This window comes from Alnus glutinosa, chromosome 2 (genome assembly GCF_958979055.1).
Source record: "Alnus glutinosa chromosome 2, dhAlnGlut1.1, whole genome shotgun sequence".
Taxonomy (NCBI): Eukaryota; Viridiplantae; Streptophyta; class Magnoliopsida; order Fagales; family Betulaceae; genus Alnus; species Alnus glutinosa.
This window is the reverse complement of record NC_084887.1, coordinates 17328614-17400702: the sequence shown is the minus strand read 5'-3', so window position 1 is coordinate 17400702 and position 72089 is coordinate 17328614. Positions and strand designations below refer to the sequence as shown.

General features: G+C 37.9%; 2 protein-coding genes and 2 long non-coding RNA genes across 5 annotated transcripts; 1 reads left to right on the top strand and 3 right to left on the bottom strand.

The window, feature by feature from the left end:
• The first annotated feature begins 16235 nt into the window (after positions 1-16235).
• LOC133861688 (uncharacterized) lies at positions 16236-22904 on the top strand. The gene is made up of 3 exons (XM_062297481.1): positions 16236-16722; positions 17497-17527; positions 21665-22904. The coding sequence occupies exon 3, from the start codon at positions 21705-21707 to the stop codon at positions 22524-22526; it is 822 nt and encodes a 273-aa protein (XP_062153465.1). The 5' UTR covers positions 16236-16722; positions 17497-17527; positions 21665-21704; the 3' UTR covers positions 22527-22904.
• A 14062-nt stretch (positions 22905-36966) lies between these two features.
• LOC133860322 (uncharacterized) lies at positions 36967-38530 on the bottom strand. The gene is made up of 3 exons (XM_062295949.1): positions 38506-38530; positions 38331-38409; positions 36967-38245 (listed from the first exon to the last, which is right to left on the bottom strand). The coding sequence occupies exons 1-3, from the start codon at positions 38528-38530 to the stop codon at positions 37336-37338; spliced, it is 1014 nt and encodes a 337-aa protein (XP_062151933.1). The 3' UTR covers positions 36967-37335.
• A 2541-nt stretch (positions 38531-41071) lies between these two features.
• Positions 41072-45208, bottom strand: LOC133859992 (uncharacterized). The gene is made up of 2 exons (XR_009898837.1): positions 41941-45208; positions 41072-41245 (listed from the first exon to the last, which is right to left on the bottom strand). It is a non-coding gene; the product is annotated as an uncharacterized LOC133859992 (long non-coding RNA).
• Positions 45209-46505: 1297 nt separating this feature from the next.
• Positions 46506-49043, bottom strand: LOC133860125 (uncharacterized). 2 transcript variants are annotated; one of them, XR_009898864.1, is made up of 2 exons: positions 47646-49043; positions 46506-47320 (listed from the first exon to the last, which is right to left on the bottom strand). It is a non-coding gene; the product is annotated as an uncharacterized LOC133860125 (long non-coding RNA). The 2 variants fall into 2 exon arrangements; XR_009898865.1 differs by having other exon boundaries at positions 47716-49043.
• Positions 49044-72089: the final 23046 nt, after the last annotated feature.

The following is a 72089-nucleotide window of genomic DNA, read 5'->3' as shown; positions in this document are numbered from 1 at the left end:
CATTTAAAATGGCGTTCAATATCTTAATTTAGAGAGCAAAATATCAATGTTGTTATGTCACCCATTTTATAAATAGAAGTATTAGAATGGTTGTTGTAATGGAAAAATAATTTCTTGAGAATAGGTATAATAATAATAAATATTCTCATAGTGCTTTTATTAATCTATTATTATTACATGATTGTAATTATGCAGTTGTAGAGGAAAAAACTTTTGGAGTAGAAACAGTAAGTATCTCTATACTTACTGAGGACGAAGCTGGTTGACTTTTCCTATAATATTATGTTTATTGCTTTATTTACTTGTTTGTGCATGTGGCTTTGCACGTTTTTACTATTTTAATAATATGCTTAACAACAAGATGTGGATCCAAATCCACAGTGGTACACAACGATTCACTAGTGGCCCAGGTACAATGAATGTAGAAATACTGAAAAAGAGAATAATAAATACAAAAACTGGTATACCCAGGTCACCAGGGAAGACCCAGGTTTCCAGGAGCCTAGGCTCCCAAAGATTATAATTAAAACTTAAGTGAGAAAGCCCAGGTTTCAAATAAGACGCTAACCGTGCCTAGGCCAACAGAGGAGTGGAAAAAGGGCAATACCTAAAACTCTGCATTTAAAACTGTCATATCATTGCTTTATGATTATGTTTATATTCAATTTATGTCTATGACTTATGATCATAGATCATATATTGCGTATACATGTAATTATAAAGCCATTGCATCATGTTGCATTTATTAAATAAATCAACACTCATATTATTATGGGAAACAGGAGACTCACTTTAGTATTTTGTGTTGTTGCTTTTCTCTCTGTATTATGTGTTAAATCAGGTTATGAAGAAGAAGAATATCAGGACTATCCAGACCCGTAGATGGATCCTGATACTAATATTTGAGGCTCGACTACCTCTCTTTTTAGAAACTACCTTGTTGTAGTTCAATAACCTAGTTCAAAGACTATATTTATATTCCTGTTATGTAATTATTAAGCTTTAGTATTTTGACTCGTATAATTATATGAGCCCTGTAAGGCGTGACTACTATCTTTGTATGACTATGATGACTTACTTTATATATATATATATATATATATATATATATATATATCTTGAAGTATTTCAGTAGTAGCTCTGAGGTGTTATTAAATTCTCAAGTCTATATTATATTCATAAATTCCGTTGCCAACATTTAACTCTGATGAGATAGTAATGCCACGTGAAAATTCAAAAATTTCCACTTACGCTTTTTGTAAAAGCAGGGTGTTACAATATGATATGCCACGCATCTGCTCATTCAGGTATTCTTATCCTCTTATTGTTATGTTCAGTTATATGCACACATTGGGGATAATGTGTGATTCAAGTTTGGGGGTATGGAAGAACAAAACACTATCCAATATTTTGCTATGTTATTCTTGAGTATGCTGTTGATTTTGAATTTTGATTCGTATTTTATTGGTGAGCTTAATATGATGAACACATGATCACTTGACTAGGGAATTAAGAAGATTTGTTATTTTCTTTGGCAGCATGAGATATTACTTGTTTCAATTTGATTCTCACAAGCACACTAGCACGTAGTCTATGGGGTATGAAATTTGAAATCAGTTATGTCTGTTATCAATATCTTGGATGCAACTGGGTAACTTATTAGAGGAATAATCTTGGCAAATAAAAAAAAATAAATAAATAAAAAAGAAATAAAGAAATAAAGAAAAAAAAAAAGAATAATATTGATCACTTTGAGCTTTTCACTGAGTAACCGCATCTCTTGCCTCATTAAACATTGAGTGTTCGTGTCAAAAAGTGAAAGTTTTCTTTGATTGATATAATGTTTTTTTTCTTGAGCTTGCCAATGAATAAGAACCATTATTTTTATGATGCTGCATTCTTGGGGATAACATGGTAGGAATAATGTTTGTGGGTATCATTACTGGCAAACCCTCACGAGACTTTACTCATCCACTAGGGAGTCCTAGGGGTTTAAAAAACTTGTTGCATACGCTAAATGCAATCGTACATCTCACGAAAGAATGAGTTATCTTGTTTTTCATTTTTATTTCTTGTTTTGTATTGGGGGTGTGATAAGTGTCGAATGTTGCACATTCAAGCCCCATAACTTATATATGTTAATTCCTTAGCATTGTTATTTGTTTGATTTTATGTTGTTTTAATGTTTTCAGGTTTTAAATAAAGATGCAATTAATTCCATTAATTTTGGGCTTAAAGCACACTTTGAGAAGACTTAGAAGATATTTTTAAGCTTAACCAATCATAATATAAGACCTATATGATGTGGTTAAGTTTAATCAAATCAAGAGAATGATTAAATCGGAATTTCTCCAATAAGAGTCAAAATCGGATTGGATTCAAATTTGGATTCTGCACATATCTCAGTGTTTAAATCATAACTTTTGCGTCAGATATTGGATTGTAATAAAATTGGTGGAGTTAGAATGCTAATAAAAAATGAAACAAATATATCAGAAATAACTTTTCCCTAATTCGGACGTTTACTATGCCAAAATTTCCATACAATAAAAGACCACAATTATAGACGATTTGGAATCATTTTCCTACTTGGATTGAAGTTTCAATCTCATGCTTGGACAAGAAGACTCAAGAGATGATTTTTTTTGGAATTCCAAGAGCTTCTAGGCCTCTCCTAGTCTATATAAATAGACCCCTAAGCTTCAAGAGAAGGTGTGCTCGTGCTTGTGCTTGTGCTTAGCTTTAGACAGAAAATTCTTCTTGGAAGCCTGACAAGTTGAAGAGGAGAAGAACATGGCAGGAGGCCATCCCACCACCACGATGAGCGGTTAAATTCCTAATAGGGTGTTGACGTAGCCCTTTCCAAGTAACAATGGTTTAATTGTATTTTAATTTGATATTTTCTATATGCATGATGGTTGTATAACTGTGAGAATTGATCTTAATGTTTATATCCAATCATTATGATTTTTTTATCTTGTCTTAGAAAGTCTTTTATATTGATTGAACTCAATCCTTCATATTTTCTGTGATTATGTAATACCCGGGAAAGACAACCCATTTAAGTTATCAACATGTGCATAAATATAAGACTTAAGAATTGCTCTTAGTTTAATTAAGTTACATAGTTATGCATGTAGAGAATTGGATTACTGAGGTTAGTCGATCGAGCGACTTTCTGGTCGATCGAGCGACTATAGGTCGAAGTCGATCGAGCGACTTTATTTTCGATCGAGCGACTTCACCCAGTGCAGTGCAGTTTTCGCTAGCTGTGAAAATTGATCTTTCCACCTAATAACTTGGGACCCACACGTGATACTTGATGCCAAACGATCATGTCCACATTTAGTTAGCCTAGTTAGTCCATTTTGGTTGAAGCCCAACTAGATTTCCTTAGATATCATGCAATCATGGGCCAAGATATGGAATAGTAACCTAGGAGATTTGAGCTAAGAATTTGAGGTGTTGGTTGGCTCAAATCTGGCCATTGGGATGATGATTTGTTGATTAAATCTCAGCCCTTCAAGAGTACTATATATAGGTTGCATGGGAAGTTGATTTTCATGAAGGAGAAACAAAACTATAGCCAAAACTCTCCCTCACTCTAGTGCTGAAAGAGTAGCACGAAAATCCCCCATTTTCACCCCACTTTCCAGCACCTAGCAAACCCAATTAAGCTCCAAAAACCACCCTCATTCTCCCACAAATCAGTAGTAGAGTGTGAGTGGAAACCTCCCTTGTTTTGAGACCAAGAAGCCAAGCTTTGCAAGTGGAACTTTCTTGGACAGCAACTCTCCTTCACTTTCTAGGCCATTGAGGAACTTTGGGTGAGTATTTTCTCCCTCAAACTTCTCATAGGATCAAGTAGTTCAATTGCTATTTGAAATCATGACTTGTTCTTGTTTTTAATTATGCATGTTATATGGAAAGTTGGCTAGCTTACATGTGAGTATATGTGTAAACATATGGATGAGTATTTACTACATGAGATTAGTAATTTAGAATGGATAAATTGTGTTTTAAAAATGGATCAAGAAATATAGGTGTGAGAGTAATATGTTGAGGTTTTGATATATATATTAAGAGAAAAGAGGTGAGCAATATTTAGGTGTGTTATAAGGATGTGAATTAAAGAAGAGTAAAATCATATGTGTGCTTGATTGTATGACAATGTATTCTTATTTTAAAGTATATTATGTGATGGATAATTTTAGTAGTACAAGAGTTGGTGTGTGAGCATTAAAATAGATAAATAAGAAATCATGTTTAATTCGGTAGCCGTTACGATTTATAGGAAGAAATATGGTAGTAATAATGATTTCATAAGAATACTTTATTAATTCGCTATCATCATATAATGATTGTTATGCAGTTGTAAAGGAAAATATTTGGAGCAGAAACTAGTAAGTATCTCTATACTTACTGAGGACGAAGCTGGTTGATTTTCCTATAATATTATGTTTACTGTTTTATTTACTTGTTTGCGCATGTGATTTTGCATATTTTATTATTTTAATAACCTGTCTAATAACAAGCTGTTGGATCAAGATCCACGGTGGGTATGCGAGGCTTCACATGAGTTCCAAGGTTCTCAATGAATGAGGAGATGCCTGAAAAGATTAATAAATACAAAAACTGGTGTACCAAGGTCACCAGGGAAACCAAAGTTTTCAGGAGCCAAGGCTCCCAAAGATTATAATTAAAAGTTAAGTGAGGAAACCAAGGTTTCAAATAACGCGCTAACCGTGCCAAGGCCAACAAAGTAGTGGATAAAGGGAAATACCTAAAACTATACCCTTAAAACTATCATTGCTTTATGATTACGTTTATGTTCATTTTATGTCTATGACTCGCGATCATGGATTATATTTTATATATATATATGTGATTATATGGCCATTGCATTGTGCTGCATTAACTAAATAAATCAGCACTCATATTATTATTGGAAACAGCGGACTTACTTTAGTGTTTATGTTGTTTTCTTCTCTTGGTATGGTACTTGTAATGGTTCAGGCTATGAAGAAGAAGAGGATTATCAAGACTATCCCGACACTTAGATGGTTCCTGGTTCAGTTTTGTAAGGCTGGATAGCCAATATTTTGGGACTACCCTGTTATAGTCCATTAGCCTATCTTAAGACAATATTTATAATTCTCCGGTTATATATAGATATTTGGCTTGTATAATTATTTAGCCCTGTGTGGCATGACTGGTATTACTGTCTGTATAATTATGCTGACTGGCTTATTATATATATATTTTGAGGTATTTCAGTAGTAGCTCTGAGGTGTCAACCTATTCCCAATTTATATTACATTCTTTCCGTTGCCAATAATTACCTTTGATAAATTAGTAATGTCTTGTGGAAATTCAAAAATTTTCACTGACGCTTTTTGTAAAAGCGGGGCGTTACAGATTATGTGAATGATTGTTATACAACGGTTTTAATTGACATATGATCAAGAGGGTTAGATAGGTCATGCCTCAGAAAGATGAATTGTACTACACCCTATTTAGTGTAATTTAGGTAGACAGTTCGTACCAACCGAAGATGGGTTATACTATTCCATTGATTGTGTGTATCCTATTGAAGACGTAGTGTAATGCCCAGTAATTTCAAGCTCTTAAGAAATCATTGATATTATTGAGGAGACAATATCCACATGTTTTTATAAGCAAACTTAAAGTTGTTTTGAAAACTTAAAAGATCAAAACCTAAAAACCCTCAAAAACCTAAAAGTAACATTTAACCTTTAAACTTTAATTGAACCGAAAACAAGTCAAACAGACTCAGATTTAATTAATTCAAATACCGTGGTGCTCACAATATAAATAACTATCACATGGTAAAATTTTGTGAAAGGTCCACATGTTGATGTTTTGGATTTGTAGTTGACTATTTAGGTGCCAAGTGGCACTTTTGGTTAAACTTTGACCTTTAAATTTAGGCTTGATAAAAATGTTTTTATGGCTTATAATTACTCAATATAGTATATATATAGTTTATACTTGAATCCTGTAAAGTCAGAATTCAATTTAGTAATAGTTGACTTTTTATCCAAAACCGGTAACTAAATAACCCAACTATCGATATTAAACGAAAAACTGTCAAAGAAAAATATCTCCATGCTTCTAGAAACATTTATGTATAAAAAACAAGAGTAATGATGAAAGGATAGAATATCTCAAGAGTAATCATGAGATGAAAGAAAAATCAATAAAGCAAGTGTGAACGCAGAAAGTGGTTTAAAGATATTTTGGCTTTATAGACAAAAAACTTTGACTTGACCGGAACTAAGTCCAAACGAACTCGAAATGAGTCGAACCAAAAAGAGAAAGTGTTTGTTGTAAAGTCCTCTATCTACCCTCAAAATTTCACATCAATCAGATTAGGTTTGACCATCTAAATAATTCTCGAAGTAGGCTGCCCTCTAGTTGGACGAAAATTCTAAAATCCAAATAAATAATAAAGTAAGGACTAGTTTGCAAGACATTATCCAATAAGCTAATTCTTTTATTACATTTTGCACCTTAATACCCCTACTTTCCTCCTATAAATAAGCATGCAAGGTTCTTAGTCTTTCCACACAAATCATAGACAACTTTCAAGAAAGCTTTTGCTTTGGTTCTCTCCCCTTTTCTCTCCTTCTACCACACAACCACTTTGGTGTTCTTGAAGTTATTTTTCTCTCCAAATCAAATTGGTAAGTAAATCTTGACACCTATTCCTTACTATTTGATTTCATTTCTTGTGTATTTATTACTACAGAGTTGGTTTGACCACTAATATTTTATTTATTTATTACTACAGAGTTGGTTTGACCACTCATATCTTATTATTTATTTATTACTACAGAGTTGGTTTGACCACCCATATCTCATTATTTATTTATTACTACAGAGTTGGTTTGACCACTCATATCTTATTATTTATTTATTACTACAGAGTTTGTTTGACCACTCATATTTTATTATTTATTGCATTCCTACAAAGTGGCTCTGCTGCTAATTTTCGTATTCCTTTGTATATTTATTTTATAATTTATTGCATTCCTACAAAGTGTCTCTGCCGCTAATTTCCCTATTCCTTTGTATATTTATTTTATAATTTATTGCATTCCTACAAAGTGGCTCTGCCGCTAATTTCCCTATCCCTTTACATATTTATCTTAGCATTTGCATTCCTACAAAGTGGCTCTGCCGCTAGTTTCTGATTACTTTCCAAGTTCCAAGAAAGGGAAGATCAATCAATCGTCCGGACAATGTGGTATCCCGTCCGGACACGCGTCTCCTTAAGGCAAGATTCGCAATTCAAATATCACTGTTCGGATGTCTGACAGCTATGGTCCGGACGCACGTGCATCAAAGAAGGAAATTGCTTATTCGACTTCAAGTGTCCAGACGATTGCCTATCTTGGTCTGGACACTCGAATTGCAGATTTGGAAATTGCGTGTTGAAGAATAGCCGTCCAGACGCTCATCCCCCATGGTCCGGACGCTCTAAAGCCTTATAAGGAAATTATTTGCAACGGACGTGCGACCGTCCGGACGATGTGCCATCCCATCCGGACGAAGTACTTAAACAGGAAAAATTTTCTCGCCGAATTTTCAAAAAATCTTGTCGCACAGTTGTCCGTCTGGACGGCCCATGTCCACCATCCGGACGGCACCCAGGTATATTTTGCCTGACGCTCATTTGAGCCCCCAGCCTATAAATAGTGGCCCCTGAGCATTGAGAACTGCAAGAATTCTGTGTGAATTCCATTAGAGCTCAGAGAAGTCATCAATCCCTCTGAAGCCGTTATACAAGTGTGATGTGTTATAAATCGAAGTCTATCTTAGAGGTCGGCTCTAAGGTAAGGAGTTCCATTGAAGACCCCTTCAGGTAGGAGAACCTGGTTGGGAAGCGTTCGTGTTGGGTTACACGTCAGAGATCAAGGTACAACCACTGCATCGGTACATGTGAGTGTTACTATCTTGTATCTAGCTTTGTCTTCTGAATAGTGGAATTCCTGGGTTTGGCTGCCCCGGAGTGGTTTTTCTCTTAACTGAGTTTCCACTTCATCAACAAAAATATGTGTCATTTATTTTCCGCTGTGCTTTAATTTTTGTTGACACTTATTCACACACTTTATTTTTAGAAGTCAACTTTGGTTTTTCAATGAGTTTGGCATGTTTTATGTTATATGCTTATGTGTCGTCTGTGGCACTAATTTTGATGCACCTAGTGTGCATATGGCATGTAAAGATAAACCTAAGTAACTTTTAATAAACGTATCGAGGTATTTCAGTCAGCTCTAATGTGTTATGCTATCAATTCCTAAGTTTTTAGAAGAAAAAAAAAAATATTCCGCTGCGAGAGTTTATCTCTGATGTAGTAATGTCACGTGGAAACCGGAGGTTTCTGCTTACGAATTTGCAGGCTCAAATTTGGGGCGTTACACGTAGCTAATCCATACCTAGGGAAGACGGGTCGTACCCCATTTTAGTGGTTTGGTTGAAGGTCCGTGCCAACCGAAGATGGATTATACTTATTCTTTAGAGGTAATTTCTTGACTACTCGAGTGAGAAGAGCCCTATATCATGAATAGAATGAATTTCCCTTGTTAATTTATGATTGACCATTGTTATGCGGTGAGTGGTGAAATCAATCACCTATTCTTTCTCTCGTCCCTACTCTATTTATTTTTATGTCTTTTACTTTCATGTTTTTATTTTAAGAAAACAAAAATCAAACATCTTTTGAATTAAGTTATATTTAATCTCGAAAAACTTGATAGCAATACCCCTGTAGTCCTTAAGGTTCAACACCCTCTCTATAGCCTTATCCTACAAGGATTCGTCCTATTGCGAGTGGTTATTTATTATTGTTATATTTTGGTAAACAAAAGACTACATCAACCTATAAAATCCTCTATGTAGAGTTCGAGAAGTTGAGGGACACTCATAAGCAGCACATCCATGAGCTGAACAGTCTACAGACAGAGAAGAGTTCCTTACTGCTCAAGATTCAGGATGTAGAGGAGAAGCTACTGGAGACACAGCTACAGTTGGAAATGGTCATTGATGAGAAGCTAGCCCATATACTGTCAATCCAAAAGAGCCCAATAGACAAGACCAGGCTCGGGCATGTAGTTTCTTCCTCTTATATCCCCTTTACTTCTAGGACTGTATTTGTCAAACCCACAGTTCCCGTACCGCCATTTGTCGGTCTGGATAAAAGAAAGGAAGTTAATGATGGGGATGTTCCAACTAGTGCTAAGGCTACTCAAAAGCCTCATATCATAAGAAGGCCTCCTATATGCCACCACTATGGGTTAAGTGGTCACATCCGACTTCAGTGCTTCCTTCTCAAAGCTCCAAGATCAAAGGTCAAGAAAGAGGTGCCAGGACAAGCTACATTTGGCAATAGACCTCTGGCCCAGCATCAGGCTCCACGACATCAGGCCCCATGTCATAAGGCTCCTCAGCATCAATGGCATCAGCAGCGATTTCTTCTTGCCAATCAAAATGGCAAACCCATGAAAAAAAAAATCAAGACACTACATGAATACACCACAGAAGGTTGGGGATGATCAATTCTATAGGGAATTGCCTATATTGATGCAGGGTATGATACAGTGGATGAATTACCAATTGAAGGCTTATCAACAACCACCACCAGGAAGGTAGACATGGGTCAGAAAGGATGAAGCCATTCACTGCTTGAGGGGGAATGGTCACACCTAGATGGTGAGGGTACACATGCCTAGGATTTGATTTCTAATCCTAGAGCATCAGGTTTGATTGCATTGCACTATTTTCTTTGACATATTTCTACTTACTTTGCAATCTAGGAACCATTATTAGTTTTTCCCCTATTTCTCTTGCTGTTCTTGAGAAACTACTGTAGGTACTATTTGGGGATCACAGAAAAAACACATCGAGCGGCTGTTTTTCTGTCTCGGTGATTCTAAACCTCTCCTTGAGGACAGGTTTGATCTTGCCACAAATGCTTAGTTTAATTTCTAGTTCTTTTTCTTAGAGCATGTGTTTTGTGTTTTTTGTTTAAAAAAAAATAAAAAAAATTGGGGAAGAAGATGCAGAGAATTTTATTTTTTCTTTTGATAGCTTTTCAGATATTACATATATTTTTGCCTGATATCTTAGCTCACTGTGTATTAATTGAATATGCTTATATATTATTGAGAGTTTATGCATTATATCTGCTAAGTTTTCCTATGCATCTTAATGTTGAATGGTTATTTTTCTCATGCGATGATTTTTGTGCACTATTTAAGGCTCCCCTAAGGTACGGTTTTTTTCTTTGATTTTTTGCTTTTGAAGATCCTTATGAAAGATTTTTTTTTTTATAAGATGGTCAAATTGACCAACTCACTAGTTGAACTTAGAACTTAAAAATTCTGGCGTTCTCTCTAGGTTGCAGCACTAAGTCATAAAAAGCATTGAAAAAAATCAATAAATATGGATAAGTAAAAGGATCCACTACTTATTGTGCTATAAATTTGTTCTTGAACTTGTCCCTATAGAAACAGTTTGTGACCAAATCATTGCAGAAATAAACGATCACTAAATAACTAAGTAAAAGAAAAGTGCTACATCATAGGGAGAGTGTATCAAATGAGGGTGGCTAGGCCCTAGTAAAATAAGTTTTGACTTTTGACTGATCTATCATTAATTTTCTCTCTTCTTTAGAAAATTCAGTTGCTTTAAGTCATATCAGTGAACTTCATACCTTATTGAGAAAGTCTTCACACACACACACACACACGCACTGCATGAGTTGAGTAATCCATTTAAAATTTTCATTTGCAGGGAAATTTGTGGTAATTGAACTCTTAACTCTCAATCATGTATTTGCATATTTTTGAAATGCTATTTGACTATTTTATTAGTTGATTATACATGCGTGTTCTAAAGCTAACTTTAGGGAATATAATTTTTCTACAAATTTTCCTTCAGTTCCTATTTTTCAGTGTGAAGCATCCGGACGGTCTTCTCTTGCGTTCGGACAAGTGCGGCTCAGATGGCTGGATGTTCAATTGACACGTCCGAACGCGCAGGATTCTACTGAGGGCTGACATGGTAGTGACCATCCGGACGAGTAAGTTTCGCGTCCAGACGGGTACCCTAGAGGTTAAGAATCGTTTCTCTTTCTCTTTTGCCTCACACAGCCCATTGATTTTTATCCTTTCTATTTTGTTTTCCGGTGCATTTCTGCAGATTTCTCATGCTTTCTCATGAGTTCTCAATCCCATTTGAAAATAATTATTGACTTTTAATTTAAACCACGTGTGTGTGTTTGTGTGCAAACAAATATCTTAAATGCGGAATTTAAATAAGACAAGATATTTGTTACGAAGTGGAAACTCTATGAAGAGAAAAAATCACTCCGAGGCAGTCAAACCCAAGAAATCCACTATTCAAAAACAAAGCTAGTTACAAGACACTCGTACTTACATAACCCTATGCAGTAGTCATACCTTTAACTCTGATGTGTAACCCAACACGAACGCTTCCCAACCAGATCTTCCACTTGAAGGGGTTTTTGATGGATTCCTTTACCTTAGGGCTGAACCCTAAGATAGATTTCACACGAACACTTGAGCACAAACTAGCACCGGCTTGAGAGCTAGCGGATCTTCAATTCTCCCTAAACACCCTTTCAAAGCACTATGGAATTTTCTGTCGAATTCTGTACAAAACACTAGCCAAGAGCCCCCTATTTATAGGCTTCAAGAGACCTCAAAAACTGCTGAGATTCGGACTCCGGCTGGCGAGTGTCCAGACGAAAGTTAGCCATGTCCAGACGATTTTCTGCGATATACTTCAGAAACAGACGCTACTCTCTTTCCGTCTAGACAGTGGGCCGTCCGGACGTTTCTATTGGCCGTCCAGCCATTTAGGTTGTATGTTTTTTTCTTACTTTTCTAACAACACCAATTTCGTCTCAATCCGATACTCGAGCAGAGAGTTATGATAAAAACACCGAGACGTGTTCAGAAAGCTTATTGGAAACCTGAATAGCGTCTGGACGATGTTGCCCTTCCATCCGGACGGTTGCTGTTTACCAATCCGTATCAAAATATGAAATCCAACTACTTGTCGAACACTGAATGGCATCCAAACGGTATTGCCACATCGTCTGGACGGATACACTTGAACACTAGATTCTTCTCGAACTCTTAATAGCGGCCGGACGATTTGCCATTATGTTCAGACGGATGCAATCTTGAACAGTTTGAAATTTCAAGACACTGATGGGCGTCCGGACGGAAAGTTCTCGTTGTCTGGACGGGAACACCACATCGTCTGGACGGTTGCTTGGGATCCGACTTCTCTAAGTTAGAATCTACACAGAATCTTTCTTGAACACTGAAATAGCCTTCATGAAGCTTGTGACACTTGCAACTTGTCATAATACGGCTCTTTCCATATTAGAGAAATAAACTCTGAATATCTAAAGACTCTGAAATATATGGCATCCCTGTGAAAGAAGTAACCTTACATAATAGTAATTTTGTCAACAAAATGCTGCCAATCAAAAACTAACAAATTCCCTATTTGGCCATTCTGGGACAAAAATCACTAGATCGGTTAAAAAAACATTCCCGGTCCAAAAACTAACATATACTCCCCATTTTTGTCTCAAAGGGACAAAGGGTAAACATAGTATAGAAATACCACAGTATTAAAATACTCCCCCTTGATGTCTTAACAGAACAAGGGTAAATAGAGTATATAAAATCCACAGACAAAAAAGGTTCTAAAATCCAAAATAATAGGAAATTAGAGAAGAGTTTGCAAGTGGCCCAAAAGAGAGGAATAAAAATCCTCCAAGTACCAAATCCTGCTGATCCACTGAAATCAAGTAACGGAGAGAAAACCATATAAAAAGTTAGATTCGAACTACTTCGGCTTCTAGCTCCTGAAGCCGAGAAACCATAGACTAAAAATTTTCAGTCACTTGAGTCTTCTAGCCCGAAACTGATCATCCGCAAAAATAAATCTTCTAGATAAGTGGTCTGTAAGATGATAAAGAAGATTCACCATTGAATCTCTAGCTGGTGCAGATCTAGAGGAATTGGTTATAAAGGACTCTGTATGAGCAAGAGGAATGAGCTCATCTAAAATTTGAGATCTCTGGAACATATGATTTCAACACTAGTCTGTTTTCCAAAGAGCCCTCTGTCTAACACTATGCTGGAAACCGCCGGACAACATATTCCTGAAAATATTTAAACAGAAATCTATCCAAAAATAACACCACAAAGAAATATTAGATCTTGTTAGTTTCAAAAAGAATGTGGTATTATGATGGCTATTAATTGGATGCATAAAGGAAAACAAAAGTAGATATAGCAATCCAAAAGACACAAATTAGTAATATCCATTCAGCATAAAGACAGAAAAAGATATTCATGCACAATCTCTCAAATCATAATCAATTAACGATTCCAATATTCTAAAAAGAACCAAAGCTTAAGAGAATAAGAAAAGTCAAAGGAAATACCTCAGAATGAGAAAAGATGTACAAAGAATGCCAAAATCTCGAGATCAGTTCGAAAGAAAACACACATAACACAACATGATAGAACAGGCAAAAAGTAGTGTGTGTGTGTTTGGTAGAGAAAGCAAAAAGCTCGGGTCCGGACGTGGTACATACTCGTCCGGACGGCATGCTGTCAGATAAGAGATAGACAGAGCTGAGCATGTCCGGACGCTTCCCACTAGAAGCTGAAAACCAAAGGGAAATATGCAGAAAAAAAATTTCCTAATGTTAGCTTCAGAACACGCATATATAAATACCTGATAAAACAGTCAAATAGCATTTCAAAAATATACCAAGATATAATTGAGAGTTAAGAGTCAATAAGTACAAAAATTTTCCTGCAGATAGAAATTTTTCAATAGTAAACTTAACTCATGCAATGCGTGTGTGTGTGAAAGCTTTCTCAATACGGTATGAAGTTCACTGATATGACTTAAAGCAACCGGATTTTCTAAATAAGAGAGAAAATCAATGTTAGATCAGTCAAAAGTCAAACCTTATTTTACTAGGGCCTAGCCACCCTCATCTGATACACTCCCCCTAAGCTGCAGCACTTTTCTTTTACTTTGTCCTTTAGTGACAGTCTATTTCAGCAATGATATGGTCACTGACTGTTTCTATAAGGACAAGTTCAAGAACATATTTATAGCACAAAAGCAGTGGATCATTTTATTTATCCATATTTATTCAATTTTGAATGCTTTTTATCACTTGGTACTGCAATCTAGAAGGAATGCCAAAATTTATGGGTTCTAGGTTCAACTAGCGAGTTGGTCAATTTGACCATCTTAGCAAAAAAAATCTCTCATTAGAATTTCCAGAAGCTAAAAAGTCAGAGAGAAAAAATGTACCTTAGGTGAGATTTGGATAGTGCACATTTTTCATCGCATGAGAAAAGCAACTATCAATCATTAAAATGCACAGGAAAACTTAGTAGATATCAGACATAAACTCTCAATCATATATAAGCATATTCAATTAATGCACAATGAACTGAGATATCAGGCAAAAACACATAAAATATCTGAAAAGCTATTTAAAAAATAAAATTCTGCATCTTCTCCCCAATTTTTTTTTTTTTTTGTTGAAAACCAATAAACAGAAAAAACAACAAAGACATGCTTATGGAAAAGGAAATGACATCTAGTCCCAGCATGTAAGGTAAAATCAAACCTGTCCTCAGGGAGAGAGGTTTAGAATTACCAAGATAGAAAAGCAGCCACCTGACATGCTTTTAACTGTCATCCCAAAAAAAAATACATGCAGATGTTTCTCAAGACAAGAAGAGAAAATATGGGGATAGAATAAATGGTTCCTCAAACAGAATGCAAGGCATGAATAAGATATGACATGATAAACAATGCAATGCACACATACCTGACATGCACTAGGATTTAGGAACCAAAATCCTAGGCATGGGAGACTTCACCTTTACTAGGTGAGTCCACTCCCCCTCAAGGGGTGAATGGTCTCATCATTCTTGACCCATACCTGCTTGACCCATGGAGATGGTTTGCAGGTCATGTCCATGTTGGCCATTCTTCTTAGCATATCTTGCATCAGGCTCAACAACCCTTCATTGCCATGGTTGCTAGTGGGCTTCTGCGGCTTTCTCTTGTAGCGCCTTGATTTGTTCTTCTTTGATTTGCCACTCTAATAGGCAAGAACAAACTACTGCTGATGCCGTGGAGCCTGAAGTTTCGTAGGGGGTAGAGTGCCTGATGTAGCTCTTGTTGGCAGTTCCTTCTGAACCTTCGACTTCTGAGCCTAGAGCTGTGGACATTTGGGCCTGATGTGACCGGTATGCCGCAGTGATGACAGGTAGGCAGGCTTCTTTTGTTTGAATGCTTCTTGACATTCTCTGCAGAATTATGATTAGCATTCTTACAAACAACATTGCCCTTACCTTTTATATGTCTCCTATGAGGAGAGACATATTTAGATAAGGAAGAATCTTCAATTTCACTTTTCCTCAAAGCATCCTGCTTAATCCAAGGCCTATGGGATTTCAACTGTAGCGCCCCAGATTTTAAGACACATTTTTATAGAATAATAAGGTTAAAGAATATAGATGAATATCTATGTGAGTGAATAGTCATTCGTCTTATAAATTGTTTTATCAATATTCTCAATTGATTTAATGAACTGTGTTTTAATAAAACTGATAATGATTTTATATCCGAAAATTACTGAGTTAAAATAGACAAAATAATTAATCATTAGATTAATTAGCTTTATTTTATAATTGTACAAAATATTATTTGACACTTTATTATCTAGTGTAATAATAATATGTGTATTAATGTTCGTGATAAAATTACTTTATTTATGAAACGAACTGGACTCAAAACGGGTTTTAAAATTACACTCTAGTGAGTTATTAAAATGATAAAGACCTAATGTAAGAATACCCACTGATTAACTTAATCTATATCATGATCATAACGTGCATATAGAAGATTCATGAACCAGCTGTCCTAAACTCTGCGCCGTCCCCTTGCGTCACTGATGACTCACCCTTTAACAGCTCACTCCTACAACTTGCTGCCGACGCCTTTTTATGTCTTTATAACTGATCTCCTTCTCTTCAGAAACACACACCTCTCTTTATTTTATTCTTTTATTTCTTCTTCTTTTCTATTCTTCTTTCTTCTTTCTTCACTTCTTCTCTGTTCTTCTTTGTTGCCCGAAACAGAGACACGAGAGATTGAGTTGAGAGATGAGATGAGAGACCGGAGAGAGGGGCTGAGATTGAGAGAAAAGAGAAACAGAGATTGAGAGATGGAGTGGCTTGAGAGAAGAGATGAGTCCGAGAGGTGGAGAACTGGGAGACCCGGTTCTGCCCGTGACCGGCAAACCCGGGAAACCCGTCAACGCCGTACCCAGATCCCGGCAACCCAGCAAACCCGGAGACCCGATCCAAGCCGTCAGCACAGCCCATCCCATGCAACCCGTGAACCTCGGCCCAACCCAGACGACCCAGCTGAACCCGTGAGCTCGAACCCAATCCGGGAGGACCCGTAGCAGACCCGTGACCCAGCCGAGCCCGTACGCCGTTAGCCCGGAAAACCCGATCCTAACCCGATCCTCCTTGCCCGGCGATTCCAGCAGCAATTTCCGGCGATCCTTCGTTGAATTTTAATGGATTTTCACAGAAAATCCTCAAGGTAAATTATGATGAATTCTTGTAATTCTAGTTCAAATTGTTATGGTTTATGATTTGTTGGAATTCTCTTTGATATTGGTTGATTTCCCGATTGAGTGGATTATGGGTATTTTAGTGATGTTTCTGTTCTGGTGGTTGGAGTCCGACCAGTGGGAGTGTGCTCTAGTCTTGTGTTCCCTGTCAGCCAATTTCCACTTTGTGTTGTACTGATTGTGTGTATTTTTGAATAGAAGCCGTGTATGTATATGTGGTATTTTTCCCTGTCTCGGCCACTGTGTTTTAGTGTTGTTCTTATTCCGGCCAGTGGGTGTGTTTCGTGTGTGTGTTGGGTCATGTGATCCCCTGTGCCCATGTTTGGGAGATTTCTATATAGGTTTGATGTTGGGTATTGTCTGGGAGGACTGATTTAGAATGGGTGTTTTGAAGTAGAATTTTGATGTTGATGGTGGTGTTTCAGTGGCCAATTAGCAGTGTGTTTTGGACCGGTTATGGGTACTGATTTTGGTTCCTAAATTGTTAGATGATGTATTTTGGTTGCTGAATTTGTAGAGATGGGAAATTAATTGAGTATTTTGATAAATTAAGGAGGTTATATTTATTTAAGATTCAATGTTAAATTGATATTTTTTAAAAAGTGATTCTATTGAGGGAAAAGAGTTTAGATGTTACTAAATTAATACTAAAACTAAGACATATTATGATAAGTGAAAATAAGTAATATTCCTGAGTGATGATGTTAACACTTTATGTGTATATGTATTTATAATTATTGCAGGTGATGAACTGAGAGAATGTACGAAAAAACTGTGAGTATTCCTTACTCACTCAGAGTGATACACGTAGAGCTTTCCTTAATGTTTTGATATCTGCTTTATTTAATAGTATGCAACTTGTTTGGAGCATATTGTTTGTAATATGACATGTTTTAGTATTAAGGCATAGAGACAGATAGGAAGCTCTGAGAGGGATAGACAACCCAGTTGGTGGGTTTGAGGCTCTGAGGGATAGACATTCTTAGATTTAAGAGAGATAGACATCCTCGGTTTTGAAGCTCTGAGAGAGATAGACAACCCAGTTGGTGGGTTTGAGGCTCTGAGAGAGATAGACATCCATGGATTTAGGAAAGATAGACATCCTCGGTTTTGAAACTCTGAGAGAGATAGACAACCCAGTTGGTGGGTTTGAGGCTCTGAGAGAGATAGACATCCATGGATTTAGGAAAGATAGACATCCTCGGTTTTGAAGCTCTGAGAGAGATAGACAACCCAGTTGGTGGGTTTGAGGCTCTGAGAGAGATAGACATCCATGGATTTAGGAAAGATACACATCCTCGGTTTTGAAGCTCTGAGAGAGATAGACAACCCAGTTGGTGGGTTTGAGGCTCTGAGAGAGATAGACATCCATGGAGTTTTGTGGGATTTGAGGCCCTGTGAGAGATAGACAACCCAAGTATGTGGGTTTGGTACTCTGAGAGGGATAGACAACCCAGGACTGAGGCCTTAAGAAAGGACCCTCAGTGAAAAGCCCGTAGAAAGGATAGTGATTCTGGAGTTTGAGTCCTTGGTTTAAGTGTTTATAATGGTCATCATATTGCTGCACTACATGTTGTTGCATCGCATATATTTAATTAAATCAGTAATCTTATCATTATTGAAAGCAGTTGACTGACCCATATATTTATGTATGGGCGGTTTAGCCCATGATGCAGGTACGAAAGAGTATAAAGCTCAAGGATTGGATTTTGTTAGCATTGAAGAATTAGAACTGTTTATTAATATAGTTAATGATTGTAGTAATTTCTTTGTATCAACTTGCAATGTAATACTTTAATTACATTTGTCACTCAGTAAACTCTGATGTAATTTTTTAAAGTAAATAAATTTATATTCCGCTGCGTCAGTTATCTCTGATGTAGTAACGTCACGTGGGAACTGGAGGTTTCTGCTTACGAATTTGCAGGCTCAAATTTGGGGCGTTACATCAACAAGTAGCAATTTGGCCTAATATGACCAATTTTCCCACAATTATGACAAGTAGGAACAAACTTACCTTGTGTTCCTGGTTCCTTGGACTTTGACATCACATGATTATTTAAGCAAGAATTTTCTAAACAAGATGTATCTTCTATCACAGGCTTAATATCAATAGAATCTAATTCAGAATTAGAAGCATGTGAAGTAGAAGTACTTAAATCATTAAGAATTAAATCAGGCTTGTTAGAAATATCTGTATGAATACAAAACATGATTTTCAAATTATTACTTGAGAATTTTTTCAAGAGATCCTCTGATTCTTTTAATTTATTCTTTAGTGCACCAACAGTATCAAAAAGCATGGTGTTAGTTTTTGTGTTGGCTGCATTCTGTTGGACAAAATCACTTCTATGTAATGTTGTCGCTTTCACAGGGATGCTGCTTTATCCAAAGTCTACTCTTCAGCTATGTTCTTCAAGAAGATTCTGTGAAGTTTTCAACGAAGTTCATTTCAGTTCCCTGTCAACCGTCCGGACAACGTGGTATTCCGTCCGGACGTTCATTAGTCAGTAACATCCGTCCAGACGATGTGGTATTCCGTCCGAACGCTCATCTGTCAAAGCATCATCCGTCCGGACGATGTGGTATTCCGTCCGGACGCTCATCTGTCAAAGCATCATCCGTCCGGACGATGAGAACTTTCTGTCCGGACGCCCATCAGTGTCTAGATGCTTCGAACAGTTCAAGGTTGCATCCATCCAGACGTAATGGCAAATCGTCCGGACGCTCTTCAGAGTTCGAGAAGATCCCAGTGTTTAAGTGCATCCGTCCGGACGACGTGGTTATACCGTCTAGACGCCATTCAGTGTTTGACAAGCATGAAGGTTTCTGACTCAAGACATAGTTATGGGAAGGCGGCTGCTACCGTCCAGACGATATGCGATCCCATCCGGACGATGTCCTCTACAAGGCAAGACGTGCATACAAAGTTCAACCATCCGAACGTCAGTCTTCATGGTCCGAATGATCAAGCTTCATATATGGAAATTGCGTGCACCAGTTCAACCGTCCGGACGTCAGCCTTTAGGGTCCGGACGCTCAAAGCCTTATTATGGTAATTACGTGCAGCCAAAGTACAACCGTCTGGACGCTAGGGCAACACCGTCCGGACACGGCCTTGTTATGGAAGCTTTCAGCACTATTTTGGAAAGGCGGTTGCAGTTGACCGTCCGAATGCTCGGTCAAGCCGTCCGGACACCCTCTGGTATTTTGATCATAACTGTTTACTCAAATATCGGATTGGGACAAAATTGGCGTCGTTGGAAAGCTAACAAACAATACTATAAATTGAGTGTTCGGACAGCCATTAGAAGCATCCGGACAGAACCCATCCGGGCGGAAACATCTGGCGTCTAGACGGCAGAGAAAATTCTAGAATTACTTTTCGGACAAGGAAAAAGTTGCCCGTCCGGACACGCGTGCCACATACTCCATTTTTTACTCGATTTAGGCCTTCTAAAGCCTATAAATAAGGGGTTCTAGGCATGCATTCGATACAAAATTCTGTAGTGAATTCCATACAGCTTAGAGAGGGTGTTTAGGGAGATATTGAAGATCTGCTAGCTCTCTAGTTTTGCCAATGTGTGATTTGATCAACCGTAAAGTCTATCTTAGGGGTTGGCCCTAAGGTAAAGGATTCCATTGAAGACCCCTTCAGGTAGGAGACCTGGTTGGGAGGCATTCATGTTGGGTTACACGTTAGAGTTCAAGGTACGACCACTGCATCAGGGGTATGTGAGTGCTACTACTTTGTAACTAGCTTTGTCTTCTGAATAGTGGATATCCTGGGTTTGGCTGCCCCAGAGTGGTTTCTCTCTTAATTGAGTTTTCACTTCGTCAACAAAATATTTGTCTCCTTTAATTTCCGCATTTAATATTTTGTTGCCTACTACTTTGTTGCATCTTAAATGCGGAATTTAAATGAGACAAGATATTTGTTACGAAGTGGAAATTTTATGAAGAGAAAAAACCACTCCGGGGCAACCAAACCCAAGAAATATACTATCCAAAAACAAAGCTAGTTACAAGACACTCGTACTCACATAACCATATGCAGTAGTCATACCTTTAACTCTGATATGTAACCCAACACGAACGCTTCCCAACCAGATCTTCCACCTGAAAGGGTTTTTTATGGATTCATTTACCTTAGGGCCGACCCCTAAGATAGACTTCACACGAACACTTGAGCACACACTAGCACCGGCTTGAGAGCTAGCGGATCCATGTCTAAACATGAAATCCAACTACTTGTCGAACACTGAATGGCGTCCGGACGGTATTGCCACGTCGTCTGGATGGATGCACTTGAACACTGGATTCTTCTCGAACTCTTAATAGCGGCTGGACGATTTGCCATTACGTTCGGACGGATGCAATCTTGAACAGTTCAAAATTTCTAGACAGTGATGGGGTCTGGACGGAATGTTCTCATCGTCCGGACGGTTGCTTAGGATCCGACTTCTCTGAGTTAGAATCTACACAGAATCTTCATTGAACACTGAAATAGCCTTCATGAAGCTTGTGAAACTCTGAATATCTGAAGACTCTAAAATATATGGCATCCCTGTGAAAGCAGCAACCTTTCATAATAGTATTTTGTCAACAGAATGCTACAAATCAAAAACTAACACCTTTTGTCATTTTGTGCATTTTCTCTCCATTCCAGATACTTTATTAGCTCTTTACATTCTTTTGAGTTTATTTTAACTGTTAGAATATTATTTTTTGTGGAATTGTTTGAGAAGAATATTACATGAAATTGATTTTTTCTCTGCTGCTCAAATTGGGATATTTGTGCTGTCATTTGGACTATTTTGTGATATTACTGTGTATGTATTTTTTTGGGAAAGTCCAAATTACTGCTATTATAATGCCGAATTTTTTTTTTGACTAATGACATTTCATTAGTATTATTTTTGGCACCCTTTTGGGTTATTTTTGTAGCACTATGTCTGCAGACAGTTCTCAACGCAGGGTCCAACAAAGGACAGAAGAAGCTCAAGCTGCCTTCTTAGTAAAAGTAGAGAACAGGCAGGCTATTCCAGAAAGGAATGTCCTCAAAGTGGATGTGACGGTAGCTCCCTTTGATTACATTGCTGAGATGAACCCTTGGGGATATCTTTACAACTGTGCATGCACAGTATATCCCAGACTGGTGAGGGAGTTTTACAGGTATCTAGATGTGATTCAGGATAAGAACCATGGGATCATTCTTCAGACTTCTGCTCAGGGCTACATGCTTCAGATTGATCCTCATGTCATCAGTGCCATCATTGATTTTCCAGTCCTGCCTGTTTCTGCCAGATCCTTCACAGAGGACATTGAGCCCCCTACTTTGAAGCAGCTCAAGGATTACTTTCATGCCCATCCACAGAGCCATGAGCAAGCTCATGCATTTATCAAGATAGGTGCCTTTTCTCCCCCGCACCGACTGTTTGCAAAGATTGTTTTGCACAATCTATGGCCCACAGTTCGCAAGAGTGAGCTTGTTCTGAAGAGGGCCCAGTTTTTATATGCTCTATGTATGAGGATGCCTTTTTGTTTGTGTAAGCACATCCTCAATCTTCTGCTGGATATGAGAGATAAACACTCTATAGGGCTTCCTTTTGCGTGCTTGATCACAAAGCTCATTATTCAGTCTAGGATAGAAGTCTCTGCAGAGCCTGTGATGAGGATACAGGACTCCCTTGGCATTCAGACTCTCATGAAGTCTAATGCTCAGTTACGGTTCGAAGGTCAAGGCGAAGCTCATCAGCCACCTCTAGCTTAGGATGATCAGCATGCAGTAGCTTCCTCTTCTTAGACTGCTCCCCCACTTCCACTTTATGATGCTAGATATGCTCAGATACTGACTGCATTGAGTTCTGTGCAGGGAGATATTAGCTTTATTCAGCGGGAGGTTCGCTCCATCAGTACTCGAGTTGAGAAGTGCCAACTCAATATTCAAGAGTGTCTCAAGCACCATTTTCCCGATGATGATTAATTGTTTTTCTTTTTTGTGCTTTATTGTTTTATTTTGAGACAATTTTATTTTCCTGTTTTGGATTATTGTAATACTTTATAACTCTGGGTTTTATTTACTCTCTTTACCCTTGTCCTGTTTAGACATTAAGGGGGAGTAATTTGTTATCTGTTTTTTTTTTTTTTTTTCTCTACTCATTTTTACCTTTTGTCCTTTTGAGACAAAAAGGGGGAGTATTTTTTGTTTTAGACCGGGAATGTATTTTTAACCCTGTCAAGTGATTTTTGTCCTAGAATGGCCAAAGGGGGAGTTTGTTAGTATGTGATTGGCTGCATTCTGTTTGAACAAATCACTTTTATGTAATGTTGCTATTTTATCAGGGATGTCGTTTATTTCAAAGTCTTCATTTCCAAGTCAAAGAAATCAGATCCCAAGCATCCGTCCGGATGGCCCAGTATAACGTCTAGATGCTCATCAGTCAGCAGCATCTGTCCGGAAGACGTGGTAATACAGTCCGGATGCCCATCGCTGTCTAGAAGTTTCGAACTGTTCAAGGTTGCATCCATCTAGACGTCTCAACAACACATCTGGACGCTCTTCAATGTTCGACAAGAAATCGAATTTCCTTCTCAAACAAAGATATGGGAAGAAAACTGCATACGTCCGGACGTCAGGTCTACATCATCCGAACGCTATCCTTGATAAGGTAAGACGTGGAGAAGAATTGCAACCATTTAGATGTCAGGGCAACACCGTCTAGACGCCACTCCTTCTTATGGAAATTGCGTGCAGCAGAAGTGCAACCATCTGAATGCTAGGGCAACACCATCCGGATGCATTATGGAAACCTGGTTCCACAGTTTTTCATCCGGACGCTTTCAGCGACCGTCTGGATAGTGCCTAGAGAAATTCGTTCCAGACTCGATTTAGGTCTGCTGAGCCTATAAATAGAGGCCTCTAGGCATGTACAATTTATAGAATTCAATATTGAATTCCTTAGAGCTTAGAGAATTTGTGAAGATCTGCTAGCTCTCAAGCCGTTGCTGTTGTGTACTATTGCTATGCTCGTTATTGAAGTCTATCTGAGGGAGGAGCCCTAAGGTAAAGGAATCCATAGAAGACCCTTTCAAGTAGGAGACTTAGTTGGAAGGCATTCACGTTGAGTTACGTGTCAGAGTGCTAGATACGATCACTGCATGGCAGCAGCATTTCAAAGAGACTCAACAGAATTCGGGTATATGAGTGTTACTGTCTATGTACTAGCTTTGTTTTCTGATAGTAGATTTCCTGGGTTTGCTACCCTAGAGTGGTTTTTCTCTTCATTAAGTTTTTTTTCCACTTCATTAACAAAATATTTGTGTTCTTTAAATTCTGCATTTATAATATTTTGTTACATATTGTGCATACACACAGAGAGCAAATTAGAAGTTATTCTATTTTTCAAAAGGCACATATTGTGGTGCTATCATCTTTCTTGGCCATTATTCCTTGCATCTGGTGGTGCTATCATCTTTCTTGGCCATTTAAGTTCTTGACATTATCGGATGTGCAACAGGATCTCCGAGATATTGGTATTAAGAAGAGTAAAGTTGAAGTCTCTTTCTGTGATGGACTTTCGTTTCTTTTCCTTCCTGGTATTCTTTTTTAAGCTTCCTCTCGATTGATGCAATGGTTTTTGTGTGCGCTTTCTCCCGCCCCTTCTTGGTGTCATTGAGTGCCCGAATGGTTTCTTCAACGTTGATGCATTCTTTTGCCTTGTCCATGAACTCTTGGAGAGAGGTTGACATTTTCTTTGCAATTTCCGCCGTAAGGGTTCCCTAGGGGGAGAGCCCATTAACAAGAGATGCTAGAGTTAACTTTTCCTGTGTATCGACTACAGTCAATCTTTCTTGGTTGAAGCTTTCAATACAATCTTTAAGGGACTCAATGGACCCTTTTGTTATTGCAATAGGAACGCAGTTGGTCTCATATGTCTCCTTCTTGAGGGGAATCATGTTATGAACATTTTGCTGAATGATTTCAAATCATCTATCAAGTTTGCTGGCAAACTTGCAAACCATTCTCGAGCATTCCCTTCAAGAGTGAGGTTAAAGGCTCTGCAGGCAATTTCATCTAGGGTGCCATGTAATGCTAAGTGTGTAACAAAAGCTTCTAGATGATCTGCTGGGTCAGTCGTTCTTTCATATGGCTTGATGCGCGGATTCTTGAACCTTTCAGGGAGAAGGACTTCCAAGACCTACTCAGTGAACTGGAGGCTCCGATCTAAGAGCAAATCTTCTACCACTAATCATCTTCTGCCTATCATACGCTCCATTCGTTCGCACTTCGCTTGCAATTCTTTGAGCATGGCATTCATTTGAATTTCCTCTGATTTGTTCAAATATTCCCCTTCTTTGCGATTTTTCATGGCTCTTCCTCTTGCAGGGTTCTCCTTGGATCATCCTCCCGGATGGCTCTCCTTGGCTCCTCCTTCCAAAGGGTTTTCAGTCTGGTGAGATCCTTGCCATTGAGATGCAGCACTTCTACTCCTATCTAGTTCTTCAGTGCTCAAATAATCTCCTTCCTCCTTCACTTTCTTCCTTGGACTGGGGGTATCTTCCTCTAGAGTCGTGTATAGATCCTTGATTCTACTGGGATGGAAGAGGTCCTTGTAACAATATTTTGGGAGTGGATTGTTGAAATCTTTGATTTTGGTGGAGTAAGATTTCATTTTCACGATTGAGGTTCTCCACATGTCGCGTCATACGATGGTGTTGAGCTTCTAATTCTGCTTCTCGTTGAGGCTGTCTGGAAGTTCTTGCGGCTCTGGTTTTTTCTGGAGTGTTCGATGATCTAAGGAAGAATTCTTGTTCATCGCGTTGAAAGGATTGCTCTCTAATATTTCTGAAAAATAAAGAAACTTCTAATTTAACTATGTGTGTGTGCAACGTGTAACAAAATATCAAAAGTGTGAAATTTAAATAAGACAGATATTTTGTTCACGAAGTGGAAACTAAATGAAGAGAAAAACCACTCTGGGGTAGCCAAACTCAGGAAATCCACTATCAGAAGACAAAGCTAGTACAACGACAATAACACTCACATACCCGACGTAGCGATCGTATCTTGCACTCTAACACGTAACCCAACGTGAACGCCTCCCAACCAAGTCTCATACTTGAAAGGATCTTTTATGGATTCCTATACCTTAGAGCTCCTCCCTAAGATAGACTTCACACGAGCAAAGTAACCACACACCAGCAACCCTTAGAGAGCTAGCAGATCTTCACAATGTCTACCTAAACACCATCTCTAAGTACAGAAGAATTCAACACTGAATTCATGTAAATTACATGCTTAGAGACCTCTATTTATAGGCTTTAGAAGACTGTTAGTTTTTGTTGGCTGCATTTGGTTGGACAAAATCACTTCTATGTAATCTTACTACTTTCATAGGGATGCTATTTTATTCAGAGTCTACACTTCAATTATGAGCTTCAAGAAAACTTTGTGCAGAATTCAAAACAGTCAGTTCAGTTCCCTTGCATCTGTCCGGACGACGTGATATACCGTCTAGACGCTCATCTATCAAAGCATCATCCGTCCGGACGATGAGAACTTTCCGTCCGGATGCCCATCAGTGTCTAGAAGCTTTGAACTGTTCAAGGTTGCATTCGTCAGGACATAATGGCAAATCGTCCGGACGCTATTCAGAGTTTGAGAAGAATCCAGCGTTCAAGTGCATCCGTCTAGACGACGTGGCAATACCGTCCGGACGCCATTCAGTGTAAGACCAGCTATGGGATTTCTTTCCAAAACACAGATATGGGAAGATCGCTGCAACAGTCCGGACGATGTGGATTCCCGTTCGGACTCGCTCATCCATAAGACAAGTTGCGCATTCAAAATTCAGACGTCTGGATGACAGTATTCATGGTCCGGACGCATGAGCTACATATATGGAAATTGTGTACATCTGATTAACCGTCCGGACGACCATTCCCTTGGTCCGGACGCGCGAAGCCTTAATATAAAAATTGCGTGCAACTGAAGTGCGAACGTCCGGACAAAAGGGCAACACCGTCCAGGAGAGGCTCAAATCAGGAAAGAATTTTAGCGAAATTGTGGAAAGCTGATCACACAGTTGTCCGTTCGGTCGCCTTATGTCTACTGTCCGGACGGCGCCTAGGTTTATCAAGTCAAACGCTCATTTGAACCTGCAGCCTATAAATAGAGGTCCCTAGGCTTGAGAACTGTAAGAATTTGGTAGTGAATTCCTTATAGCTTAGAGAGGGTGTTTAGGGAGATATTGAAGATCTGCTAGCTCTCTAGCTTTTGCCAGTGTGTGATTTGGTCAGCTGTGAAGTCTATCTTAGGGGTTGGCCCTAAGGTAAAGGATTTCATTGAAGACCCATTCAGGTAGGAGACCTGGTTAGGAGACGTTCGTGTTGGGTTACACTTTAGAGTTCAAGGTACGACCACTGCATTAGGAGTATGTGAGTGCTACCACTTTGTAACTAGCTTTGTCTTCTGAATAGTGGATATCCTGGGTTTAGTTGCCCTAGATGGTTTTTCTCTTAATTGAGTTTCCACTTTGTCAACAAAATATTTGTCTCCTTTAAATTCGGCATTTAATATTTTGTTGCACATTGTTCACACACACAGTTAATTAGAAGTCTAATAATTTTCAATTGGTATCAAAGCGGGTACACTCCGTTTAAAGGATTTAATTCCTGAGTGTGATCCTTATCTCTTTGTGACTTCTATTTTTTTATTACACCTTTTATCATGAATTCTTCTCAGTTATCTAATGAGGATTTTGATGTCAAGCTCTTTAAGGTTTTTAATAAATTGAAGAATGCTCAACATTCTAAAGTTTCTCATAAAGAGCTTAAAAAGGTGAAGCAAGAAAAAGAGTCTTTGATTGTTCAATTATTTGAATCATATGCTTTGATTGACTCTTTGAAATCTGAGAATACCATGCTATTTGGCATTATTGATACACATGAGAATAAATTAAAAGAATCTGAAGATCTCTTAAAAAAATTCTCAAGTGATAATTTGAAAAGCATGCTTTGTATTCATTAAGATATTTCTAACAAGCCTGCTTTAATTGTTAATGATATGAGTACTTCTACTTCACATGCTTCTGATTCTGAATTAGATTCTATTGATATTAAGCATGTGATAGTAGATACAACTTGTTTAGAAAATGCTTGCTTAAATAATCATGTGATGCCAAAGTCCAAGGAATCAGGAACACGAGGTAAGTTTGTTCCTACTTGTCATAACTGTGGGAAAATTCGTCATATTAGGCCAAATTGTTATTTGTTGAAATCCCACAGGCCTTGGATTAAGCAGGATGCTCTGAGGAAAAGTGAAGTTGAAGATTCTTCCTCCTCAAAATTTGTCCCTCCGCATAAGAGACATATAAAAGCTAAGGGCAATGTTATTTGTAAGAATGCTAATTCTGCAGAGAATATCAAGAAGCATTCAAACAAAAGAAGCTTGCCCACCTGTCATCACTGCGGCATCACCGGTCACATCTGACCTAAATGTCCACAGCTCCAGGCTCAAAAGTCGAAGGTTCAGAGGAAGCTGCCAACAAGAGCTACATCAGGCACTCTACCTCCTACGACACTTCAGGCTCCACGGCATCAGTAGTAGTTTGTGTCCCACCTATTAGAGTGGCAAATCAAAGAAGAACAAATCAATGCGCTACAAGAGAAAGTCGTAGTAGGCCACTAGCAACCATAGCTATGAAAGGTTGCTGAGCCTGATGCAAGGTATGCTAAGAAGAATGGACAACATGGACAAGACGTGCAAGCCGCCACCATGGAACAAGCAGGTATGGGTCAAAAATGATGAGACCATTCACCCCTTGAGGGAGAGTGGACTCACCTAGTAAAGGTGAAGTCTTACCATGCATAGGATTTTGGTTCCTAAATCCTTATGCATGTCAGTTATGTTTGCATTGCATAGTTTATCTTGTCATATCTTATTCATGCCTTGCATTCTGTTTGAGGAACCGGTTATTTTATCCCCTATATTTTCTCTTGTTGTCTTGAGAAACATCTGCAGATATTTTTTTGGGGGATAACAGTTAAAGCACGTCTGGCGGCTGCTTTTCTGTCTTGGTATTTCTAAATCTCTCTCCCTGAGAACAGGTTTGGTTTTACCTTACATGCTAGGACTAGATGTCATTTCCTTTTCCATAAGCATGTCTTTGTTGTTTTACTGTTTATTGGTTTTCAACAAAAATAATAATAATAATAATAATTTTGGGAGAGAAGATGCGGAATTTTTATTTTTTCTTTTGATAGCTTTTCAGATATTGTATATGTTTTTGCCTAATATCTCAGTTCATTGTGCATTAATTGAATATGCTTATATATGATTGAGAGTTTATGTCTGATATCTGCTAAGTTTTCCTGTTGCATCTTAATGATAGATAGTTTTCCTCATGCGATGAAAATGTGCACTATCCAAGGCTCCCATAAGGTACATCATTTTTCTCTCTGACTTCTTGCTTCTGAAAATTCTAATGAGAGAGATGTTTTTGATTAGATGGTCAAATTGACCAATATGCCAGTTGAATCTACAGCCTAAAAATTCTAGCATTCGCTCTAGGTTGCAGCACCATAAGAAACAAGCAATTATTCTTTTGAATTCAGTGTTATATGCTTATATTCACTACTTTTGTGCTGAATTAGCTTTATATCTTGTCCTTCATGGTGCAAGTAAAATTTTATCTTGTCCTTCATGGTACAAGTAAAACAATTAGGAGTTGCATCTTAAGGGGAGTGTATCAGATGAGGGTGGCTAGTTCCTAGTAAGATAAGGTTTGACTTTTACTGATCTAACATTGACTTTCTCTCTTGTTTAGAAAATCCAGTTGCTTTAAGTCATATCAATGAACTTCATACCTTATTGACAAAGCTTTCACACACACACCCATTGCATGAGTTGAGTAATATATTTAAAATTTCTATCTGCAGGGAAATTTGTACTTATTGAATACTTAACTCTCATTCATATATTTGCATATTTTTGCAATGTTATTCGATTGCCTTATCAGTTGATTATATATGCGTGTTCTAAAGCTAACTTTAGGGAAAAATATTTTTTTGCAAATTTTCCTCAAGTTTCAGATTTTCAGTGTGAAGCGTCCGGACGAACCTATTCTTACGTCCGGACAAGCGCGATCTTGTCGTACGCTGTCCTAGCAGTAGCCGTTCGGACGGTTTAGTGACATGTCCAGACGAGATCTCTACAAGTTTAAGACTTGCGTCTCTTTCTCTGTCATACACACATCTTTGCATTTTTATTGACTTATCATGTCATGGTGTGTGTTTTTCTCGCGGATTTCTCCCAAGATTTTGGTATTCTCTGCACATTTCTTCTCATTCCATGGTATTTGATGTATCTTCCTTTGTTCTTTTAAGTTTTTGTGCTTTTTAGAATATTAGAATATTTGGTGATTGGAATTTCTTTTTGAGATATTATGCATGAAAATCCTATTTTGTTTGTGTGTTGGGTTGATATTGATATATCTGGGTCATATGGATTGCGATCTTTGCTTTTGTAATACTTGGGCATCCAATTGACAGTTGTCATAATACCACTTTCTTTTTTGGACTAACAGGATCTAATATTTCTTTGTGGTGTTATTTTTGGAAATATTTCTATTTAAATCTTTTCAAGAATATGTCATCCAGGAGCTCCCAACACAATATCTGACAGATGGATCCTTTGGAAAACTAACTAATGTTGGAGTCGGATGTTCAAATTCCAAATGTCTCAGGTTTAAGATGAGCCTTTTCCCCTAGCTCATGTAGAGTCTTCCGTAGCATTCCCTTAAATTTGTATCAGTTAGAGGTTCAGTGGTGAATCTCCTCATTTATCTAGCAGACCAGTTGCTTAGAGGATTTCAATCGCCGGATAATCAGTTTCAGGCTTTTCAAAATCAAGAGATTGAAGGTTTTTTTAGTCCATGGTTCCCGGCTTCCTAAGCTAGAAGCCGAAGTAGTACAAATCCAGCTTTTTATACCGATTTCTCTCCGTTACTTGATTTTAGTGGATCAGCAGGATTTGGTACTTGGAGGATTTTTGTTCCTCTCTTTTGGGCCATTTGCAAACCCTTCCCTATTTTCCTATTGTTTTGGATTTTAGAACGTTTTTGTCTGTGGATTTTTTATACTCTGTTTACCCTTGTCCTACTAAAACATCTAGGTGGAGTATTTTATTACTGTGGTCTTTTTATACTCTGTTTACCCTTTGTCTCTTTGAGACAAAAAATGGGGAGTATATGTTAGTTTTAAACCGAAAATGTATTTTTAACTCGGTCGAGTGATTTTTGTCCCAGAATGGCCAAAAGGGGGGTTTGTTAGTTTTTGTTGGCTACATTCTGTTGGACAAAATCACTTCTATGTAATGTTGCTACTTTCACAAGGATGCTTTATTCAGAGTCTACACTTCAGTTATGAGCTTCAAGAAGACTCTGTGCAAAATTCAAAACAGTCAATTCAGTTCCCTTGCATCCGTCCAGACGACAAGATATACCGTTCAGACACTCATTTGTCAAAGCATCATCCGTCTGGACAACGAGAACTTTCCTTCTGAACACCCATCAGTGTCTAGAAGCTTCGAACTGTTCAAGGTTGCATTCGTCCGGACGTAATAGCAAATCGTCCGGACGCTATTCGGAGTTTGAAAAGAATCCAACGTTCAAGTGTAATGATAATGCAAAATATCATATTTTTCTCCTTTAATGTTTAGTCTTTACTCCTTATTTGGTTTCTAAATGTACTCATTATTCTTTTATTTTGATTTAGGATGCAATAGAGGCGTTAAATGCAAAACAAAGATAATTGAGCGATTTTGGACAGTTTCGACATTACTTCGTAATCTGGGCATAACTCTCTCATAAAAGCTCCGATTGAGATGATTCAAGATGTTATGGAACACCAAGAAAAATATCTACAACTTTCATGTTTTATGTTTTGAGAGATAATAATTGAATCAAGGTCGAAATCGGGCTTGAAGTTGACGTTCTAATAAGCAGTCTATTTGTGGAAGTTTTCAGATCTTGTGCACAAAAGTCCAGCTGAAAATACCACCTTCCTAGTTATATTAGGACTTTATTTTATTTTTAATATTTTCCTTAATTAGTCAGATTTGGATATTGTTATTTTAGAATAAGCTTTAGAATATCGTTAGAAGATAAGAGATAAGCTTTATAATATTATCTTTAGAAGATAAGGGATAAGCTTTAGCATATTTTTAGGAGATTTTGTAGGCTTCTAATATGGGGGATGAATGTGTATAAAGTGGGAGAATCATCATACTAGAAATCATAATTCTCTTCCCTCTTCTCTAACTTCTCCTTTTAGTTTTAATTATGACCCTGCACGGCTAAACTTTCATAATTGGTCAAAGGAAATAGAAGCCTCGGAATCAATAAAATTGTGAGATCTAATTTGTTTTTATTATTTAATTTATGCTTTGAGTATCAGATATTCTTCTGTGTCTATTTCCATGATTGTCTCGTTTAATTACTAGGAGGCCTACTAGTTTATTATTCCTTGCAATTTACTGCTGGGTTAGATATCAAACCTGTAATTGTTTGATCCCTCTAATTTGTGAAGTAACTAAGATTTAATGATTTGCTGCGTTAGAAATTATTAAATCTTAGGAAGAACGCCCGACGAAATTAAATGCAACCGCTTGTGCTTGTGTTGTTTCATTTCATCGATCTTTCTAATTCTTAAGGCTGCTACTAAATTAAACCTTTAGCGCTTGTCTTGGGATATTTAGTAGTTAGGGTTAATTAGAGTGCTTGTCTTCTAATTAACTACGACTAAGGAGAGATAGGAAAATAGTTCTAACGGTGAATATTCAAAACATGAATTGATATATACTTGCATCAATGATCAGTTGTAAAATCTGATGGTGGATGTTGACTTAGACCAATGTTTGTTATTTTGATTTATACTTTAATTTGAATTGTTCCTTAGTTGTTCTTCTTAAAATTATTTTCGTTATACTCAAAACTCCCCATCCTTATTCACGTAGCATAAAACTAGGGTAAATATTCTCTGTGGGATCGACCCTTACTTGCACTGCTACATATATTTTCAGAAGTAAAGGTTTTATTTTTGGTTGCTTGCGACAGCACAGCAAAGTGCATTCATCCGGACGACGTGGCAATACTGTCCGAACGCCATTCAGTGTTCGACCAGCTATGGGATTTCTTTCCAAAACACAAATATGGGAAGATCGCTGCAACCATCCGAACGCGTTCATCCATAAGGCAAGTTGCGCATTCAAAATTCAGACGTCCGAATGACAGCATTCATGGTCCGGACGCGCGAGCTACATATATGGAAATTACGTGCATCTGATCAACCGTCCTGATGACCAATCCCTTGGTCCGGACGCACGAAGCCTTAATATGAAAATTACATATAGCTGAAGTGTGACCTCCCGGACGCAGCTCAAATTAGGAAAGAATTTCAGCGAAATTTTGGAAAGCCGATCGCACAATTGTCCGTCCGGACGCCTTATGTCTACCATCCGGACGGCGCCTAGGTTTATCAAGCCAGACGCTCATTTGAACCTGGAGCCTATAAATATAGGTCCCTAGGCTTGAGAATTGTAAGAATTCGGTAGTAAATTTCTTGTAGCTTAGAGAGGGTGTTTAGGGAGATATTGAAGATCTGCTAGCTCTCTAGCTTTTGCCAGTGTGTGATTTGATCAGCTGTGAAGTCTATCTTAGTGATTGGCTTTAATGTAAAGGATTCCATTGAAGACCCCTTCAGGTAAGAGACCTGGTTCGAAGGCGTTCTTGTTGGGTTACACATCAGAGTTCAAGGTACGACCACTGTATCAGGGGTATGTGAGTGCTACTACTTTGTTACTATCGTTGTCTTCTGAATAATGGATATCCTGGGTTTGGCTGCCCCGGAGTGGTTTTTCTCTTAATTGAGTTTCCACTTCGTCAACAAAATATTTGTCTCCTTTAAATTTCGCATTTAATATTTTGTTGCACACTATTCACACACACTGTTCACACACAGAGTTAATTAGAAGTCAAATAATTTTCAAAGACCTTTTACAATTCTGATTCGGAGTTCTCTGGGCGGCATTCGGACTCAAGTTGAGGCCGTTCAGACGGTGAACTGTGCAACTGGCTTTTCATAATGTGCTTCACGCAATACCATATCAGGGCCATGTCCGAACGGTGCTGCCTTAGAGTCCAGATGATTGCACTTCTGCTACACACAATTATCATAATAAGGACTAGAGTCCGAAGGGTGTTGCCTTGACGTCCAGATGGTTGCAATTTTTCTTCACGTCTTGCCTTATCAAAGATAGCGTCCGGACGGTGTAGACTTGACGTCTGGATGGATGCAGCTGTCTTTCCATATCTGTGCCTGCGAATGAAACCCTTTTACTTGTCGAACACTAACTGGCATCTGGACGGTATTGACACATCGTTCTAACGGATACATTTGAACGCTGGATTCTTCTCGAACTCTTAAGAGCGACTGGATGCGTTGTTACGACTTCCGGACGGATGCAAGTTTGAACAATTTGAATCTTCTAGACACTGATGGGCGTCTGGATGCATGTATGGGCCCGTCCAGATGGAAGCTTGGGATCCGACTTTTCTGACTAGGAATCTGCACAGAATCTTCTTTGAACTTCTTGAAGCACATTTCTGACATGAAGACTCTGAAATAAATGGCATCCCTAATTATGTAGCAACATTACATCAAAGTGATTTTGTCAAACAGAATGCAGCCAATCTTTTCCACTTTTAGATCTTGTGTTCACCATGTTGAATTTATTTATTTATTTGAAGTTAGAAACAACAAAAATTTGTTCCCACATACAGCGCCAAACTGTTAGAACAGTTTTTGGGTCAAATATGAGAATCTCTATAGGAGATATCCTTCACTTGGGCTATTCCTAGATGTTATTAAGGTTCCCAGTTGGAGATTAGTGTTCCTGCAATATAAGGAGATGGTTAAAAGGTCCCTAGCTTAGACTGAAGACACTCCAATGATTAAGTTAGATGTTTGTGTTTGCAGTGAAAGAAGAATGTATGGCGAGAACCCCAGAGAGAGAGAGAGAGAGAGAGAGAGAGAGAATAAGAGGAAGAGGTAAAGCATCCGAGAGAGAAAAAAAGTCCCCTTACTGTGCTGCTCCTTCCTCTATTTAAAGTTTCCTCTGGTACCTTTTTCTTGCTTCTCTTTCCTCTTTTTTTTTCTTTTTTTTTTCGTGTACTTCTTTAACGGTTTCTATTCTTTTGTCTCTAACCAAGTTTTGACGAAACAGGCGAGGTTGAACTTTGTACTGTATTATTATTGATTATGTTCGCATTCAGACGTCTTGCGAAGATATGGCTTTCAAATCACTCCATACGTGCCCTTACCCATTTAATGAGAAGTTGCTCCCTTCCATACTTAGGACCCATACTTGGGTCTCTTTTCTCTCTTTTTATATTCTTATTTGGCGGATAAGGAATTCGAATAGTTGTGATCGAAAAATCTCTAACAAATTGGGAGTTAGGTGGGCTGAATCTCTTAAGCTCAACTTTCAGGAAATGGGCCGGTACCTTGCGGCCCAATTCCTAACATTTCTTATCATAAGCTTTCAATCTTTGATCTTAGTTTCGTAGATAAAGTGCTCAAAAGGCCTACAAAAAAAATTATGTTTATATTAATTTATATTTTATTAGTTTTCAATTAATTACTATAGCGTTGTTGTGATGCCCAAATTCAATTGGATATTACATAAGTACTTTACCCATTTTATATTAAAATATATCAGGCATTGGCTATATTAACATTGTTACTCTGACCATTTTTATATAAAATATATTAGGCCATTAGTTGTACTAATGCCCTTACTCCGCCTGGTTTTATATAAAATATATTAGGCATTGGCTATTACTCTGGTCGCTATACTAATGTCTTCATAGTGCCAATTTTTCTTAAAAATATTTTAGGTATTGACTATATAAATGTTGTAGTAATGCCCGTATAAAAATACGTGAAAATTCTACTTACCTACTTTTAAATATGCCCTCCTAATATCCAAGTGATATTATGATGTTTAAATTATGTTGTTAAAATGCCAAAATGACAAGAGTCTAGATGATAGCCTTTTGATGAGTTTAGACTAATATCGTGTTACATGTATTTTGGGTAGATTGTGGTGAATTTGGTGTCGGGAGTCTCCTAGCAGTCTTCTAAAATTCTAAGTATAATACTTACAGACTTATTTTACAAATGATTTATAAATACATATTTGTGATTATGAGTTCCCTAGCCATTAGACCTGCTGTGATCTTTTCCTTTATAACGTTGTGCGCAACTAATCTTGACAGTGTTAGCCGAATAACTCCCAACACCTGTCTGTCGAGTAGGGCCCAATCTTTGGCTTTTAAATTGTCTAGTTTCTCCCCCAGAAGAGGCAGATATATAGTTTTTTCCTATACAGATAATCTTCAATCTGCATCTTCCACTACCCAAAATTTGTGCCATTAAACTTCTCGATTCCAATCCTTCCTTCTCTTGCTATTGCACTAACCCGAACCAAAAGAGCTCTGACACAAGTTGTTAGAAAATACGTAATATTTTCCAAGACTCGTGGGATGCAAAAAATAAGAAAAAAGCAAAATGAAAGACTTTCATGCAATTACACAAGAACAACAAGATTTACGTGGTTCACTGTTAAGGACTACGTACATAGAGTTGCAACACATTTCTCATAAAATAATAAAAGAGACTTTTACAATCCACAAACATTGATTAAACTATTCAACCCTCAAACTCCTCTATAGAAAACCTCTATAAAAAACCTAGAAAATATCTCAGTTTTTTCACAATTTTCTCATAACAATTAAGTCTCATAACAAGTCTTTAAATAGAAAACCAGAACTTTAAAGCTACTATGTCCAGATGCCCCTACGGTTTTGTAGCTTCATGTCCCGTATGTCCGGACACGCTAACGCGCTGTCTGGACATGCACAAAAAAAATCTCTCTCTAGAACTCTTATCTGGATGGGCCCTACTACCTGTTCAGATAGGCTTGGCAAAAACAAGCCTGTAAGTACCTGTCCGGACAGGGTGTGCAGCCTGTCCGGACCAGGCTCCACAAGCCATTAGTTTAGAAGTCAGGGGAGTTTAAACAAAATGATAGAAGCCTAATCTTTTAAAAAAAAAAAAAAAAAATTAGACACTTTCCTTCAGACCAAAAATAGAAAGTAGGATTATGGTTTCTGATGATTGCCCTTAAAGAGCGAATTGCCAAGGCACCGGCCAGAAAATATTGTAATTCCAGAAAATGTCCAATGAAAAAGCATTTACATTGATATTGGCTTACTTTCCATGGAAAGCAACGTTTACCTAAAATCTCAGATTCATCCATTACAATCTGTCTTCAGTGTGCGTGCCCCTAGCTTGGCGAATAAATTTGGAAGACAATCTAAATTACACAACCACAAGGACTGATTGTGTATTTTTCCCTTAGTAATAAGCTGTACATCTAAATTACTTCAGATTCTGGCCACGATTTATTCCACAGAAATCTCGAAGTCTGAGGAAAATGTGGCTCGATATAGTTCTGATCAGTTCATATGAGATTCAAACCATTTAAAGATCAGCTCAGAATGCAAGCTAGTCATTTCATGGTAAGCGAATGCAAGATTCAGTTCCTCCTGAATGTGTTGTGCTAAATGCTGATCTGGGAAATAAGTCTTATTCTCCCTGAGAGCTGCCTTCCAACGTGTTGCACGCCCATCATTCTTCATATATCCATTTTCATCAATGAAGCCCTTGTCCCGGAGAAGCTCAAATAACTTTGCAGAAAAAGTTTGATCAATACCTGGGATTCTGTCAGCTAAAATATGTGGAGACAAGGGGAACTCCATGCATTCAATCTCTGCCACATCAACACCTTTATTTCTCAAACGCTCCAAATTTTCATGTATCTTCTGCTGCCTATATATATCTTTGGGCATGTGCACAAACAGTGTAGGTGGATAATCCTCACTGATATCCATCTTTTCGAATACGCCTTCAGCAATCATAAGTGTAATACTACTGAATTTCAACTCATTGGCCAGTACAGAAACAAAATACCCTCCAGAGGAGGCTCCCAAAGCTACAATAGGAAGTTGTTGAAGCTTATTTTTCTCTACCCACCACTTCAAAATATCTTTAACAATTAATCTTTCCTCCACAAATGTCCAGCATCTCCCCACACTTGATATGGTAAGAACAGCAAACTTTCGAGCAAGAGCGTGAAGGACAAGAAGCCTTTCTTCGGGCAACCCAATGCAATTAGAGCAGGTAGAAGATCTGTCCCAAAAGTTTACAGCTCTGCCATTGCACCCATGAGCCAGAAAGATAACTGCCTTTGGTGTATCAGGTATTTGCCATATAATTTCCGTTCCATTCTTGACCTCAATAGTTGGATGAAATTGCACCAAAGACTCTAAGCTATTCCATTTTTGCTTCAGAAGTCCAGATGATAATCTGGAATTTTGACCATTGTCACGATATATCGAGATTAAAACTAGAATAATAAGAATGAGAGACGTGATCAAAATTGAGACCCTACACTTTTGAGGCCCATTCCAAGCTTTCGATCTGTTTCCAAGCTTCCACATTACTGCAGAGAGAGAGAGAGAAGAGTTTTTCTGAATGAATTCTCAAAATTACGAATATGACATAAATGCAATATAAAGTGGATAAATTTTTAAATACATTTTCTGTAAATGATTAAGGTTTATAACCATTACAGTAGCAAGCAGGCTCCATATTTAAAATAAGTTTATCGGTCTTCAATGTTTCAATTCAAAACCAATGGAAACAAACCTCCAGTCGGCTAAGCCTGACACAACTCTTTGGCTATGTTGGGTTGCATTTCTCATTTTCACAACCAAAAGAAAAAGGTATATATTGCCTACTTCAAGCATGAGCATGAAACTCTTAACAAATGACAATGTCATCTATTAATCACATCGGATGAGTTTAAACTGATAATTCTGAAGTGTTCTTTCATCTGGTGAGCAAAAATATCCGTAATATGCAGTCAAGAAAAGACTTGAGAAAGAGCAAGCTTAGAAGCCAAAGAAATGTTAAGACATATGATTTAGGTACAAGTGGATATTCTTTAAGTTTTCAGTCATTTAAAGTCAGTGATATGTTGGTAAGTTAATAATTTCTTCTACATGGACTGTAGTAGTGCTCCAGCTCCATTTGTAAACCAGTGTCAGCCTTGCCAAGATAGGTCTTGGGAGGGTACCTTTGGCAATAGTCCTAAACTTCAAAATTTAAGCAAGAAGTGGCTGCACACTTGCCCTTGATAGCCTAAGACTTTTACATTTCCATTCTTGATTGAGTTCAATAAAACACCCTTCGTGCATCTTTTTGTTGTGCAAATTTTGCCAAGTATCTAACTTCAATTTGAAATTTTTTAATTCTAAAGTCCTAGTCCTAGTCCTAGCAGAAATAAGAGATGCCTACTGTCGGTATCTATGCACTCTTAATTCAAAGGAGATTTATGAATAATGCTGTATACTACACCCCATCTCAAGATTGATGGCACTGTCACGTCAGCCCAGTAGAGTAGAATAGAGATGAAATAAATGTAATATATAGCATTTCTCGAGATTTATACATTGATTGACAGGAGCGTGGCCGACCGGAACTGTTTTCTTCGTCCTCCCTTATTTCTCTTTGATGCCATCTTAATACTACATAAGACCACAATCAACTTTTGTTTCCCAAAAATCCAGACCGTAAGAAAGATTTATTATTATTACTATTTTTAGTTTTATTTATTTATTTATTCTTGCATAGCATGTCATTAAATCCATAACTTACAGCCCAAACCCTAAAAATCTACCATCCCACAAATTTCTCTCATTTAGAAATCTACTTGAACCCAAATTACACATATTACAATCTGCAAGCTCTACCAATCTATCTATTAATGCCCCGACTTCCTCGAAATATTTCATCAAAGTTCAGTAAAGATCAAAAGTAGAATCTGCTACAACAATTATGAGAATTCTAATACTGAATCTTAGCTTCTGTTTGGTAACTGAAAAAGAGAGAGAGAGAGAGAGAGAGAGAGAGAAAGCAAAGTTCTGAGACCCAAATTCAGAGCATAAACAACGAAAACATACCTGGAAAAGTTTGATCAGAGAGAGAGCCAAGATCTGAGTTTTCAAAGTGAGCTTTCAAAGTAATGTTAATTTCCGGTGGCTGGGGCTAATGTCCACCAAAAATTTTGAAATTCTCTAGGAAATATACATTTGTTTTATAAATTGATCCCCAAAAATAAATCTTCTGCCCCTCTCTAAAGTTTTTTCTTTTAGTTTTACTCCCTCTTCCAGCATGAAAAACCAAAAATGCCCTCTTCATTTAGTTTCCTTCCGGTTGGCTTCTATCCAAACTTGATTCTAGAAGCAAAATTTAATACTTCAACTTTCACTTTTACTGACTGATATAGGGATTGGAAGATTTGCACAAGACACAACCCATCTATTTTTGTTTCTTTTCCTACTGTAGTTATTGGTTTGCTTGGTTTCCCTTTTTTCGGAGGAGTGTCTGATGTGGTCACAAGCGTATCAATAATAAAATAAACTACTCGTAATAAAACGAATATTTGTATAATAGGGTTTATGTGAGGGTGTCGAACCTTAAAGACTGTGGGTTATTGTTAAGTTATTGAAATTAACTCTAATCTAATTCAGGAAAGATATTTGATTTTTGTTTTATAATTGAAACTAAATAAAAACATAAAAGTAAAAGTAAGATAGTATGGAGAAGATATAAAAAATTGATTTCACCACTACTCTCGTAATAACGGTAAATTGCATTTAACATGGAAATTTCACTTATATGAATGATATGACTCGTGTGTGTTTGTCAAGTACCCAACGATGTCATCAAGAAATTTCTTTTATTAAGAGATAAGAATAACCTATCTTCAATTGGTATGGATCGTCCACCTAACCACAAAAATGCGGTACGATCCTCTTTCCTAGGTATAAGTTATCAAATCTTATAATTAGCTTACACGTAATCAAGGGATAAGCATAACTCATCTTTTGGCAATGCATGAATTGTTCTACCTAAATTAAACTAACTAGGGTGTAGAGCAATTCATCCTTCCTAGGCATGACCTATCAAACCCTCTTGATTTGTGTCTATTAAAACCATTGTAAAACTGTAACGCCCCAAATTTGAACCAGCAAATTCGTAAGCAGAAACCTCCGGTTTCCACGTGACGTTACTACCTCAGAGATAAACTCTCGCAGCGGAAGATATAATTTATCCAACAGGCTTGAATTAAATAACACATCAAAGCTTTATTGAGTGATAAACGTAATTAAAGTATTACATTTCAAATTGATACAAGAATTCACTACAATCATCAACTACATTATCGAACAGTTCTAATTCCTGTAATGTTAACAAACTCCTATCCTTGAGCTTTATACACTTTCGTACCTGCAACATGGGCTATACCGCCCATATATAAATACATGGGTCAGTCAACTGCTTTCAATAATGATAAGATTACTGATTTAATTAAAAGTATGCGATGCAACAATGTGTAGTGCAACAATATGAGAACAATTATAAACACTTATGCCAAGGACTCAAACTCCGAAATCTCTATTCTTTCTACGGGCTTTTCACTGAGGGTCCTTTCTTAAGGCCTCAGTCCTGGGTTGTCTATCCCTCTCAGAGTACCAAACCCACATACTAGGGTTGTCTATCTCTCACAGGGCCTCAAATCCCACAAAACTCCATGGATGTCTATCTCTCTCAGAGCCTCAAACCCACCAACTGGGTTGTCTATCTCTCTCAGAGCTTCAAAGCCGAGGATGTGTATCTTTCCTATATCCATGGATGTCTATCTCTCTCAGAGCCTCAAACCCACCAACTGGGTTGTCTATCTCTCTCAGAGCTTCAAAGCCGAGGATGTCTATCGCTCCTAAATCTAAGAATGTCTATCCCTCAGAGCTTCAAACCCACCAACTGGGTTGTCTATCCCTCTCAGGGCTTCCTATCTGTCTCTATGCCTTAATACTAAAACATGTCATATTACAACCAATATGCTCCAAACAAGTTGCATACTATTAAATAAAACAGATATCAAAACATTATGGAAAGCTCCACTTGATCATTCTGAGTGAGTAAGGAATACTCACAGTCTTTTTGTACAGTTTCTCAGTTCATCATATTAAGGATTTTTACTAGAAAATCCAGTGAAAATAGTGAGTTCGGTCGCCGGAAAGTCGCCGGAAAAGTCGCCGGAGTGTCTACCGGAGACGGGTCGCCAGTGGGTCAGGTTTCCGGGTTCGGGTCATGGGTTGGGGATCACTGCCGGGTTTGGGCTCAGCGGGCCTGGGCTGAAGTCAGCCCATGGGTCTGCAGGTCTGGGCTACGGGTTTTGGGCCTCTGTGGTCTCACGGTTCGGGTCATGATTTCACGCACGGTTACTGGGTTTGCGGGTTAGATCTCGCCGGGTCTGAGATGGGTTTTGACCAGTAGCTGGGATCTGGGCTATGGGTTCTCACGGGCTCGCCGGAGATCGTGTCGTCGGTGTCTTCTGGCCTCGTCGGCGCCACCCACCGGAGGATCGGGTCCGGGCACTCCTCAACTTCCCGATCTCCCTCGACATCTCACGGTCTCTCTACTCTCGGGTCTGCTACAATCGGCCGGAACCCGGCCGAGTTTGGATCGATCTGCTACGGTTCGGCTGGGTCACGGGTCACAGGTTCTGCTACAGTATCTCCGGGTTTCACCTTCACGGGCCACCCGGATCTCTCTCTTCCCATCTCTCAGGTGCTGCCTTTCTCTCCGTTTCAGTCTCACTCTCAGACAACTTCTCTCTCTCTCTCTCGATTAGTTTCTCTCTTCTCACATCTCACGCTCTCATTGCTCTGACTTTCACTGTGCCACCGTGAAGAAGAAGGCAGAGAAGAAGAAACTTAAGGAACTAAAGTGGGGTTATAAAATAATGAAGGAAGAGAAGGAAGGTGCTGGAAATAGTGTTCCAATTATGATAGTCGGCCACTTATAAATATAATATCATTAAACATAATGTGCTGGAAAGAAGGGATAACAAGAAAAGGAGCAGGCATAATGAAAAAGAAGGAGAAGTGCGTCTGCAGAGGGAAGGTGCTCGACTATATAATGTGGTTAATAAACTAATAATGGAAACTAATGATTATATTATAGAGTTTATTCTATTCATGAGTGCAATGACAAGCTGTCCACTAAGTGTTCGACTATATAATGTGGTTAATAAACTAATAATGGAAACTAATGATTATATTATAGAGTTTATTCTATTCATGAGTGCAATGACAAGCTGCCCACTAATTACTCATTGCATCGATAGACTTATAATAATGAGGAGTGGAGAAAATGGTGGGAATAATTAGGCAGAGTAGGAGTTTCAGTGCGGCAGATTGAAGAACACCGAGTAGATTAAAACTGTGAAGTGATGCGTTGGTTGGGAATTATAATTAATGATATTTTATTCATATCTGCCTATTTTATTAACTTAGTAAATTTTCGGATTATCAGATTTATTAAAACACCGTTTATTAAATCAGTTGAAAATATTTATCAAACAATTGATCGTTTATTTATTCACATAATAATCATTTTTCATCTTTAATCAAATTATTAATATGTTTTAAAAACTGGGGCGCTACATTCCTCCCCCCTTAACAGAATTTCGTCCCCGAAATTCGTAAACTATGCTTCGCATAAAGTTTACATTAAGGGAAGATTTAGATTCCTAAATCTTAAGTCTAGTGATACAGTTTTTACAAAAGGCATCTAATTATTAAACAAGAAAGCTAAACAAGTATACTGCACCGTGTGATAATTATCAAATATAAAATTTTAAATTCATTATAACAAGGAGTATGACAGATTAAGCCGAGGTGTAGTTTGAAGAAAAGAAAACATTTCATTTCTCATTATAGGAAAATTTCTTGCACAACAAATCTCTTTTGTGATGATGTTTTCTGATAATCTTGGTGGAAGGCTTGCCAAATAGAAACATGGAAACCAGGAAGAAGAGGAAGGCGAGGCAAGCAATCCAGAAAGGATATGAGTGCGGTACTCATATCGTAGTGCTCTCTCTCTTCTGTCATAGATCGCCATCACCGGATTGAGAGTAGATGCCAGAAAAGTTTATGGTGATGCGAAGGAAGAGAAAGATACTTCATCTTAGAAGCATGATCAAGGATAATCTTGCTTCTGGATGACACGATCAAAAATAATCTTGCTTCGTTGTTTGTGAATCTGGTTGTGATGCTGCATTTTTCTTGATTTAGGTTTGAGGTGGTGATACTACATCTTTCTTCTCAAGAAGTGATGATAGGCTTAAACCAGAAGGAAAATTTTGGCTTTCAAAGTGTGAAGGGTTGAGAGCTCAAAGGTGTGCTTTGCAAGGGAGAAGATGAGTGAATTTATAGAGGAGATTCGAGAGGGGACGGTGCAAGTGGTGCCGACAGTGGGTCGTGAAACGCTCTCTCCTTTTCTCGGAATGCTCATCCAGCTCTATCTCGAGATGCTCTTCCAGCTCTGCAAGGTGCGAAAAGTGCGGCGAGAAATCCGGAAAAGCCATTGGGTGAATTCGGAATTCGAGAAGGTGAAAAGGGTGAAAGTTGATAAATGAGAGAGCTCGTGATTCGAGAGCTGTCTGCTAGTGGTAGTGGCAGCTACGCTCAGAATGACGTTTGATTAGATTGCGTCTCGTTCACTGATTAAGTCCTCTTTTCTTCAGATCTTTTCCAATAACCCCTTCATTTCTATCTTTTCTCCTTCAGGTTCTTTGAGGAGTATCATCATTTCCTTAGTTTCTAAAAATGGCTTCCTCATCCTCTCAAAATAATTTTGATCTAAATGATGCGCCTGTAGTACCAGAAATTTGGCGTCCTTTGTTCCTATCTCAGAGAGGTCCTCTTCTGACTAATGACTCTGTGATGCTGAATGATGCAGTAGCTGCATCCGTGGCTGAAGGCATCATAACTCCTCGAGACGAAAAGTTGTTGGCGGATAGGACTGATGCTCAAGCCATCAATGATTCTTTGGCTTTCAATATTCAGGGCGCCTCTTCGGTTTCAAATATGGCTCGGCGTCTCCAAGTCCGGGGAAATGAAGTTCAAACGCTGAAAGCTCAAATTTCGACTTTGCAGCGAATGTATATGGACTTTAGGCGAAGGAATCGGGTTCTTCAGCAAGAAAATAAAAAGCTGAAGAAGGTGGTAGATTCGTATGAGAAAGACTTGGGAAAGAGGTATGCTGATTTGGAGCAGAACACCAACCGACTCCGAGAACAACATAGGGATCTCTTGCTTGCAGTCCAAAACCTTAGGGTTTTCCGCCCAGAGGCTTAGCCAGGTATTCTATTTGATCTAGAAATTCTTTACTAACAAAAATAAATAACTAACTGCAGTACTATAAAACGCAGGTATAAGCATACCGAACTCTCCGGGAATGATGCAGAAAAGGTCCTATTTGCAAGTTTATGTTTTCTTTGAATCAAAAGTAGTTCATCTTGTAAGACAATAATTTCTACGTACCGTCCTTATCTCCTATTATTTAAAAACTCTCTTAAGATTGTTGTAATCCTTTGAACTGTTATTTCTTCTCAATCTTTTACTAAGGTGTAATTCTTATATGGTACTATGTTCTTCTTTCTATTTCTGCATAATTACTATTATCCTCAAATTTCATTAGATTAAAAATCTTAGTATTACTCCAATTTAGTTATGCAGTCAATCAATACTTAAATTTGCTAATCATAAACTTATCCGTCAAGTAAGGATTTCTAAGAGAATCAATAAATCACATAATCAAGATTTTATTTAACTTAAGCTCTAGAAAGCCTCAATAATATATAAACTTCTCTAAAGTTCGTCAGATGCATAGGGGAAAATAATCTTTCCAAAAATCATCAAATCATTTGATCAACTAATTTCCTCAACATATAAAAATTAGTAATTTACGCTTTATACACCTATCTTCAAAAGATACCAGATTTGGAATAATAGATACTCATTAATCATAGCATACCTTTCCTTACATTCTAGGGTTAATCGGATAGACCTCAAAGCCTCAAAATTTATCTCTGATCCTTAGGTTATCCTTATTATGGTTATGGGAAAGTTGTATCTCTAAGCACATGAAATATCTATAGAGTGATTTATAAATTTACTAACTTAATATCCATAAATTATTTCAACGGGTTAAACATCTGGATTCTGTAATCTATATCTCCAAAAAGAAACATTTATGACTATACCTCAAAAATAATACTAGATATCAAATCATCTTAATTCTGAAATTACTTCTATTTACATACCTCCGATTTCTTATCCCCTTACGCTAGGATCATCATCAAGGTGGAAGGTTTCTGCACTAAAATACATCACACAAAGTATTTTATAAAAATGGTTTACACCTATAGCTCTTGTGTTATTCTTAGACATCTAGGGTCAAGTCTTAAGGTCCTCAGAGCAAACTGCTCTGACACCATACTGTAACTTACCCAAGTTACAGTATGACACTGAATGTTCACTAGGTCGCAGAACAACTGCTCTGATACCATACTGTAACGCCCCGAATTTGAGCCAGCAAATTCGTAAGCAGAAACCTCCGGTTTCCACGTGACGTTACTACATCAGAGATAAACTCTCGCAGCGGAATATATTTTTAACCAACATGCTTGGATTAAATAACACATTAGAGCTTTTAAATTAAATACCTCTAGATATTCATTAGAAAATTCTTATAACAAATACAAGGAAACAGGTGTCCATAATGACACAAAAGAATACATATAAATCATTAGCAATTTTGTCAATATAAAATGCTATAAACACAGAAGACTACAAACAAAATATAAACTATGCGTCCTTAGCTATAAAACCTCTTGAGTTCTGGTCTTTGTCTATTAACCTGCATTAACGGAATATATGTATATAGGAACAAAAACACAAAACAACCAAAGTGAGTCCACTGTTTCCAATAATACGGTGAATACTGATTTACTTAATAAATTCTCTTAACATGCAGTTATGGCTTTATAACCATGCGTATAATGCAAATGTATGAGTTGTATGAATATGCATCGTAGTAACCATTTAGTTTGATGTTTTATGATCATCTTTCTTCAGACCTCTCGTTCTAGGTTATCAGAACCCGTTCACGTCCGTTGCCTCCCACTTAAAGTCTTACCTGTTTTTACTGGAATCCTACCGGTCCCAGCATTAGTTATATATTAAGACTTCGGACTCGCACTTTTTAGGGTTCACTGATGAGCCTTTCTTCCCCTTGCTACTACATCAGCTTTGGTTTTTTAACCCCCCAAGTCAACTGATGCACTGGCTATCTTATCAGCCGTATTTTATTATTTTAGACACAACATGCTATGCATGATCGGCCACATGCAATGAACAAATTAAATAAAACAATAAACACAATATTATGGAAAAACCACCAGTTTCGTCCTCAGTAAGTATAGAAATACTTACAGCCAATTCATGCAGTCTCTCAAGTCATCATCTGAAAAATTATAGGTATATCCACACAAAGTGTTAACATCATTTAGCACAAATCCTAATTCTATTTATAAAACCTCTTTGCCTAATGTTATTATTATTCTTAGTTTTAACACTTAAACCATCCTCTAATATTTTTAATAGCACCGATTATTCATTTTCCATATTATTCTACATATGATTTAAACACTCAATAAATATAATATACATTAATAAGTTATTTATCAAAATATTCAATTCTATATTTATCAAAGTTATAATCTAAAATACTTATTAATTGATTTCATGTAAGTATATACCATTAAGTTAATTAAAACCCAGAAACTCACATTAAGGATTTTACTAGAAAATCTAGTGAAAACGGTGAGTTTGGTCACGGGAAGTCGCCGGAAAGGTTACCGGAAAAGTTGCCGGAAGACTCTGCCGGAGACGGGTCACCGGCGGGTCGGGTCTCCGGGTTCAGGTCATGGTTGGATCACTGCTGGGTCAGGCTCAGCGGGTCTGGGCTGAAATTGGTTCGTGGGCCGACTGGGTTGGGCTTGCTTGCTGGGATGGGCTGGACTGGGCTCAGCTACTGCTTGCTGGACTGGGCTCACGGGTCACGGGTTGGGCCGGGGTTCACGGGTTCAGCTGGATCGTCTGGGTTGGGCCGAGGTTCACGGGTCTGGTCTGAATCGCAGCTGGAATGGGCTTCTGGGTCGGTGGTCTTCACGGCTGGGTCATGGATCATGGCTGGATCACGCACGGGTTCGTTGGGTTCATGGTTTCACGGCTGGGTTGGACGGGTCGTGGTTCACGGCTCCACGATCGGGTCCTGGGTCACGCCGGGATGGGATGGGCTCTGCTGGGTGACGCCGTCCGCCAGCCATCGGTGCTGAGTTGTGGGTTTTGGCTGGGCTCACGCCGGATCTTCGGGTTTGCTTGGGGTTCACGGCTTCGGGTCTCTCATCTTCTCTCTCTCGGTCTGCTACAATCGGCCGGGACTCTACTGAAGGATCGGCCGGATCTCCCTCTCTGCCTCTGTTTCTCTCTTCATTTCACTCCTTCTTTCTCTCTCAAATTCTGCTTCTCTCTCAATTCTCTACTTACTCTTAATCTCTTGCTTGCTTCTATTTCTCATCTCATCTCATCTCATCTCATCTCTTTCTCTCAACTCACTCTCCTACTCTCAATCTCAATGCTGTGTCTCGGTCTTAAAAGAAGGAGAAAGAAGGAATAAAGAAAGAGGGAGAAGGGTGCCATTATTACAGCAGCAGAGATGAACTGCTTTGTAGCTGTCTGAGTGAAGACAGGCTAGCATTGCATTGTTTAAGCACCGAGAAGGACGATCGTGCTGAAGAAAATATATTAGAACCAAAGTGGAGGCAGGCTGTGTTTTTAATAAACTGAGTGGAGGAATCGGAACAACGTGCGACTGCTGAAATGATTTAAATAGGTTTAAATGGAATAAAACGTAAGAATGACGTAGGAGGCGGCTAACGATTTTAGCAGATTGTGTTTTAAAAACCGGGTCTTTTAATACAAGCAGTCTCATAAAAATACTGTTCTAAATCCGTTTTGAGTCTAGTTGTTTCATCGGTAATATTATTATCTCAATAATATTTAAACATAATAAATTTATAAACCAAATATATATTGCACATATTACACATTAATATTATTTATTAATATTATTATGCCAATTAGTCTACTGAATAAATCCGTCAGTCTATTTCATTTAATCTTAAATTCTAGTTTAAGACATTAATTGTATTACTAAAAATCTGGGGCGCTACAAAAACTATCATTCATACAATCACAGAACATATGAAGGATGAGTTCAATAGAAATAAACAATTTTCTAAGACAAGATAAGAGGTTTATCAAAATTGAATATAAACATTAAAGCATAATCTCAAGATTAAACAACAATTATTCATGTTCATAGAATTCCCAAAGAAAACACAATTACACTATAATTACTTGAAAATGACTACATTAATACCTTACAAATGAATTAACCGCTCATGGAGTTACTAGAAATCGTTTTTGTCCGAGAGAAATCCATCCCGAGAAGCTACTGGACTTTTAAGCACTTTTCTGCCTAAAACTATCCACTAATCCTATTAATTTCTTCTATGTAATGTTGCTTACCCTTAAAGGATGTATTAAAGGTCTATTTATAGAGTACAATAACAACCCTAGTCCAATTCATGGTCTTCTAAGACTTCTAGTCCAAGTAGGAGAAGGAAAATTCTTTCATTTTCCTGATTTTGCCTTGCTATCAGCGTCTTCCGCACGATTGTGCTCGAGCCCTTTTTCATTGCCCTCAAGCTCACCATGTCGTGGGTTCCTGCTGGTGGCCTGATGGTGTGTGCGTGATCCATTACGCTCGAGCCATTACAATTGAGCTCGAGCTCACCACATTGTGCAGTATTCAAGATTTGTGTTTTAAGCCTTAAAAGTGATAGACTTGCTTGTATTTTTCTTTAGACACCTAAAAATGCCTAAAACACAAAAACAACACAAAACATTATATTACAATGACACTAAAGTCCTAACATATGCAAGTTAAGGGGCTTGAATGTGCAACATTCAATGCTCATCACACCCCCAATCTTACATATTGCTAGTCTCTTAGCAATACAAAATTGAAAATAAAATAAAACAAAATAAAACAACTACTCTACTTCCTCTTTCGTGAGAAATACAATTGCATTTAGCGTATCCAACAAGTCTTTTAAACCCGTAGGACTTCCTAGTGGATGCGTGAAGTGTGACGGCCCATTCTTTTCTTTTCCTTTTTTATATATATATATAAAATGGAATCGCACAGTGGCATGACGATTACTCATGAAGCCAACACATAGTATATATCCCATAATATATACCTAGTATGTCAGAGTCAACAACTATGCAGCGGAAATAAAATCTCATAATAACTAACATGTATTAATTAACAACAGAGCTATACATTGTCTATATGTTTAAGGCTTAAATAAAAGTATTAATTACATATCAAAAGAATGGCTGTAGAAAAATACATGTCACAAGTGACACAAGCCATATAAATAGTATTTACAAAATATGGATTACCCTCGAGTTCGTGACATATAATTGTCGCGATGAACTTCAGTCATAGTACCCCAAATACAAGGCCATTGGGTCATTGTCTATATCCGCAATACCTGCAACCAAAGCATCAACTTCTACACGATCATGGTCGTGAACACATCCGCATAGGTGGAAATGTGAGTCCACAAGCTCAATAATATAAAACTTACTAAGTTTTCACATTGAACCGACATTACTTTTCTTCTGTCATACGTTTACAATACTAGCTACCATTCATATAACCCTTTTATTTAAAACATTTCGTAACTGATAAAGTAAACACTGATATTTCATAAACATGTGAACATCATACTACATAGTTGCAAATATATATAGGCATTCCAATCTCCCACTTAGAAGCACCTGCATATAAGTACATTTACAACATATTATTTTTACATACATACTATGTGACTCAGCAATACTTGTAACAAGCTATCCAACCTTTGGGAAATACCAGCACACAAGTATGTCTAAGTAGAAAACAAGTGGCATCCTACCTAGCTATACAAAGAAACGAACATTTCTAAACCTTTGGGAAATGCAAGTATATGACGACCCAATTTCTTTTTTTTCTTTTTTTTATACATAAATAAATGAGTCATCACAGTGACACGACTACATGTAGCTCAACCAACATATAGTACACATTCCATACTATGTACATGATAATCAGAGTTACATTTATGCAGCGGATAACATAATCAATATGCAGCGGAATACATATCAATAGTGGAAACACACACACACACACGCACACACATGTATGTATGTATGTATATACATATTTGTTTACAACAAGAGAGCCATTTTACAAGTCTATTTGTTTAAAGTTTCAACATCACATTACTCTAATTACAATAACAAAGGATGGCTCTACAAAATACAAGTGTCACAAGGGACACGAGCCATATACAAAACATACATAATGTAGACTACCCACAAGTCCGTGACATATGACTGTCACCAAATGCTCCAGTCATAGCATCCCAAACACTAAGCAACAGGGTCATCATCTACATTCAAGGAACCTGCAACCAAAGCATCAATGTCTACACGGCTGTGAGGTTAACTACATCCGCACAGGTAAAATTATGAGTTCACCGTCTCAATACTTAATACCGAGACCCCAATAGTATAATAATCACTGAATTTTCGCAAAGAATCGACTTCTGTTTTAGTCTTACATTTACAATAACAACTACCCATTTTATAAACATCTGTTTCTTGAAAACACATGTAGCTGATACAGTAAACACCGACTTTTAAGAAAACATTAAAGCATACTATGCCGTTGTGAACATATGTAAAAGTTCCACTCATCCCACCTTGGAAACATCTACCTATAGACCCATCTACAATAATAATTTTATGATCGGTGGCTCAGACATACGTGCACGTGATTACTCAATTACGGATTCATGCATACACATGGGCCTTAAGTAAGGAAACAGTGGCATCTTGCCTAACTATACAAGGCTACTCACCATTTCTAGGATTAGGCAACACCATATCTAAGTACATTAAGCTTAGTGTCTTTGATGCATCAATTAGATCATGCATACACATGAGTGAAACTCTATTATGCAAGCACGTCTCTGCTGAAGAACAAATGACAGTTCGCCTATCTATACCAAGACATTAGCATTTCTATTTCTAGGCAACGTGAACATTCATGTACGTTCAAAGCTCAATGCTTTTAAAACAATTATACAATCTAACCGTAAACATATGCATATGCTCTGTTCCCATCAGCCTCATAGGCATATAGATACATCCAGTATGAAAACTACTACATATCATGAAAACAGCTCAAACACTTTAGTTAATCAATGCTATGTATGCTCATGTTTGTACTTTATTTCACTTTGAGACTTATCCCGACGGCTTCAAAGATATCCTTTTGTGTACACTTATTCAACACTATGGGGCTTGCCCCGAGGTAGTGAGAGCTTGTAACTCATTCCTCCCGTGGACTTGTCCTCACAATGTCATTAAGATTTTCTTAGTAGCATCAATGGCTTGCCCTCACGGACTTGTCCGTTTGTATGATGCTGGAGGCTTGCCTCGATTCTTATCATGTCTTATGCAATTATCTCACATCCATGCTTATGCTTTATCCTCAATTCAATATACCTTTAGATTTCATGATCATGCTCTTGACAAACAATATTCTTATAAAACCGTAAACAATTCATTATGTCAATTTCTCAATTTGAATCCCAACAACATCAGGCAATAAAACTCACTAAATCAATATTCAAGTTATATTTCACATTCAAATCTAAGTTCTCATAAAGATCATTGATATATCTCAAGGTAATTGAAACTACTCAAAATATTCAAAACATATAATTAACATAATGTTTGTTCGGTATGAAAAACAACATATTATTTGCATTTCTATAAATTACATAAAAATAATATCATTTTCTCAGTGAGTAGAATACTCACCTTGGCTGTGTGGATATTAGGCTCAACTAGGTTTCCTAGACAATTCATCGCAATGTTCCACTGTAAATTAACACATTGCACAATACTTAGCATTTTCTAACACTAGACTTACACTTACCTCATAAATTGCTTACGAGCTAGACCCATGGAAAATCCCATAGAATTTTCTAGGGTTTCCAATCAACTACCCGTAAACAACAAACACTAGCCTAACCACAATAAACACTAACCCAACACAAATAACACAAACCCATAAGGTTTACTTAGGGTTAGACAATTAAAATCACCATTTAAATAATTACCCAAACACTAAGCTTTGGAAAACTTACCAAAATTTACCAAAATGTAACCCAACACTTGGAGAATATTTTGGAAGCTCCTAAACATACAAATCCTAAAGAATATCATAGATCAAACTCAAAGACTTCAAGATTCAACCCAAAATCTAAAAAAAAAACATGAGTTTACGAAATTACCTCAAACCAATCGGTAGAATGTAGATCAGGTTTCGTAGATCACATTTTCGAGGTTAGATTTGATGTTGGAGGCTTGGATTTTCTTAGATCTAGAGTTTTCATAGAAAAAGTGAAGAGGGGAAGAGATCCAGTGGAAATGAGTCTAAAAAGACTCATTCTCGCATTTATCTCAAGTGTCGTCTGGACAGGTTAAGTGAGCGTCTAGACACACACATTTTAAATTGCAGGCTTCCTCAAGAGAGTCCGGACGGTTAACGAATGGTAACTCACTGACCTCAGTGTCTGCAATATGGTTCGGACGGACTGCGAATGGGGAACACACTAACTCCAGCGTCCCCATTGGCGTCCGAACAGTGTTGCAGATGCAACACACAGAACGTCCAACATAGACTATTTTAGCAACCAGACTCGACCCTAGGTGATTTCTAAGTGTTTCCTAGGTATTTTCTTGACATTTTATTAATTCTAGTCATTTAATTATTCTAATTTACATTTTACTATGAAATGACTCATCTCCATTTTACTTCAAATAAAAAGGATCCTATTCTGTTTAGGTTAAAATCAGACAGTTTTGATGGAACCCAAGGAACAGTTCAACCCCTAACAACAAATGTACATCCAAATATATATATATATATATATATATATATATATATATATATATATATATATATATATATGTGTGTGTGTGTGTGTGTGTGTGTGTGTGTGTGTGGAAAATAAGTTGCAATGCTCAATAATAAAACAATACAACCATAAAAACATTTACATATCCACAACACAAATATTTGTTGACAAAATGGAAAACGTTTTGAACAAATAAAAGAAAAAAAACCTGATGTGGTGTGGAGTATACCAATAATAAAAACCACTCGCAATAGAACGAATCCTTTTAAGATAGGGTCTATGTGAGAGTGTCAAATCTCAAGGATTATTGGTTTGATTGTTAAGTTACTGAAATTAACTCTAATCTAATTAAGAAAATATTTTTGATTTTTGATTTGCAATTAAAACTAAATACAAATGTAAAAGTAAAAATAAGATAGTATGAAGAAGTTATAGGGGATTGATCTCACCTCTAACTTCATCATAATGGTAAATTACATTTAACATGAAAATTTCACGTACATGAATATTATGACACGTGTGTGTCAAGCACCCAACGATGCCGTCAATAAAATTCTTTTATTAAAAAATAAGCATATTGTATCTTTCGGCAATGTATGAATGCTCTACCTAAACTAGGGTGTAGAACAATTCATTCTTCCTAGGCATGGACTATCAAATATCCTAATTAGCTTACAGATAATCAAGGGATAAGCATAACTCATCTTTCAGTACGCATAAATTGATTTACCTAAATCAAACTAACTAGGGTGTAAAGAAATTTACTTTTCGTAGGCATGGCCTATCAAACCCTCTTGATTTTGTGTCCATTAAAACCATTGTAAAACCATCGTTCACATAATCACAGAAAACATGAACGTTGAGTTCAATCAAGATAAATAATTTTCTAAGACAAGATAAAAGATTCATCAAAATCGAATATAAATATTAGAAATAATCTAAAGATTAAACAACCAATACTCATGTTTATAAAATTTCCAAGAGAAAATACAATTACACCATTACAAATTGAAAAGGGCTACCTTAATACCCTATGGAAGGTCTAGCCACTTATGGATATGCTAGAAATCATCTTTGTATAAGAGAAATCCATCCCAAATCGCTGCTGGAAAATTTCTAATTTTTCTCTAAAACCCTAGCCCATAATCCTATTGATTTCTATTCTTTTATGTAAACTTATCTAATCTTTTTTAATCTGGACGAGTCTAGGGTATTTATAGAGAGGACAAGTGAAATCCTTCACGGATTTGTACATATTAAAACATCTAATCCAACTAGAAATCGTATGACAACTCCTAAGTGAATTTGGTGTCTTGCTGTCAACTTTGCCACACGACTACGCTCGATCCCAGGTATTACGGCACTCGAGCCTAGTTCATGCGCTCAAGCCCATTATGCTAGTATCCTATGCACGTATGTCTTTCGGCTACGCTCGAGCTCCTGATGCATGCTAGAGCCTCATGTCCTGATGCGCTTGTGCCTATCTAATGTGCGCTTGAGTGGAATGGTCTTGCGCTCGAGCCCAATTTGTTGCACTCGAGCATTTCGCCTTGCAGTTTGCAGGATTTTGCTTTTGCTGAATTTTGCCTTTAAGTCTAGAAGATTAATTACTTGTGTTTTGCCCTTGGTTCATGAGAGTGTGTTAACATAAAAACAATGCAAAACATCATATCACAATGAAACTAAAAGGCTAATATATGCGAGCTAGAGAGCTTGAATGTGCAACATTCAATGTTCATCAAAACCACTCTGGGACAGCCAAACTTGAGAAATCACTAGCAAAGAAGATCCAGATTATAGGCACAAGGAATACTTACAACCCGTTGTAAATCCTAGACTCTCTAAGACAACAAACAATCCTGCTTGCCTTCAAGTTGACAATCTTCTTTAAGTGCATTTCATCACTGTCTCCTTTAGTAGACTCTTTGGTAGACAAGGGATGTGCATGGTGTGATTTGAACAACTCAAGAACAAAAACTCCCAAATGGTGAAAAGTTTCAACTTTTAGAAATCTTAACTTGGGTACACAAACGTGAAGGAAGGATCTAGAAATATTTCTAGGGCCAAGGATCTCTCTGTCTTCCTTACGAAAAAAAAAAAAAAAAAAAAAAAAAAAAAAAAAAAAAAAAAAAAAACCTTCAAAGCTTGCTTCTGAGTTATGGGAAAGAGATGAGCCAAATGAGCCAAAGATCTGATTTTTTTTCGCACATGATTTTCTCTTCACGTCACGATGGAGGCCTCTCATGTCATAACACGATGACTAGGGTTTCATCTCTAATTATATGACATTTGGAAGATTTTTTAGAGGCCACGTCACGACGAGCTTTGAACAGGTTTTGTATGTGGCAGGACAAAGACTTCTCTGTGGCTATGCATTACATCTCTGTCGTGATGGGCTTTGAATGGAAGTAGACTGAGATTTCTATGAGGCTCTCTGTCACGTCTCTATCATGACAGGCTTTGAATGAAAATAGGTCGAGGCTTCTTTGAGGCTCTATGTCATGTCTCCATCATGACGTGCTTTGAATAGGAGATGGGCGAGACTTCTCTGAGACCATCCGTCACGTTCCCGTCAAGACAGATTTTGAACGGGAAACCAAAAACCTCAATAACAAACCTTTTTTCACTCCAAGCACTTAGGAAATGAACATCATTACATGTATGATTTTGCACACCGAATGAGGCCAATTTCTAAAACCTAGCAAGTTCTTTATTAGGCCAGTTTCTAATGGATAGATTCAATAAAGATAATATTCAAGTTTATTTACATAATTACATGATTTTTTATTGAAGTTTATTAATCATATACTAATTAATTGAGTAATTAGTATTGAAATCATTTAGGTCTACCATTCCATGATTAAAACTTAGCTCAATTTAATTGTATTAGGTTAGATCAATAAATGCTAAAATTATAAAATTTGAAAAGTTTAATTTAAAAAAGTACTTAGAATCTTAAAAATTCCACCATAAAACTTAAGAAATAGAAAAATACTATACTTCCAACTTTTTTTACAACTTGTTGACATGTGTTAATATGTAATTTGAGGGTGTAATATTTTTTTTAGTGTCTGACATGATTCTAATCACATATTGGTACAATAAACATAAGGCCTATAGCTTTACATGTCAGCAAATTGTAAAAGAATTGTAGGTGAAGCATTAATAAAAGAAATATGAGTATAATGAGTAATGCATACTAAATTGATAATGGATGTGGTTATGAAATAGTGGCTTTCTTAATATAATTGGGCTACATGTGAGATCGTTGGGTAATTACCATTTTGTGCCATCGGTAGAGAGTGTTTGTTTTCTCATGGATGTTAAAGCCCAACACAGCATGCACAAAGATTGAAAGGAAAAATATATACAATTTGAATAAAGAAGAAAAATGAGAAAATTTGTTCAATTATTAGCATATTTGATTCGCCTAAAAAAAAAAAACCTAATCTATAATTGAGTACTAAGGTATTCAATGCTAGAGTCAAACCGTTTTACTTCTCAAATATATATAACTCGGTGTGGCTAATGTATCTTGATTCCCACTTTTTCTTTGGAATAAACACGTGAATTTTTTTTTTTTTTTGGCACTATATTTACAAAGCCAAGAATATATTTTAGAAAATTTACTTAATTACCTTATAACCAGCATGCTGCACAACAAAAAAACGTAAACTTGGAAGATTGGGACCTGTCTAGTGTTGTTGTTTTGTTAGTTGCTTTGCAACGGTGATCTCACGTGGTCCCCCACATAGGAGAGACCACCCAACAAAATTTAACATTACTATACAGTATACAGTATAAAATCCTCAAATTTCATAAATATAAATTCCAGGCTCAACTATAAGTTACACATGCACTTGAATCTGTTAAGTGCATTTACTTTACTCCCTGCATCCAAATGGCATGCTCTATGATAAATATGGTTTCGGAGTAACAAAACAATAAAAACAAGATTTTGAACTGATGATTATTTTCCTTCTTTTTTCATTACTGGGAGGTCACATATGCTATTTATAAACAAAGGAGTTTGTACATTTTACATCTTCTAGTCTTCTAGTCTAAACATTACACTCCTTGAATTTCAACGCATTTAATTCACACAAAACTCCATCTACCGTTACTTGTCTTTGTCTCTTCTATTTCTCTTTCATTTCAACTTCCTTGGTTTGTACCGTTACTTGTCCATGTCTCTTTTGTTTCTCTTTCATTTCAACTTCCTTGGTTTGTGTTGATTTATTGTTGGACTGTTGGAGTTCTTGTAATTCTGTTCCAATACACCCCCGCAAACCCAACGGTAGACCGCGAACGTTGAGGTTTGTACTTAGGCGAATAAATCTGATGGACACTAGTGGCTTATTTGATCCTTACTTAATAGAAGCCACACATAAGAGAGTTAGAAGCAACTTTTTCTCAAACAAAATGATAATCAATAGCGATGTGTTTGGTGCAAGCATGAAATGCCAAATTCGACGTCAAGTAGGTAGCTCCAATATTGTCGCAATACAGAATTGGAGGAGCTTTAAGTAGAATGCCAAGTTCTTGAAATAGCGACTGAAGCCACGTGAGTTCTACAGTGGTATTGGCTATTGCTCTATATTCAGCCTCTGTACTTAATCTGGACACTGTAGATTGTTTACGTGAGCTTCAAGAAATTAAATTTGGACCCAGAAAAATACAGTACCCACTTGTAGAGCGAAGATTATCTGGACAAGCAACCTAATCAGCATCAGAAAAAGCTGTGAGTTGGAGAGAATGGCTCTTTCGGATGAGGAGACCATGAGAGATTGTATGCTTCAGATATCGCAAAATTCTTTTGACAGCGGTCCAATGAATCTCAGTTGGTCGATGCATGAATTGACAGCAAATGCAATGTCAAGCCGAGTGATAGAGAGATATTGCAAGGCCCCAACGGTGCTTCGGTAAAGTGTGGGATCTGTCATTGGATCACCTTCAAACTGTGATAGGGAATGTGTGGATGTCATAGGTGAAGTGATAGGTTTTGCAAGTAGCATATTTGTCTTCTTGAGAATATTGTAGATATATCTCTGTTGTGACAACATGAACCCATCAAACACATGAAGAACTTCAACCCCCAAAAAATAACTGAGCTAGCCTAAGTCTTTGACAGCAAAGTCACACTGAAGTTGCTTTAACAGGTGATCCACAGCATGTGGATTTGAGCTGGTAATTAAAATGTCATCAACATAAATCAACACAAACATTGTTAGAGATGAGTTTTGTAATATAAACGAGGAAGTGTCAAACTTAGATACGTGAAAACCCATTTGCTAGCAACTTTGAGCTCAACCGTGAATACCATGCTCGTGAGGCTTGTTTAAGTCCATATAAAGCCTTGCACAATTTGCTCACATGATTCGAAAATTGTGGATGAAGAAACCCTGGGGGTTGAGACATATATACCTCTTCATGGAGCATACCATGAAGGAATGCATTTTGGACATCAATTTGTCAAAAGCCCCATCCTGCAGAAAAAGCAAGGGATAATACAGTGCGTATTGTGATGGGTTTTATAACAAGACTGTAAGTTTCACTAAAATCCACCCCAGGTTGTTGATGAATCGTGCCTTGTACCTTTCAATTGATCCATCTGCATGTCTTTTAATACGAAAAATCCATTTGCAGCCAATGACATTCATGGTAGAATTATATGGAACCAAATTCCAAGTGCCATTTCTAAGAAGTGCATCAAATTCTACATTCATAGCTTGACGCCACTCTGGGAATTTAATAGCTACGGTTACTAAGGTAGGTTCAACATCATTATCTACAGAAATTTGAGCAACAAAGGCTCAGGGTGGTGGATAACGGATAGTGTTTGGAGGAAGAGGTTTTGGTTTAAGGATATTGTTTTGAGATCAGGTGACCATTGGATGGATGCGGGTAGGAGGAGGAGAAGCTTCTTTATTTTCTAGAGTTGGAGAGGAAACTTGTGGAGAAGAATTTGGTGGAGAAGTGTTTGGACTAAGTGACATGTGACCGGGGACGTTTAGAGTTGATGTGGACTCAGTGGCACTAGAGGGTGGTAAAGGGCTGGATGAATTATGATGTAGAGAAACACTAGGTATCCTGTTGGCATGGGATTGATTGTGTGATGGTGGAGGCTGTTGAGGGACAACTGGAGTACGAAGCTAAGGTGGGTGCCGAATGGACAGAGGGAAGGATGTTGTGGATGATGGCTTAGAGAGTTAGGAAGATGAGAGAGACGCAAAAGGAAAATTTTGTTCATCGAACACAACATGACGAGAAATATAGATGCGACCAGTTGGAAGATGGAGACATCGATATCCATGATGAGAGGGACTATAACCAATGAACACACAAGGAAGAGAACGGAAATCAATTTTGTGATTGTTGTATGGGCGAAGAAAAGGCCAACAGAGGCAACCAAACACCTTGAGGAAAGTGTAATCAGGTTTACGATTGTGAAGAATTTCAAAGGATGATTTAGACTTGGTGACAAATGATGGAAGATGATTGATGAGGTAACAAGCAGATTGGAAAGCTTCATCCCATAAATTATGTGGGATAGACACATGGGCAAGGAGAGACAAGCCGGTTTTAACAAGATGACGATGCTTTCTTTCAGCAGAGCCATTTTGATGGCTGGTATGGGGACAAGTGATACGGTGTTGAATTCCTTGAGTACGAAACATAGTGCGGAGAGGTTGAAACTCACCTCCGCCATCAATTTGTACAGCAGGTATTTTTCTGTTGAAAAAGCGTTCCACGTGTTTTTAAAATAAGCTGAATACAGTGATAACATTAGATTTGCAAGCAATAGGTAAACACCAAGTAAAGCGACTGAAATCATCCACAATAGAAAGAAAATATTTGTTTCCAGAATTAGAAGTAACTGGGGATGGTCCCCATAAATCTAAATAAAGAATGCCAAAGGGAACTTTGAAGTAGGAAAACTAGAGATAACATGTAATCTATGACTCTTGCCCATTTGACAAGAGGCAGAAACAGCCTCGAGATTTTTATTGAAACCGGGAGATGATGGGAGGACACCACTTGACGAACGACACGCTGGTGAGGATAGCCGAGATGATCATGCCAACGAGACATAGAGGCGAGTTCACCGACACATGCAATAGGAGAACACAGAGATGGAGACACAGGAGGCCACAGGTATAGACCACCTTTAGTCTTGTCGTGGAGGATGGTATTCCCCGAGAATAGATCCTTGACAGAAAAAGAATAAGAAAAAAATTCAATTGAGACACCATTGTCACGAGTAAATTGAGAAACAAAAATTAAATTCTTGTCAATTTCTGGAACATGAAGAAGACAAGGGAGTTGAAATTTCTGGAGGGAGAAAATAATTGAGAAGAGCCAATATGAGAGATAGCCAAACCTTGTCCATTGCCCACACGGATTTGGTCAGTACCACTGTAAGGCTCAGCTTGGAGACTGAGGTTGTTCAGATCTGCAGTGAGATGATTTGTCGAACCAGTGCCAGGATACCAATTGCCATCAGATGGTGTGTTTTGTGTGGTGAGAAAGGCGGCAGGTGGACCCGTGTTGCGGTTAGGTTGGAATGACTGGTTGAGACGGTGCCAACATGAGTGCACGGTGTGACCAAGTTTATTGTAGAGTTGGCAGATAAGTCTGGGACCATTAGAGAAGTGTGCTGATGACTGGCCACGACCCCTACCCCTTCCACGACCTCGAGAATTTGTAGAGGGGTTCCTGTGGTTGTTTGAAAAGGGATGATGATGCTGATGTTGAGAATGTGGAGAGGAATGCCATGATTTGAAGTTGTGGGATGTGGGACCCTTTGATGCTGTACCATTCTTATTTGCAAAGTGTGCCGCTGGGTTGTTGAGATCCAAAGATTTCACATGCTGCTCCAGTCGAAGCTCTTGGGGTGATAAGTTGTCCATAGACATCTTCAAGTGTCAACGGGTCTAATCGGGTGGTCAAAGAGGGGACCAAAGCATCATATTCTGAGCCTAGTCCTGCCAAAATATAGGTGATAAGTTCTGAATCATTCATGGGTTGGCCAATGGAGGCCAAAGTATCAGCGAGAGTCTTCATATGCTGAAAATACTAAACGGCAGAAAGATTGCCCTTTTTAGTTGTAGCAAGTTGAAAACGAAGCTGAATGATTCGGGCTTTGGACTGAGAGGAAAATATTTTTTCCAATGTGAGCCATACATCACGAGAAGAAGAGAGGCTGATAACATGGGAAAGGATATTTTCAGATAATTAAGGAGGAAAGAATTGAATGACACTCAAGATGGCTTGATCTTGTTGAGTCCAAATTTTGAATTCAGGATTGACAATGATGGAGGGTGGAGAAGTAGAGGAAGAAGATGAGACAGTAATAAATTGGCTTGGACATGGATGACTAGCTACCATCAATAAAACCAAAAAGGTCGTGGGTTTTTATATGAGGAAGAATTTGTGTTTCCCATAGAAGGTACTTTACTCGAGTGAGTTTGAAAATGCCCTGATGATTGAAAGGGACTATAGGGGGTGGGTTAGAAGAATTTTGAGAGGAAAAATTTATGTTGGTGGTGGAAGAATTTTCAGAGTCAGCCATGGATGACGTGAGTCAATGGCTCTGATACCATAATAAAACAATAAAAACAAGATTTTGAACGTACTGATGATTATTTTCCTTCTTTTTTCATTACTGGGAGGTCACATATGCTATTTATAAACAAAGGAGTTTGTACATTTTACATCTTCTAGTCTAAACGTTACACTCCTTTAATTTCAACACATTTAATTCACACAAAACTCCATCTATATTTCCTTGTCTATGTCTGTTCTATTTCTCTTTCATTTCAACTTCTTTGGTTTGTACCGTTACTTGTCCATGTCTCTTCTGTTTCTCTTTCATTTCAACTTCCTTGGTTTGTGGTGATTTATTGTTGGACTGTTGGAGTTCTTGTAATTCTGTTCCAATACGGAGTAGTATTGTATGATGCAGGGAGTAAAGTAAATGCTAAGCTGGATAGTGTATTAAAGGATGAGGATTGGTTTTGGCCTCCGTCACGATTAGAAGTTTTGGTTGCAATTCAGAGCAAGCTCGATCTGGTTGAAAGAAGTGTGGAAGATAGGAATTTATTCCACTGTAAAAACTTGGGAAGCTCTTGGCATCGAAGAAAAGTTGTTGAAGTCAAATTGCGGAAATTAGTATGGATTTCCTTTTCTATTCCAAGACATCCATTTTACATTGTGCCTTGCAAATAAAAACAGTTTAACTACTAGTGGGGGATTGCAGCACTAGCACTGGGGATTATAAAGGAAAAACGTTATGTCCCTTTTGCAGAGGGTGTATAAAAGGAAGGGATCGATCACCTCTTTTTTTAAAGAAATATAATCATATAGGAAAATAAAGACAATAGCAGAAATAATAAAATGGAGACAATAAATTTTACGTGGTTCCGTCTATGACTTACGTCCACAGGATAAAGCTCAAATAGCTACATTACACTCTTATTTCTCTTAATGAATTCACAACATAAGGCTCCCATCTACAATATAGAATTGAAGAGAGTTTGGGTAGAAAATATGGTAATCAAATAAATGATGTTTACAGTCAGATTTGTTTTATAGGAGATAACAATAATTACTATAAATCTCTTAAATCAAATCCCCTAATATACTCTTAACATTTTTTTCAGAGAATTTGGAGGGTGGTTTTAAGAAAACGTGATGTTGATAATACAGTATGGGAAAAGGTGGTGGAATGGGGAGTTGCAGAACTCAAAAGGAAAAAGTTTTTTAAGAGTGATATTGTGCAAATTGGCTTTTGGGGCTGTGGTTTATTACATTTGGAAGCATAGGAACAATATTAGGTATGGTAATGTGCTGAAATCAGATTCTCAAACTTATTGATTGGGAAATTTAAGAAATCTGAAATGAACAGGGGATCTATGATGCAGATAGAATCCAATGTAAATGATGCAGGTTTTCAGTTTGGTTCAAAAAAGATTCTATTTGTTTGTGTAGCTTGTTTGTTTCTGTAGTAGGTGATTCTGTTTGTACAAGTTGTAGTAGTTGCAAATTTGTGTATAAATTTCGATATAAAGGGTAGATGGTGGGTGGGTTGTTCTGTTAGTTTCAAGCAGAAGATTTGTAAGTAGGTTTGAGATGAGGGATAGGTGTTTGTTTGTGTTGCTGATTGCTGAGCAGTTGAGGTCCAGTTAAGTATGGTATGTTTTTGGTTAGTAAAATGATGATTATTCATAAAATGAAAATAAAAATTAAAGTGCTACAAGGGTTTAAACCCCAAGTACAAGACTAAGAGTAATACTAAAAATGAAGATTTACGTCCTCCTAAAAAATTGATGTGACTTTTAAAATCATCATTAGATATGTGATAAATCACTATTGAATTTTGATTTAATAGTGATTTTAAAAGTAAAATTAATTTTAAGAGGACTCAAATATAGCATTACTCTTTTGGTAAATCAATTAACTTTTTATTTTGTTTGCATTTTATACATGCTTTTTCTATAACAGTTTAACGCTCCGTTTGTTTCGGCATAAACTTTTGTTTTCAAAAATATTTTTCAAGACAGAAAATGATAGTTATACCGAAAAAGCTTATTTAGTTTTGGAAATGGTTTTAGTTTTCAAATTTTAGTAAACCATTTTTCGAGTTGGAACTTCTTATTCTCAACTTGTTGGACCTTGCCAGAAGTCGCTGGCCATTTCCCACCTCTGCTCATTTTTTGTACAAGCCAAAGGCCAAAAAATATTTTAAGAGAAATTAGAAATATTTTTGGACTAAAAACATTTTACATTGAAAGAATCATTAATTTATAAATGAAAATGGAACTAAGAAAGGCTGCTATGAAATCTCTGGACGCCCCTTTGACGCTATATATGGTAAGGTGTCAAAGTTTGAGAAAATATATATATAATTGAGGGTGCATGGGGCAAAGCTTGTGGGAGTCATCTATTCCAATAGCATACGTGGCAATGAATCATTACTCATGTGGCATAAGCAATATTTGATTCCCCATTCCCCTTTTATTTAACGTAAAACTAGATATTCATTAATCAAAACCAGAAAACTTGCTCGCAAGTACAATGTTTCGGATAGGAATAAGTAGGGCTGGCAAAACGGGTACCCGACACGACCCGTTAAGACCCACGACTCGTTTAGGCTAGACCCAGACACGACCCGTTTATGTTAATAGGTCGGGGCTCCAGACACAACACGACACGGCTATTTCACGGGTCACTCGACACCACCCATGAAACTCGTTTAGCATAACGGATCATATCGGGTCGGCACGACCTGTTTAACCCGTTCAAACTAACCAAAGGGCAAAGAAAAGCTACAAACAGCCACCCTCAAAGCCCTTACAAGTTACAACCAAACAAACTGCAGGTTTCATTGGACTGCAGCAAAAACAAAACACACTGCCTAGCAACCTAACACAGAACCAACAAAAAAGACAGCCTAACAAAGACTGCAGACAACTCAACAATACAAGCAGAAAATTAAACCGCATTCTGCAGATTCCATAACTGGACTAGGTGAAGAGTTACTTTGCATTCTATAAATAACTCACTGCAGAGACTTGAGAGAGAGAGCGTCGAGCGCGGCGACTCGGCAAGGCTGAAGGAGAAGAGAAGGGCGGCGGCGCAGATCTGAAGAAGATGAGAAGGACGACGGCGCGGCGACTCGGCGAGGCAGAAGGAGAAGAGAGGGCGGCGGCGTGGCGCGGCGAGCTGAAGGAAAAATCCAAAAAGAAAAGGCTAGGGTTTTCACTTTTCACCGTGTTCTACTTTTCTAATTTTCTTTCACTTTTCTGAGTTTTCTCACTTTTTTCCGGTTTTGTTTATTTTTCACTGTTTTGAATTTTGATTCTTTGATTTTTCAACTTTTCTGTTTTCAGTTTTCACTATGTTTGTTTATTGTTTTCAGTTTCACTTTTCAGATAATTATTTGATTTATTTCCCCCTATTCCTGGTTTCCCCCCCAAGGCAATTTCCCATTCGGCCATTAATTTCCGCCATTCTCCATTTTTTTTCTTTTTTCTTTTATTTTTTAGGGAAAAGAAAAAAGAAAAAAGCTAATCGTGTCTGGTGAGTCACCCTGCGGGTGACCCGCGACCCGACCCGCCAGACCAATATAAACGGGTCGACCCGTTTAAGGTGGACCCAAACCCACTAATTTCGTGTCGTGTTCGTGTCGAATTGTCGGGTCGTGTCAAAATTGCCGGCCCTAGGAATAAGGCAATCCCCCCCTCCATACAACGTCTAAAGATTGTTGTAAAGCCATTTTAGCTTAGTACACAAGTAGCCTGATTTGCTGCCCTCTTAACATGACAAACAACATGAGACCGAAATCCCTGTAGACGTAAGTATGCGTATGTCCTCAATCACCTGATCACCAAAACTCCTTCAGCATGGACCCTCGCGGCACACCTGATTAACAACAATCAAGGAATGCCCCTAAAAAATAACCTTAATTAGTACAACCCAACTATTCATCGCACAGCGTAGCCGCCCTCCACAAAGCCACTGCCTCTGCCGGACTAGGGTCAGGAACCTGGGGAAGAATAAGAGCCATGGCAGCCACCACCTCACCCTTGTCATCCCTTAGAACGGCCTCCACTGCCATTGAATTCTTGGCTTTTTCATAAGCGGCATCCCAATTCATCTTCAGGAACTCCACTATAGGAGGGGACCACTTCACTTCTGCAGGCTCCACAATCAGTTCCTGTGGTGGGATCGGGTTGCCTCGATCGTAAGCTTGGAATCAAAATAAAAAAATTGAGTATTAATTACTTTGTTAATGGCTTAACTAGTTAGTTTTTACAATATCTAATAGAATTATACAAAGACAACATAAGTATGATACTAATCGCAATATAGTAAAAGAAATAACCTAATACACATATACACTTTTTTAGTCTTGAATTTTTCAATCAAATTCGTGATATACCCATTCATATTTCTATCCTTTTCTCTTTCTAATTTCTGTACTTTATGCTGGATTTAAGTATATTTTCAAAAGCCTTGCACCAAATAAATTAACATTTGCATGTTCCATAATATATATTCTACCATGTATATTAATTTTTATTTGGTAAAACAACTGCAAATAAAATAAAATCACCCAATTCACCCAAACAACCAACATGTAATTAACAAATTCTCAAATATCATACCAACATTTTTTTTTTAATTTTTTTAATTTTAATTATTATTATTATTTTTGGAAGAGATCATACCAACATTTATGTCATGGAAAGTTGTCCGGTACCTTTCCTTCTACATTTTTTTTTTTTTTTCTAATTACCCTTCCTTTTACTTGTTTGGCCAAAATGTTGCCATATATGTGTTTAGGTACTTTTAGATTTTCCTTATTTCCATTGGATGAGATGTGTCCGGAAAAGAAAGAAAGAGAGAGAGCAATAATGAGTTCCCAACCCCTTGGTAGTTGGAAAATGGTGATACACAACTGAAGCATACATGATATTTCCAAACAACCTCTACTAATTAATTTGCCATTGACTTGAATTTGGTTATATTTAATGTTGGGGTGAATGTCAATAACAAAATCACAGCGAAAATTATCTACCCCTCTTTGTGCAACTTAAATAGTCAATCTAGCTAGCACCAAAATATCAACTCATCTAAAAACAATACAGAAAATTAAATCCGGCAACCACCACAAGCAAGACAGCAAAATTTTTTACGTGGAAAACCCTCCGGTGTGAAGGGAAAAACCACGGGAGCTAGTCCAGTTAAAACTTCCACTATCAACAATAATGGAGTTACAAATTGTCTTCTCTAAAACAATATCTAGAGGTTATCACCACATCAAGAATACACACATTCTTGGATTAAAACATAAATTAATCACTTCAAAAGTGGATTTCAATCAACAACAAAGAAAGGTCTCACCGAGTGGGGATGAACAACCGAGCAACTGGAGAGGAAGTCCAACGATCGACACAGTCAATGCGTAGCCCCCGTCGTCAGGAATAATATATTGAAATTTCATCAAGATCGGACCATAAATGACCCTCTAATCTCTGACGGAAATGGGTATGTGTAAAACACTATTTTTCTCTCCTCCCTCACTGTCTGCTCGAGCTTGTTTTCAAAAACTAAGTGCTTCCCTCTCTGTTTCAGGCTTGAAAAAAACTGCAAGCCTTTTTTTTCTTTTCTTTTTTTCTTCTTCTTTGGTCGCAAGTCACGCACTGTGCGTGACTTGCTTGCTGCCAACTTGCTGCCAACAGAAACAGGGGTTGTCTCCCCTGTTTCTTTGGCCTGGGTTGGTCCCCCTCGTAGGAGGGACCACCCAACAAATCTCCCCCTCCCGACTACGCGGGGGGCTCCACCAAGCCCGCTTTCCTTCTGCAAATTTCAAGCTTTTGCATAGGCAACATTTTTGTCGTCATATCTGAACCATTATCATTAGTATGGATTTTCTCAATCTGCAACAATTTCTCATCCAACGCATCACGAATCCAATGATACCTAACATCAATATGTTTGGATCTTGAGTGAAAAGTTGAATTCTTACTAAGGTGGATGACACTCTGACTGTCACAGTAAAGCAAATACCTCTCTTGCTGTAGACCCAATTCTTGTAAGAACTTTTTCATCCATAACAATTCTTTAGCAGCTTCTGTGATAGCAATGTACTCAACCTCTGTAGTAGACAAAGCAACACATTTCTGCAATCTGGATTGCCATGACACTGCTCCCCCTGAATAAGTAATCAAGTACCCTGAAGTAGACTTTCTGGAGTCAATATCACCGGCCATATCTGCATCTATAAACCCATCAAGCACCTGCTTACCGTTACCGAAGCACAAGCATACCCTCGAAGTACCTCTGAGATACCTGAGAATCCATTTCACAGCTGCCCAATGTTCTTTGCCGGGATTAGAAAGAAACCGACTGACAACTCCAACAGCATGAGCGATATCAGGCCTCGTGCACACCATGGCATACATCAATCTACCTACGGCTGAAGCATAAGGCACTTTCTTCATTTCTTCATTTTCTTTCTCACTTGTAGGACTTTGCTTTGAACTTAGCCTCAAATGACCTACAAGTGGAGAGCTCACTGGTTTTGCCTTGCTCATGTTGAACCTGTCCAATACCTTCTCAATATAACTCTCTTGTGATAGCCACAATCTTCCATTTTTTCTGTCACAAGGAATCTTCATACCAAGAATCTGTCTTGCGGGTCCCAAGTCCTTCATAGCAAAGGACTTACTCAACTCCTCCTTCAATCTGTCAATTTTGCTAGTGTCACGACCAACTATCAACATATCGTCCACGTATAGTAAGAGAATAATAAATTCTCCATCTGAGAACTTCTTCACAAATACACAATGATCAGAAGTAGTTTTGTCATACCCGTGCTCAACCATGAAGGAGTCAAATTTCTTGTACCATTGTCTCGGTGCCTGCTTGAGTCCATACAAGCTCTTTTTCAATTGACACACTAGATGTTCCTCACCTCTAGTTGTAAACCCCTCTGGTTGCTCCATATATATTTCCTCCTCCAAGTCACCATGAAGGAAAGCAGTCTTCACATCAAGCTGTTCAATCTCCAAATTCATATTGGCAGCCAAACCTAGAACAATTCTGATAGAAGACATCTTCACCACGGGTGAAAAAATTTCTTCAAAGTCAATACCCTTCTTCTGACTAAATCCCTTCACAACCAACCTTGCCTTGTACCTTGGTTGTGATCTGTTTGGTTCAATTTTGCATCTGAACACCCATTTATTTTTGAGAGCTCTCTTGCCCTTAGGTAGTTCCACCAAATCATATGTGTGGTTCTCATGCAAGGATTTCATCTCTTCTTGCATGGCTTTTTGCCACTTATTTTTCTGGTCATATAACATAGCCTCCTGATAACTTTCTGGCTCTCCCCCATCAGAAAGTAACACATACTCATCAACTGAATATCTTCTGGAAGGTTGGCGCTCTCTGGTAGATCTCCTCAACTGAATCTCAGTGGATGGCTCTGAGGAAGCTTGCTCTAGGTGCTCTTCTGACTCCACATTATCAATTGCGGGCACACCATTTCTACCAACTGTGTCAACATGTTCATCTTGTACATATCTCCTATGTTCATCATACGTCACACAAGGAGGAACAACTGGACCCAAATCAACACGTTCTTCACAAAGAGACTCTGGCTTTTTAGTCTATTCCATGTCTTCAATGGTTTGATCTTCAAAGAAAACAACATCTCTGCTCCGTATGATTTTCTTAGAAACTGGATCCCAAAGTTGTAACCAAACTCTTCATGTCCATAACCCAGGAAGATACACTGTTTAGCCTTACTATCAAGCTTGGACCTCTCATCTCTAGGAACATGAACAAATGCCCTGCAGCCAAACACTCTTAAGTGCTCAAAAGAAATATCTTTCCCTGTCCACACCCTTTGAGAAAAGTCACAATTCAAAGGAACTGATGGAGAAAGATTGATCAAGTCAACTGCTGTCTTCATTGCCTCACCCCAAAAGGATTTGGGCAATTTTGCATGAGAGAGCATACATCTGATTCTTTCACAGATAGTTCTGTTCATTCTCTCTGCTACGCCATTATGCTGCGGAGTCTTGGGCACAGTTTTCTCAAGCCTGATGCCATGGCTTCTGCAATACTCTTCAAACGGACCTCTATATTCACCACCATTATCTGCTCGAACACATTTCAGCTGCTTCCCAGTTTCTCTTTCAACCTTCATGTGAAAGGCTTTGAACACATTCAGCACCTGATCTTTAGTTTTAAAAGCAAAAACCCACACTTTTCTAGAGTGATCATCAATAAATGTCACATAATAAAGTGCACCACCAAGAGTTTTAGTGTTCATAGTGCAGACATCAGTGTGAACTAAATCAAGAATATTAGTCTTTCTTGATTGTGGGAATTTATGAAATGAAACTCTTCTTTGTTTTTCAACAAGATAATGAGTACAGGGCATTAGTGATGTGCCTTTGATATTAGGTAGGAGCTGTTTCTTGGCAAGAACTTAAAGTCCCTTCTCACTCATGTGACCAAGCCTCTTGTGCCATAGCTCAGTGGAAGTTTCATTCTCAACAACATTCACATCTCCCTTGACTAATTTTGCTTCAGTCTTGTATAGAGTGTTAATCTTCTTCCCCTGGCTAAAATAAGAGAACCCTTGCAAAGTTTCCATTGTCCACCTCCAAGGTAAGTATGGTAGCCTTCATCATCAAGCTTCCCAATGGAAATCAAGCTGAAGCGCATCTCAGGAACATATCTGACATTTTTGAGAAGCAATTTGCACCCGATGCTGGTTTCTAACTGTATATCTCCCATGCCTAAAATTTCACATTTTGCTTCGTTTCCCATCTTGACCCAACCAAAATTGCCATTGGTGTAAGAAGAGAAGAAATCTCTATGTGGCGTAATGTGAAAGGAGGCTGCCGTATCAACTACCCACATAGACTCATGACATGCGAGATTAACATAAGCATCTTCACAAACAACTAAATCATCACCATCAGATGCAACTGCTGTAGTGTCTTTTTCTTCTTTCGGTTCTTCGCCTTTTTCTTTCAACTGTTCCTTTTTAAATTTTCTGCATTGTCTCTTCATATGCCCAAGCTTGCCACAGTGAAAACATTTTATCTCTTTTCTTGTCTTGGACATTCCCCTTGACTTGTCACGACTGTCATCACCACAAGGTTTTCTGCTTTTACTTCTCCCCCACTTTTCTGCCTTTTTCTTTCAACTGTTCCTTTTTAAATTTTCTGCACTGTCTCTTCATATGCCCAAGCTTGCCACAGTGAAAACATTTTATCTCTTTTCTTGTCTTGGACATTCCCCTTGACTTGTCACGACTGTCATCACCACAAGGTTTTCTGCTTTTACTTCTCCCCCACTTTTCTGTAACAAGTGCCTCTGTATGAAAAGAAATACCATGCTCTTTTCTTATTGCCTCTTCATTGAACATGCTGTCTTTTACTATACCCATAGTCATTACACCATTGGGAGCCGAATTGCTGAGTGACACTACCAAGGTTTCCCAACTATCCGGCAAAGAACTCAACATAAGTAATGCTTGCACCTCATCATCTAGTACAAGTTTCATGGTAGACAACTCATTCAATAATCCTTGAAAAT

Excerpts from the sequence above, each read along its gene's own strand:
- LOC133860322 (XM_062295949.1), bottom strand. The coding sequence starts at position 38,530 with ATGGAGCCTGCTTGCTACTGTAATG. Across the intron at positions 38,410-38,505 it reads GCCTGCTTGCTACTGTAATG|AAAAACTCTTCTCTCTCTCT; the intron begins GTTATAAACCTT and ends GAATTCATTCAG. Across the intron at positions 38,246-38,330 it reads TTGGAATGGGCCTCAAAAGT|ATTATCATCTGGACTTCTGA; the intron begins GTAGGGTCTCAA and ends TCAAAATTCCAG.
- LOC133861688 (XM_062297481.1), top strand. The coding sequence starts at position 21,705 with ATGTCTGCAGACAGTTCTCAACGCAGGGTCCAACAAAGGACAGAAGAA.